Source organism: Bufo bufo, chromosome 4 (assembly GCF_905171765.1).
Source record: "Bufo bufo chromosome 4, aBufBuf1.1, whole genome shotgun sequence".
Classification (NCBI taxonomy): Eukaryota; Metazoa; Chordata; class Amphibia; order Anura; family Bufonidae; genus Bufo; species Bufo bufo.
The window spans coordinates 617,296,906-617,368,994 of NC_053392.1; the positions used below are offsets into that span (position 1 = coordinate 617,296,906).

Here is a 72,089-nt window from a genome sequence, read left to right on the forward strand (position 1 = left end):
ATAGTTGGGACAGTTTGCCCTGTTCACTTAGAGACACCTTGGGGACTGCTTCTAAAATATCTTCCCACATATCCTTAGACATATCCCCCACATCAGCCTCCCACTTTTTCATTCTTGAAAGCGGATATCCCTCTAAGAATTTTTCCATTAGAAGAGCGTACACCTGTGATATTAACCCTCTTTTTCCCCCTCCCGACGGAAGAACAAGCTTATGGACCACCTCCATTTGAGCTATCTCACATCCCTTCCGCATCGTGACCTCAAGGGCATGTCTTATTTGAAGATATTTATAAAACCACTCCTTGGGGATATTAAATTCCTGCTGCAGGTTTTGAAATGACCTACATGTCTTATCCTTAATTAATTGTCCAATTCTCGTCACTCCATAAGTTTCCCAGTTCCTAAGTCCTGGTATGGCCAATAGTTCTGGCAACAAGTGGTTCTTTCCAATAGGGGAAAGTTCACTAATACCTCCCACTCCTCTTAGCAGCTTCACTTTTGCCCAAACTTTTTTCATGAGTTCAATCAGAGGAAGTTTTTCCCTCCCTGCATGCATTCCTAAACCTTCCAGAATGCCCATGAGGTCACGACTGCCCAGCCAATGCTGCAATATCTGCCCAGTCATATCCGGTGCTTGTAGATCAATCCATCCCTTAAAATGCTGACATTGGGAAGCCAAAAAATAAATCCATGCGTTAGGGACAGCTAAGCCCCCTTCCGACTTAGAATACTGCAATGTCTCCAGTTTGATCCTAGCCTGTCCATACTTCCAAGTAAGATCTCTAAATATAGAGTGAATTTTCTTAAATCTATCCAGAGGGATCCAAACTGGAGCATTATTCAGTATATATAACAGTTGGGGCATCATAACCATTTTTAAAAGGTTAACTCTACCTACCATCGAAAGAAAGAGCCTACACCATGACCTCACTTTAAGCCTAAAAGTAGCTAGCAAAGGGGATAGATTTAGTTCTTCAAAATCCGCTAGTCTCGGTGTTATATGTAATCCCAGATATTTAAATTTATCCACCCAGGGCACCAAACTGTCTACTTGTCTGCCTGTCAGAGCTTGCCCGTCAATTGGCATCAAAGAGGATTTCTGCCAGTTTATCCGTAGTCCGGAAAAGCTACCAAATCTGTCAATCACTGCCATGGCCGCATCCAGGGACGCACCAGTATCGCCCAAGAAAAGTAGGGTATCATCAGCGTACATAGCCACTTTATTATGCAGTTCACCATATCTAAACCCCTCTATACTTGTAGATAAGCGAATATGCGCCGCCAACGGCTCTATTGCAAGAGCAAACAATAAGGGCGACAGTGGGCATCCCTGTCTGGAACCCCTGGCGAGGGGAAAACAGTCTGATAATCCTCCATTGGCTCTAATTCTCGCCTTAGGGCTAGAATACAGAACCTGTACCCACTGAATGAACCGTTCACCAAAGCCCATAATTCTCAGGACCCCCCACAAATACCTCCATTCCACACTATCAAACGCCTTAGCGGCGTCAAGCGCAAGCAAGGCCCTGTCACCACTATTGTCCGCCGGAATATTTAAACTAGTGTACAGCCTACGAAGGTTAATAGCCGTCGATTTTCCTGGCATAAATCCCGTCTGGTCCGGATGTACTATGGTCAGAATTACCTTGGACAGCCTGTTCGCCAACACCTTCGCCAGTAGCTTAACATCAGCCGTGAGAAGTGAAATTGGCCTGTAGGAATCCGGTATTTTAGGATCCTTCCCAGGCTTAGGCAGAACCACAATTATAGCTTCCTGCATCGAATGTGGTAACGAACCTGCCTCCAATGAGTGCTCAAACACCTTAAGTAATTCAGGGAGTAATATCCCCTGCAGCTTTTTGTATATCTCTACTGGGAGACCATCAGCTCCAGGGGCCTTACCACTTGCCATGTCCCCAAGTGCAGCTTCCAGTTCCTCGAGTGTAATCGGCTCCTCTAGCCTCTCTCTATCTTCTTCTGACAGCACCGATAACTGCGCCTCCTCTAGGAAATCCTTCAGGGCCTCATCAGAACTAGATCCAGTGGAAGTATATAGAGATACATAAAAGCTTTTTAAAATTCCTAATATTCCTTTTGTGTCCTGACAACTGTTCCCCCTGTCATCTCTCAACTCCTGAATACAAGAGGAGCCTCTCTGAGCCTGCGAGACCACTGACAACAGATGACCCACCTTCTCTCCTTCCTCAAAAGATCTCTGACGGTAAAAGCTTCTCTTTCTATCTGCGGCCTGTACCAGATGACATCTCAGCTGCTCCTGAGCAACCTCCAGCGCCTCACTACTAACCATGGTGGGGGATCTACTAAACTCTCTCTCAGCCTCGGCCACTAGTACATGCGCCTTGACATCCGCCTCTCTGGTCCTGGATTTATGTTTGTTGATTTCTTTCATCAGAACTCCCCTCAGAAATGCTTTCATGGCGTCCCATACACCTGGTATCGAAGCCGACCCTGTATTGATATCAAAAAATTCCTTAATTTCCATAGAAATCCCAGATAGGTCACCCAACACATTCAACCAATGAGGATTACACTTCCACAGCCTCGGTCCCTGTCTGAGCACCCCCAGGCACAAGTCAATCTGCACCAGAGAATGGTCAGACAACGACCGAGGATGATAAACAACATCCCTAACTAGTGGTAGCATTATGTCGTTAACAAGGGCCAGATCTATACGCGATAGTGAATGGTGCGTGGCGGATCTACATGAATATTCACGCTTATCCGGGTTACGCCATCTCCATACATCTTGTACTCCTACCTCGCCCAAAATATTCCTGAGAGCCGCACTCCCCGGTGAACCACCTGCTCCCTCCACCCGGCATCTATCTAGGGAGTCATTCATCGTGCAATTAAAGTCCCCAACCAACAGCCACGGCAGCCCAGGGAAGTCCGCCACAAAGCCCATGATCTCTCTTATTAATGGGGAAGCAAACGGTGGAGGCACATACACAGACACCAGCACCATCTGTATTCCATCCACCTTACACACCACACATACATACCTGCCCTCAGCGTCCACACACTCCTGCATATGTTCATACCTGATACTCCTATGCACAATCATACTTACACCTCTAGAATGAGAGGAATGAGTTGAATGTAACGCATGGATCACCCAATTTTTATTCATCCAGTGTAAATTTTCTCCTGTCAAATGCGTTTCCTGAAGACAACATATAGCCGGCTGAAACCGCCCCAGATACTGAAAAATACACTGTCTTTTCCGTGCATCAGCCATCCCTCTCACATTCCAGCTTAAGATTCTAATCGCCTGTGACATGGTAAAACTTTAAACCATATTTGAATCTCACACCCCATTCAGATAACACTCGCTCATAGTTCAAGACCTTAACCTTCCCCCCCAACCTTTTCCCTACCCCCCCACCCCCCTCCCTCCCTCTCGTACTCAGGTTACTGTAGCTGGGGATACCTTTCCCCTCAGTATCCACTTCCCACATTAAAACAGGGCAATCCGAGAGCAACCATCCCTTTAACCTACAATAAGCATAGCAATTTATAACACTTTTCCTCAGGTAGAGAATCCTCCCCACAACTGAGAAATACATTTTACTATCATTACCGCCTGCTCCCTCCTCAGGAACTACCATTTGGTAGCATTACATAATACACTCCCTAACTGGTGCAACATTTAAAGCAATCCTAGAGTGTAAATGCATATATAACTTGAACATAAGAAACGTATATCTGCCTCCTTCAAGTGTCCAGGGCACCACTTCTCAATTGTCGCTCGTGGACGTCCAGCCACTGCGTCGCCTCCTCCGGATCTTCAAAAAATCTGGTGGATCCCAATGCCACCACACGCAGTTTAGCAGGAAACAGCATAGCGTACTGGACTTGTAAAGCTCTCAGCCTTTTCTTTATGTCCATAAATCTACTTCTCCTCCGCTGCACTTCGTTGGAATAATCCGGAAATATGGATACTTTCACCCCATTCAGGACCATCTCCTCATTGTCCCTAGATTGTCGCAGGATAGTGTCCCGGTCTTTAAAATGGAGTATCTTCGCCAGTATGGGACGGGGAGGTCTGCCAGGCGGAAGCGGCCGCATGGGGACTCTGTGCGCCCGCTCCACCGCATATAATGAGGATAGACCTTTTTCATGAAATAATTGGTGCAGCCATTTTTCCACAAATTCGGTGGCATTATCCCCCTCCGTCTTCTCTGGCACACCCACAATCCGCAGGTTATTCCTTCTGGACCTGTTCTCCAGGTCATCTGTTTTGGCGTATAACGCCGCTATATCTTTAGCAGATGATTTTGCCGCCATTTGCAAAGGCTGGATAACGTCCTCAATAGTGGACACCCTCTTCTCCAATTCAGAGGTGCGTTCTGTGATTTTATGTAAGTCATGCCTAATTAAAGACACGTCTGACCTCAGACTGCCAACCTGTACTGTAAGCACCTTCAGTGTGCTGTTACAACTGGCCACAGCGGCCATAATATCTTTTAGAGTAGGCTCTGCTCCATCCACAACTTTAGGGCCTACCGCGTCTTTTGCCGGCCGTGCAGGGGTTAATGGCGGCCAATTTACCGCGTCCAGGGTCTCCCCGTCGGTGGATTCATCCTCTTGTCCAGAGGAAACCTGAGCGTCCATCTCCTTCTCCTCAGCCCAGTCTCCCCCAGCACTCTCCGTGCGAGCAAACCTGCTCAGCTTTGCGGCAGCCGTCTGTCTCGTCTTGGGCTGTAAGGCCGGCCCCTCTTCTTCCTCGGCGCCATGCCGACTCTCCTCTGGCCTGTCACAGCGCGGCCCTTTACCGGACTTTCTAGGCATATCGGGACTCAAAAGATCAGCACCACACTCTCCTGTCTCCTCTCAACCACCAGGTAGGCTAGGATCTGCGATATAAGGGGTTGCTACCACTCTAAAATCAGGATGTCTGCAGGAGCTCAGTGCGGTTCGACCTACTCCATGCGCTCTCAGGCCACGCCCGGTTAAATACATTCTGAACATGCTCAGATATTGCAAATCAATGGACACGGATACGCTTCTTGCGGAGCCATCACAGACGTCAGATCCGTCTCCGTTGACTTCAATTGCTTTTTCGGACGCACTTCGTCATGTGGACACCAAAACGCTGCAAGCAGATTACAGACGAATTACAGACGCAACGGAGCACAAACTGATCCTCATCCATTCAGAATGCATTGGGGCTTAACGGAACCGCTTTGAACCGTTTGCGGGAGCCCTTAAAACGGATCTCACAAACGGAATTCAAAACACCAGTGTGAAAGTAACCTTAATTGTTAAGACTATATATATTGTTTTTTAAACAATAAATGCATACTTGGTTATTTAGCACGTACAAGGCCTTTATCTTATCTTAACACACACAGACGCTAACTCTTGTTCTTCAGCTTAATTCTTGATTTTCAGCTGTAAGCGGTCGCCATTTTCTATTGCGCTGATAGAAATTAAAACAAAGTCTCTTTATAAAATGGAAGTCCCAGGAAAGCTGGATAATTTCTTATTATCATCGATTCCAGTCTGTCTGGTAGTTGTCATTTTTCTAAGCCTTCATACGTTTTATTAACACCACACAAGGCACACACTATCCAAGTGGATGGAGGTGTAGCATTGTTGTCCCATGCATCATTGTCCATAATCCTGGATACACCTTGATGTACCTCTTTCTGCTCCTGTGTTGGAATCTCTAGGAGCCGGTGGCTCAGCCATAAAACTAGGAGCATCAGCAGTAAGCCTTAGGCCCCTTTCACACGCGCGTGTGCAAAGCGTGAGGTGAACACATTGCACCCGCACTGAATCCTGACCCATTCATTTCAATGGGGCTGTGTACATGAGCCTTGTTTTTCACGCATCACTTGTGCGTTGAGTGAAAAATCGCAGCATGCTCTATATTCTGCGTTTTTCTCGCAACGCAGGCCCCATAGAAATGATTGGGGCTGTGTGAAAATCGCAAGCATCCGCAAGCAAGTGCGGATGCGGTGTGATTTTCACGCATGGTTGCTAGGAGATGATAGGGATGAGCAACCCCGGACCCCATTACAGTCTATTCACTGTATTATTTTCCCTTATAACATGGTTATAGGGGAAAATAATAGCATTATTAATACAGAATGCTTACTGAAATGTGCTTTATGGGGTTAAGAGAAAATAATAATTTACTCACCTCATCCACTTGATCGCGCAGCAGGCATCTTCTTCTTTCAGGACCTGCAAAAGGACCATTGATGACTTAATCACACTCACCACGTGGTGAGCGCGATGACGTCAGCGTAGGTCCTGCTGAATGAAGATAGAAGGATCTTCTATCTTCATTCAGCAGGACCTGCGCTGACGTCACCGCGCTCACCACGTGGTGAGTGTGATTAAGTCATCAAAGGTCCTTTTGCAGGTCCTGAAAGAAGAACAAAGAAAACAATGCCGGCTGCGCGATCAAGTGGATGAGGTGAGTTATTATTATTTTTTAACCCCTCAAGGCCCATTTTAGTAAGCATTCTGTAATAAGAATGCTATTATTTTCCCTTATAACCATGTTATAAGGGAAAATAAAATCTGCACAACACCGAACCGGGTTCGGGTCTGGGTACCAAACATTCTGTTTTTTATCATGCGTGTGCAAAACGCATTGCACTCACGCGGAAAAAAACACAACACAGCTTCTGGTGTTAGTAAAAAAGTCTCTCCTTTGAGACAGTCATACAGTGGTTGCATCATCTGAGAGCAAGGGCGGCAGTAGCTGACAGCTCCAATAAAGCTACGCAGAGCCCTTGGAGTACTCGGCAGGGGGTGCTGCTGTATAGCAGTAACCCTCTCAAATGTAAGGTGTTTAGTACCTGGAGAAATACAGTGACCTAGGTAAATCACAGTAGATCTATTAAGTTGCAGCGAGGAAAATAAGCACAGATAAAGTTTCTTCCTTACACTGTTCAGGACTCTGACAAAGCAACAGATCATCAATATATTGTAGAAGAACAGTGTCCGGATAGGTCGGCTGCCAGGACTGCAACATGGAATGTAGAGCAGCAGAGAAAGTATCAGGGGAATTGGCAGCCCCTTGCGGTAAAACGACCCATGGATATTGCTTGTGACAGAAAGCAAAATAGGGCCAGCATTCTTCGTCTAAAGCAGGGGTGCACAACCTTTTTTGGTCTGGGGGCCGCATTGTCACATCGCTCTATTTCAAGGGGCCGCAAATAAAAAAATGTTGATCGTCGCTCATCTGCCTATTACACAAGCCAGTGCAAAGTGACTGGGGAGGAGTGATCGCTGCCACAGTCGTGCTGCAGATAATCGGACATCTGTCATCCTGATAAAATATGCAAATCAGCCGACAAATGAGCGATTCCTTGTTTATCGACTGATTAGCTGTACAATTATACTGGCCAGATATAAGATATGAGCGCTCCTATGAACACTTGTTCCCAGTAATTGTCCCAAATATCGTGCTGCACCATGGCCCCTGAAACCGAAGAGTTATACTTACCTGCTCCCGCCGCTCCGGTTCTACGAACTGCCTCCGCTGTTTACACCTGGCAGTGCATGGACATGGTCATACACCACTCCAGCCAATGACTGGCTTAGGCGGTGATGTGGCCACAAGCAGCGTGTCACTGCTGAAGCCAGTCATTGACTGGAGCCGTGCAAGTGACCATGGCCATGCACTGTCAGGTGTAAACAGAGCAGGAACCGGAAGATGGAGGCAGCGCAGAGGACCAGAGCGGAGTGGAGCAGGTAATTATGAATTTTCTATTTCAGAGGCCTCATTTTTACCAGAAAAGTGGCGACATTTCCTTCCATCCTGCCTCCTATTTATAAATCAGCGGTTTCCTTCACTGCAGAGGAAGGAGCTCACTGGTTATCACCATCTCCTGCCAATCCAGTTATAGACGTCCTGCAGTAACCAGTAAGCACTTTACCTTGCTAGTGGGGATTGGTTAACGCTTGAATGACCAGGCCCGAAAAGGCCTTAATGACCAGACACTTTTTTGTGATTTAGCGCATGTGGTGGTTCAAATGGTTGTAACTATCTTATTTGTTGGACTACCAAAATAATTTTCGCAACAATTTTTATTTGGGGGAAACTGTACAAAACGTTTTTTAAAAAGTATATAATTTTTCAAACTATAGCTCCTTATTCTTTAAATATGCAAACTGACACCAAAATAAATTATAAGAATTAGTTCTCTATTTTGTGTATTTTGCTATATAATATGAAACGTTTCACGTGAATGGGGCGGTAATGGTGACGGTTTTGGGTGTCTTTTCTTTTATGTATGAATTTTTTTTTTAACCTAATATATTTCTGCTACATAATATGTCCCCCAAGAGGTCATAAAAAGACCTTGGGGGACACTGTCACTTTTTTAAATTTTGCACTTTTTCATAAAAAGACTGTGGTGGGACAGTGAACACTCTCTTTTATTAAGCACTTTTTCCTTTTTTTTTTAAATTTTATTTATTTAGTTTTCAAATTTTTTTAAATAATTTTTAAACTTTTTTTAAAATATATTTTTACCACATAAGGGTAAACTAAGGTCACTGAAAGACCTTTGGGAGACAATAAGTGACTTTTTTTTGTACTATTTCTACTGTAACTGGAGCATCCAAAGGAGCCCCAGTTACAGGGAAACCAGCCTGCTGCGGAGGCTTTGTACCAGGGCAGCGCTCCTCTGTTCCCGAGACACCCATCGATCACGTGATTGCCGGGTCCACACTGCAGAGCGCTCATAGAGGAGAAGGCAGAAGCGCTAATAAAGCACTTCTGTCTTCTCCTAGGCTTCCCCGCTCTCACTAATAGCCGGGGACCCTTTCCGCTCCTGATACAGTGCAGGAGCAAAACCTGTCATCCATCTGCTGTGCGGCGCTCTGTGCAGAAACACAGCTGATTGCAGGATCAGCTGTGTTTCTGCCCAGCAGGGCGGGGGCCGCAAACCATGGCTCTGGGGGCCGCATGTGGCCCGCGGGCCGCAGGTTGTGCACCCCTGGTCTAAAGGGACAGAGAAGAAATCATTTGCAAGATCAATGACAGTAAAAGATGTGGCATCTACGGGCACTTGGTTTAACAGCGTGTGTGGAGTGGGCACCTGTGGTGTATTTAGGACAGTTACAGCATTCACTGCACCATACGGTAGACTGGAGGCTGATCCTTCACCGTCTGTCTCTTCTTTACAGGAAATAGGGGCGTATTGAAGGGGCTTTTTATAGGGCTTTTAGATCATTTGCAATAGCATCTTATTGCCTGTGAAGAATTTAGTGGGTACTGACGTACACCTGGCGGCTCAATGTCAGGTTTCCGCTGTACAACCACCGGAGTTACTGGTAGTCTGCCCACGTCTGTCTTGGAAGTCGCCCACAAATGTGATGGATCTTCAGACAGCCAATCTGGGGGTGTAAATTTTGAGGTAGAGAAGGCACTAAATGTCATTAAGAACATAAGTGCACACAGAGCCTCTTTAGGCACAGGGGCTGTAATTTGGGGTTTTCCTGAACAGAAATCCACAGATGCTTTCATGGCACTGAGTACGTCAGTCCCCAGCAAATTGTATGGACTATCTGAGCTTACCAACAATAGATGCAGCATCATGAATGTTACGTTTAACAGGCTTTGTTCGTGGGAGTTTAACAGACGTTCCCTCAACCCCTTGACAATAGATGGAATCTGAGGAGATAAGCTCCTGAGGCACATATTTTTATTGTATTAGGGTATGGGCTGCTCCCGTGTCTACCAAAAAAATCTATTGAATTCCCCGTGTCCACACATGTGGATGTGATGATTAGTTGTGAAACTGGGGTTGTGTCAAGGGGGTAGTTAACGTTGAGGGAACTCACAGGATTGCCGTCACTTCATTGAGAGGTCTGGGCAGTAGCCTGACCTCTCCAGGGACATTTGACTGAATAAAACCCCTTTTTCCTACAATTCCAGCATGTTACTTGGTCCCAGTTACGTGGAGACTGAACCCCGCCTGGTACCCTTTTCTGGAACTTAACCTTAAGTTTTAAGGGTTGATTAGTCATTATTGGCTAGTCTAGCTCAGCTCTCTCTTCTATGGCCACTAGGTCAGGGAACTGGCAGGTCCGCCAATCAGGGCGAGCCTTCTTCACAGCATCCTCCTGACGAAGCCTTTCTCGGCGAAACGCGCGTCGAGGTGCAGCTCTAGTCACAGACTTTGGGTTCCAGCATACCATGGGTGACTAATGTTCTGTTTTATGCATGGCTCGTTTGTTATTTCAGTGTTACTGCTTACACATAGCAATCTTGCCTCGCCCCTACTTCTGATACAATTTGGTTATCTGTATTCCTCTGATGGCCATTCATGTTACCTTAGGTGGGTAAGTCTGCTATGTGTGACCATATTGACTCCTCACATGCATGCAGCACACATATATCTATAGGTCACTTTGGGCAAACTTACAGCTCTCCCATCTTTATGCGGTTTTGTACCCAGTGTTTGTGACCCCTTTTCCTTGTTAGTCGGGAATATGTGAGAGTGGTTGCTTTGGTCCTGCTACACGGGGCGTCCCACCCCCCCTTTACCTTGTGACTTTGTGTCATATTAAGTGTTATTGTATTGTGTCTTAATAAATTACATATATATTTTATATGTGTGTTCTCTCATTTTCTATGGGGTTATTGGTTTTTCCGTTGATTGGCTCAGTATACTATACTAGACCCCAGTGTATTTTATACACCCAATTTGAGTTTTGTCTTATAGGTTGGTCTGGGTGCTTTTAATCCAGACATGAATGTATGTTTTAGTAGTCTCATATCCTTACTGTCTCCTGTCTCATACCCATAGTCAAGCCAGAGCTGTTCTAAAGCTGTAGCGTAGTCAGCTACAGTCTGATTGTCCTGTTGCTCTTTCACCCAGGGTTTGAGAGCCATGATAAATTCCTGGTCTGACTGGTCTGTGGCCCTATCTGCAGGGACAGCACCAGGGGCCTTTGCTAACATTTGATTTTTAAGTACCTCCCCTCCTTGTCTCTAGAAGACTCTCCAGATCCGCCCAAGTGGCTTTATATGCAATCTGGATACTTTCCAATTTACGAAGGAAAGTACTGGGGGCAGTACGGGGGTCTGGCAAAGTGTTATACATAGCCAGCAACTCACTAGGGGTCCATGGCCGATAAACATTATAATTATGTGTTTCCACTTGCCCGGCTCTGACTGTGGGGAGGGTGTTATTGACCAATGGGTATATGCCCACACGAGAGTGTGGCTTGGGCCCACCACAGGCTGAGCATCTCTCTTGAGTCTGGGTTTTGTCCAACCCTCCGGGCCATTATATGGTGGTGCTGTGGGAGGGAGAGATTGTGGGTTATGGGTAATAATACACCGTACTTCAGAAGGAATGGTTAATTCTTTTGTTGGCAATTTAATTTTATCCTATATTTCATACACAGTCCCTTTGTCAGTGTCTTTTGCCTTATGGGCAGTCATAGACATTCCCTGGGCTACATCATACCACATTGTGGCCTGGTCACATTTGTTATGGTCCTCCAACCACCCCTTAAAATTAGTGAGAAATTTCTGCCATACTGGTTCATCCAATGTTCCATTCACACCTGCTCCCAGTTTCTTTAGCATTTGCCTACAGTCTTTGGTTGCTTCGGTGCCCCTTTGCGCATTGCATAATATCAATTGCAGAGACCCATTTCTCTGCTCCCTTCTCAGAGGAACGCTCACTCTGTGTAGCCCCCATCCCGTGGGTGGCTCCTTGTAATTCACTATTCACTATCCAGGTACTCACACACCTGGTGAATTACAACAGTGCTGTGGACACACTTCCGAAGCAGCACTATCAGCAGTGCCGAGGACACACGTCCGAGGCGGCACTAGAAGTGGTGCCGTGGACACACTTCCGAAGCAGCACTATCAGCAGTGCCGTGGACACACTTCCGAAGCAGCACTATCAGCAGTGCCGTGGACACACTTCCGAGGCGGCACCACTTTCTTCTACTACCAGTGGTGCTGTGGGCACACTTCCGAGGCAGCACCATCCACTGGTTGGCAATACTACAGTATAGTCTTGCCAACACACAGAGTAACTCACACGTCCTCTCTGGGGTTACTCGCTGGAAACCCCTTAAACCCCTCTACATTCTTCCTATGGCACAGGAAGCACACAAACACTGCTATCCAAATTATTATAACTGCAACCGTCCAATCTAAACTGGTATCATAATACTCACTCATGTGTAAACTATACAGCACAGGAGTTGGCAACAATGCAGTAATTCTTCCTCACACAATATCAACAGGCACTCAGTACATGTGAAACCACACAGTATGACATAACGTTGGAACAACCCCTGACCTCAGGCACCAACAAGGAACTGCAGGGCCGCTATCCAATCTTACTGGACAGCTTTATACACTGCCACTTCTCACAGTCTCCTCCAAGATAGGTCCGTCAACCTTTTCTCCACCAGAACCAGAGGCCTCCAGAGAGGGGGACCGGACAAGCCAGTCAGCGAGCACTAGACTTTCAGCTTGGCTCAGGGGGAGCAGGGTCGGACCCTTCGTAGATTCAGCTTATCTCAGCCACTTAGCTTTTATTTAGATTTGCTAATATTAGTCATAAAGAAATTATTTTAAAACTCTAGCAAGTCGCTCAGTTTGATCTATCCAGATCGTGAATATTCCTTCTATTATCTCATAGCTAGGATGGATACAATGTTTCCCTGCTGGCTGCGCGCTGCGCGATACAATGTTTAAGGTTCAAGTCTTACTATCCATTTTAGTAAAGTGATGTGTACATAAGTATAATACACTGAGTGCTCGCTACATTAAAACTAGTAAGCGACGCTGCCCCCCGACATGTTTCGCCGTGTACCGGCGTCTTCAGGGGGTTAGGGCACTGCTGTATCGGGGTCTGCAGCCAGGAGCGTTGTTGTAGTGCCCGCATTCTCCACCAGAAAATGTTGTGGCAGACCAAGGCTCAGTCACATGATGATCGTTGCCACGTCTTTAGGTGAATGGCGTAGACAGAGGAAAAGGCCCTTTATTTATACTCAAAAGGGTGTAACCTCTCAAAGTAAAACATGATTGGTTTACAGATAATGGCTTTTGATTGGTACACAAATAATACTTCTGATTGGTAAGAACTGAATCCAACTGAATCCAATCCGTTTTCCCCTTTCCAATAATGTGTTAACTGCTGAGTTAGTTTTTTTTTTAGCAAGAAATGCACATTTGGTTGTTAGTACGTACATAGGCTTATCTTATCTTAACACACACGGCTAACTTCTATAGTTTTTGCTTATGTCATTGTTATCTTCTTGTTTTCCAGTTGTCACCATATTCTATCACGCACACAGAGAAATGAAAACATAACTGCATATTTAATATCCACTTTCAGAAAAGCTGGATAATTTCCTTTACACAAGCAAACAAGACAAACACTGATGTTGGTGGTGAGGCATCTGACCGAGCCAAAAAGAGAATCAGTACACAACTGTGGACTGTTAGGTAAGTATGAGTGAGAGAATGGTCTGCGGTGCTCTTTCAGAGGGATCCTGAGAGTACTGAGGGGGCGCCACAGAGACTGTTTAGAGAATTATAGTTGTCAATGATTATTGACAGTGAAGGGTAAGACGAGACTTCACTGTCAATAATCGTTGACAACTATAATTCTCTAATCTCCATCCTAAACAGTCTCTGTGGCGCCCCATCTGTACTCTCAGGATCCCCCTGAAAGAGCACCGTAGACCATTCTCTCACTCATACTGTCCTTGGAAAAGTCAGGAAAAAAAGAGAGTTTATTTCCATTGTATACGATAGGGAGCACTCTCTGTTTCTCAAAATCATGTCCCTGTCTCGTGCAAGAAGTATCTTTGAAAGAAGCATCCCCGGCTGTCTTCCCAGAGTTGGCTTACCCCCTGGGACACGGTAGGCCCTTTCTACACAGAAGAGTGATGAAAAATGCTCCCTGCCAAGCTTCTCCAGGATTAACGTCTGTAACATATCTCCAGGGTTGTCCCCTTCCATGCCCTCTGGGAGGCCCATCATTTTCGCATTGTTTCGTCTGGACCTAACTTCCAAATCCACCAGCTTGCGTCCAAAAATGTTTCCCCCAGATCTCAGCTCAGGAATTTCAGTTTTGAACATTTTGGCATCTTTCTCCAAAAACCTCCCCAGTTTTTTCTATTGTGGTTACTCGGCCCCGAATTTTGGAGAGGTCATCTCTTATCAGAGCCACAATAATCTGAATTGCACCCAGTTGAGTTGAAATATCTTTAATTAAATTTCCGTTATTTTTAACGGTAGCTAATATTTCCTTAAGTGGAGGGGATTCATCTTTAGACAATACATTTTCATCATCTCTCTCCACCCCTGCCGCCTGAACATCTTCCTCCCCTGTATCATCCACTCTCAATCCCGCCTTTTTTCTTTCTATATCTGAGTCTTGAACTCCTTTCTGCCCAGCCCTTGTATTTAGGACCTTTGGAGATTTTAAACATTTTTAAATTTTAGCAGAATCTGAGATTTTCTGGACTGTTTTTGCGGTTGTGTGGTCAATGGAACGCCGATTCTGTTTAGGGGCCATTTTTCTTCCTCTCCCTTGTCTTGTATGGCTCATTTCTAACAGATTATCCACTGGTTCTAAAAAAAAAAATTTTCCCCTCTTCCCTTCTCTCTCTTCTTTCCACTCCTTCTGTGCTCCCCCTCTCTCTCCCCCCTTCCTTCCTTCCGGTCCTGTTCTTTTTTTTCTTGCTTTACCTTTATTGGCTTCCTTTATTTATAGTTTATTTTGTCATTATCTCCTCTCCCATTTAATAAACCCTGTCACCATGTCAAGTGCCAGCAGTCTTATTGTATAAAAAGTTCATTCACAGCCAGCCAACTAGATACTGGTAAATGATTTTGAGGGAGCAGGAGAGACCAGCTGTGGTTAAAGGGTAACTTTCATGTTTTCATCAAAAAATCAATTTTAGCATAGGTTACTGCTGCAGCATTATGCATAAAGCAATCTTTAGCTTCTTCACATACCACAGTTTTTCTTCAGCTTTTCCCTTATTTACGGCTGTTTTAACCTCTACAATATGAGGATCTTCTCAAGATTGCTCCTCTGCCAGTTCTCTGAGGCCAAAACTGCTTTTCCTCACTTTCCATACACACTTGTTGTAGCCAGCAGCTCCCTGCCAGCCAATCAAATTGGATTACTGAGAGACACGCCTCCTCACTCTGAAGCCTAATGCAGGCATGCAGTGTGAAGGACCGCCCCTCTGTCTTCTGTTTATACTAAAAGGAAGACAGACAAGCCCTAGCAACGGTCGTTTAAGGAGCAGTGGAAAGGGACAGGAGACATTAATGAAAACTGTTATTATAAGGTAATTACAGATCTTTTGGCAATCATTGACAGACTAACTCAGGTATACATGCCTAGCTCTAATAAACTAGCAAATAAAAAAAATATGACAGTTATCCTTTAAACGGATTCTGTCATCAGATTTTACCCCTATAACCTAAAGATATCCTCATGTCCGGACTAATAAGAAGAATCCTAAGCTGGCCTTATTAAACCTCACTGAGGCTCTATTTGTCCAAAAAACAGGTTTATAATACAGCCAGGTTAATACAGGGTGCCCGGCCGCACCCCTCGCCGTCCGGTGCCCAGCGCCGCCTTCCGTCATCATCGCCACCTTCCCTGTCTTCAGCGCCGCCTTCTACAGCTCAGCGCCGCCTCTGCAATGCTCCCGTCCCTCTGCCAGATCCCGCGCCTGCGCACTAGGCTCGGCCTGATGCGCCCGTGCGGACTCCTGGCAGCGGCTTCATGCGCCGGCCTGATGCTCACTTCACTCAACCCTAATATGACCTGCAGATTGGCTGAGCTTAGTGCGCAGGCGCGGGATCTGGCAAAGGGACGGGAGGATTGTAGAGGCGGTGCTGAGCTGTAGAAGGCGGCGCTGAAGACAGGGAAGGCGGCGATGATGACGGAAGGCGGCGCTGGGCACCGGACGGCGAGGGGTGCGGCCGGGCACCCTGTATTAACGGACCTCCCCTTGGGCACCTTAAGTAAGTGATTGGCAGGTTATAAAAAAATGTTTTTTGGACAAATAGAGCCTCAGTGAGGTTTAATAAGGCCAGCTTAGGATTCTTCTTATTAGTCCGGACATGGGGATATCTTTAGGTTATAGGGGTAAAATCTGATGACAGAATCCCTTTAAGGCAGGAGAGTTAGTCAAGCAGATGTCAGAACACTGGTCACAAGGAGTTAAAAATGAGGGAGCTAAAAAGGGGATTCAAACGATCGGACATAGAGTGGACCACGTGGAGAAAGTAGTATCAGACTCTCTGAACTTTTGAGATATGGCAGGTCATATGATAAGGGCACAAGAGTCTCAACTTAACAAAGCATTCACTCTGAGAGAAAATATGGAAAATAGAAGTCGCCGCAAAAACATGCGGATAAAGGGCTTGCCGGAAATACACCCCAATGACACCCTGGGAGCTGTGGCGCAGAAAATATTCACCTCCCTCCTAGGCGCTGAAAGGGCAGATAAAATCGTCATTGAGCGAATTCACAGAGCGCTTCGCCCAGCTCCTAAAGAAAATGAGCCAGCCAGAGATGTCATATGCGGTCTAAGTCTACTTTCACACTGGCATTTTGGCTTTCCGTTTGTGAGATCCGTTCAGCGGTCCAAAACGGATCAGTTTTGCCCTAATGCATTCTGAATGGAAAAGGATCCGCTCAGAACGCATCAGTTTGCCTCCGTTCAGTCACCATTCCGCTTTGGAGGTGGACACCAAAACGCTGCTTGCAGCCAAACAGGGGACGGATCTGTTTTCTATGACACAATCTGGCACAATAGAAAACTGATCCGTCCGCCATTGACTTTAAAATGGTGTTTAAGACTGATCCGTCTTGGCTATGTTAAAGATAATACAAACTGACCCATTCTGAACGGATGCAGACGGTTGTATTATCTGAACAGATCTGTCTGTGCAGATCCATGACGGATCCGCACCAAACGCGAGTGTGAAAGTAGCCTAAGCTTTGTGGACACATATTGAAGGCCAGCCGGGACAAGCCCACGTTATATTATGAAGACCACCAGATCCATCTTTATCAAGATGTGTCGCCCACAACACTGTCTAAAAGAAGAATTCTTCGACCCCTCTTACAGAAATTGAGAGACTTGCATCTGCCTTACACATGGCTCTACCCATTCGGCATAGCAATAATCAAAAAAGGTCGCAGGATTGTCATACATACACCTGAAGATCTTTCTGAAGCCTGGGACCGCTTAGGGATACCACCAATGTCCATCCCATCCTGGATGCCAATCTCGGCAGATGTCACTCTGCCGGACTTACCCCATATGGAGCCTTGGTCAGTGATTGAACGGAACCGGTCCTCCAGGAGAAAGGGAGCAACTCTCAAAAACTCCAGAAATGACTCTCCATGAGATCCTCGCGGATCAATATATCCTTACCTTTTGGCAATTTGTTTTTCTTTATGTTTCTCTGAATGGGGCAGATAAAAATGGTGTACTTTCACATAGTCTAAACTCTAGATGGAAGGTCTGGGGTGTGGGGCAGAGCAGTATGGTTCTGGTTGGAACATAACCTTTAATTGTCTCACACTATGTGACCGAAAAGATAGGTTACTCACCCTAATGCAATGTAAAATTCACCCACGTAGTAGGCTGTATATTCATGTCCCCTTACACCCCAACCCAGCCAATAATACATCTCTGTGATGAGGGTACATCATACCTGCCACACACACACACAAGTAGCATGCTTATCCATGTCCACAAGCTCCAGACAAGATGGAACGTTCTGTGAACCTATTTATCTCTCTCAACAAGTATGAGGAGGGACTGCGCTTGGTCACGGCTCAGGATGTTCTCTCTCCCCCACTCCTCTTCTACCTCCTCTTCCCCTTTTCTCGCTGTCTATTCTTCTATGTCTCACTCACTTTCTAATGTATCCACATGGGATCTATGGGAACATAGCCCATTTCTAAATTGGCCTTCCATAACACAAGTTAATAACCTCACTTGTGTTTGTTTTGTTATAGGTGACACAGGGCATCACTATTTCAAGTGCCTACTCTTACGGCTCTTGTCATGTTGCCTTACTAGGTTTAGGTTGTTTTTTGCAGAGCCAGAAGATCCCCTGGGTAAGAAACGTTTTAAAACAAACGATCGCAGTGCAGATCTCACAGCCTGGGAGAAGGAACGTCCAGGGAGAAACAGGGCAGACTCCTCCGAGTGCCAAGTCAGCGAAAATACCGGGGGACATAGAGGGAGAACGGAGCGGCGTCCCGGAATAATAGTAAGTGCAGTGAGATCCCGGGGCGCCGCTCTACATAGCCTGATAGTTATCTTACAATGTTTGGACCAATAAAAGGTCCTCTTTAACGATGGAAGTTCTCTTACAAAAACTCAGACAAAACACCACCATTAAAGGATTCACCAGAAACTCAAACACTCATCTAATATCAGATTTTTCACATGACCTGCTCCTATTAATTTCAAATCCTAACACAGCCTTAGGGTCCATTCACACGTCCGTTTTTTCTTTCCTGATCTGGTCCTGGAAAAAATCGGACAGCACAATGTGTGCTGTCCGTTTCCGTTGTTCCGTTCCGCATGTCCGAAAAAATATAAAACTTGTCCTATTCTTTTCCGCAAAAATCGGATCCTGGTACAATACAAAGTCAATGGATCCGCAAAAAACAGAAGACATTCGTATGTCATTACGTATGTCATCCGTTTTATGCGGATTCCGTTCCTGGAAATTAAATTTTTATTTTATAAACTTTTATTCACTTTTTTTTTTTCAATTTTTTTTCAAAGAAATCCAAACAACTTTATTTGCTTATTGAAATTTATACATGTTTCCGTTTTTTGCGGATGACATACGGATGACATACGGAAACATTTTCAGGAACAACGGATCCGCAAAAAACGGACCGAAAATCGGGATATAGAAAAATACTGACGTGTGAATGTAGCCTTACCCAGATTACTAGAAATCTTCCAACAATATGGCATACTCTTAGGCTACATTCACACGTCAGTATTTTTCTATATCCCGATTTTCGGTCCGTTTTTTGCGGATCCGTTGTTCCTGAAAATGTTTCCCTATGTCATCCGTATGTCATCCGCAAAAAACAGAAACATGTATAAATTTCAATAAGCAAATAAAGTTGTTTGGATTTCTTTGAAAAAAAATTGAAAAAAAAAAAGTGAATAAAAGTTTATAAAATAAAAATTTAATTTCCAGGAACGGAATCCGCATAAAACGGATGACATACGTAATGACATACGAATGTCTTCCGTTTTTTGCGGATCCATTGACTTTGTATTGTACCAGGATCCGATTTTTGCGGAAAAGAATAGGACAAGTTTTATATTTTTTAGGACATGCGGAACGGAACAACGGAAACGGACAGCACACATTGTGCTGTCCGATTTTTTTCCAGGACCCATTGAAAATGAATGGGTACAGAACTGGAACAGATCAGGAAAGAAAAAACGGACGTGTGAATGGACCCTAAATCTGATCTGTTAAACATTTCTCTCACTCGATCCCAGGCGGCCCTGTTGCGCAGGTCATCCCCTTTTCATTGGGCTGAAAGCTCCATGACCTATTTAGGAGCACAGATCCCATGTAAAACAGATGACTTGTATGCATTGAATTTCCATCCGCTGCTACTCAAAATTTCCTGCTTGGTGAAGGAATATGACTTCCCATACCTCTCACGGATGGGACGCAAAAATCTGCTGCAAACATATATACTTCCTTTGATCCTCTACTATATGCAGATGCTCCCTATGCACCTACCTGGGTCCTTCTTTGCTAGTGTCCGAAAATACTTCTCCTTGTTTTTATGGAAAGGTTGCAAACCTAGATTATCCTACCAGATACTCACAAGAAAGAAGAATAGGGGAGGTTTAGGAGTTCCTGATATCAAACAATATAACACGGCAATAAACCTGCAAAGGTGGCTTGATAAGGCTACACTCCCCAACCCTCGTCAGAGTTCAGACCTCATGATCCTAGGGCCTGACTGTCTGAGGATCTAATGGCTCCCAGAAAACAAGGACATTCAAACCTCATCGAACACCTTTGAATCCAGAGGGGGGAAAAAACAGGCTGGTTTGAGATCTGCATTTATACAAACAGGCAAATAACACAAGTTTCTGAGCATGCACGTGTTTGTATTAAGTGTGTGACGTTAGATTGCGTGACTTCAGATTCAGGGACTTTAGGAGGGGACTACAGTAAGCTACATTCTTATCACTGCACCGTATTGTGTTTTTTCTCTTCTTGCATAATCTCCATTTAGTATGTGTTCCATTACTGACAGCGCCGTCCGGTGCACATCTTGTCTAATGTCTGCAGTCCTGGAACAGCATTTTGAGGGTGCATATCTTTGTTCAAAATGTGAGCAAATTGCCTGCTTGCAATCGCAGATCGAGTATCTAACCGGGCGAGTTTCAACACAGAGGCGTTGAAAATTTGGAAAAGAGTTTGGTTCTCACTAAGCAAGCGCTCTATGGGGTAGATGTGGGGGAGGGTTGTAGCCAGGAGGCTGAGGAAAGTGAAGTAGGTAGCTGGGTAACAGTTAGAAAGCGGGGTAGAGGGAAGAGTGCCAGGGAGGCTAGCCCTGATCTGACACACCCCAACAAGGTTGGCAGATGAGGGGGATGAGCGTTCAGGGACGGCACTGCCGCAGCCGGACACTTCCTCTGCCAATCAAGGGAATGTCAGCTCCAGTAAGCAGGGCAGACAGGTGCTGGTAGTGGGAGACTCAATTATTAGGGGTACAGATAGTGAAATCTGTCACAAAGACCGTGATCGCCGAACCATGTGTTGTCTTCCTGGTGCTCGAGTTCGACACATCGCGGATCGGGTTGACAGATTACTGGGAGGGACTGGAGAAGACCCAGCGGTCATGGTCCATATCGGAACCAATGACAAAGTTAGAGGTAGGTGGAGAGTCCTTAAAAATGATTTTAGGGATTTAGGTCAAAAGCTTAGGGCAAGGTAGTGTTTTGCCGAAATACTGCCTGTACCACGAGCCACACAAGAAAGGCAGCGGGAGATTAGGGAGGTTAACAAGTGGCTCAAGAACTGGTGTAGGAAGGAGGGGTTCGGGTTCCTGGAGAACTGGGCCGACTTCTCTGTCGGCTACAGGCTCTATCGTAGGGACGGGCTGCACCTCAATGGGGAAGGGGCAGCTGTGCTGGGGAGAAAGATGGCTGGAAGGTTGGAGGAGTGTTTAAACTAGGGACTGGGGGGGAGGGGAACTACATTATAGGATGGGAAGATAGAGACCGGGGGCAAGGTAGTGGGACTGGGGGAGGGTAATTACATTACAGGGAGTGCAGAATTATTAGGCAAGTTGTATTTTTGAGGATTAATTTTATTATTGAACAACCATGTTCTCAATGAACCCAAAAATCTCATTAATATCAAAGCTGAATATTTTTGTAAGTCGTTTTTAGTTTGTTTTTAGTTTTAGCTATTTTAGGGGGATATCTCTATGTGCAGGTGACTATTACTGTGCATAATTATTAGGCAACTTAACAAAAAACAAATATATACCCATTTCAATTATTTATTTTTACCAGTGAAACCAATATAACATCTCAACATTCACAAATATACATTTCTGACATTCAAAAACAAAACAAAAACAAATCAGTGACCAATATAGCCACCTTTCTTTGCAAGGATACTCAAAAGCCTGCCATCCATGGATTCTGTCAGTGTTTTGATCTGTTCACCATCAACATTGCGTGCAGCAGCAACCACAGCCTCCCAGACACTGTTCAGAGAGGTGTACTGTTTTCCCTCCTTGTAAATCTCACATTTGATGATGGACCACAGGTTCTCAATGGGGTTCAGATCAGGTGAACAAGGAGGCCATGTCATTAGATTTTCTTCTTTTATACCCTTTCTTGCCAGCCACGCTGTGGAGTACTTGGACGCGTGTGATGGAGCATTGTCCTGCATGAAAATCATGTTTTTCTTGAAGGATGCAGACTTCTTCCTGTACCACTGCTTGAAGAAGGTGTCTTCCAGAAACTGGCAGTAGGACTGGGAGTTGAGCTTGACTCCATCCTCAACCCGAAAAGGCCCCACAAGCTCATCTTTGATGATACCAGACCAAACCAGTACTCCACCTCCACCTTGCTGGCGTCTGAGTCGGACTGGAGCTCTCTGCCCTTTACCAATCCAGCCACGGGCCCATCCATCTGGCCCATCAAGACTCACTCTCATTTCATCAGTCCATAAAACCTTAGAAAAATCAGTCTTGAGATATTTCTTGGCCCAGTCTTGACGTTTCAGCTTGTGTGTCTTGTTCAGTGGTGGTCGTCTTTCAACCTTTCTTACCTTGGCCATGTCTCTGAGTATTGCACACCTTGTGCTTTTGGGCACTCCAGTGATGTTGCAGCTCTGAAATATGGCCAAACTGGTGGCAAGTGGCATCTTGGCAGCTGCACGCTTGACTTTTCTCAGTTCATGGGCAGTTATTTTGCGCCTTGGTTTTTCCACACGCTTCTTGCGACCCTGTTGACTATTTTGAATGAAACGCTTGATTGTTCGATGATCACGCTTCAGAAGCTTTGCAATTTTAAGAGTGCTGCATCCCTCTGCAAGATATCTCACTATTTTTGACTTTTCTAAGCCTGTCAAGTCCTTCTTTTGACCCATTTTGCCAAAGGAAAGGAAGTTGCCTAATAATTATGCACACCTGATATAGGGTGTTGATGTCATTAGACCACACCCCTTCTCATTACAGAGATGCACATCACCTAATATGCTTAATTGGTAGTAGGCTTTCGAGCCTATACAGCTTGGAGTAAGACAACATGCATAAAGAGGATGATGTGGTCAAAATACTCATTTGCCTTATAATTCTGCACGCAGTGTATAGGATGGGAAGATAGTGCAGATAGAGACCGGGGCAAGGTAGTGGGACTGGGGGAGGAATGGAAGGAGGGACTAGAACAGTTCAGAAGGAAAGGTGTAAAGTAAAAAATATACATAAACCTCTTGATTGTATGTATATTAATGCCAGAAGCCTGACTAATAAAACTGGTGAACTGGAATTAGTGATGTGTGAGGAGGACTATGACAGTGGGAATAACTGAGACATGGCTGGATGATAGCTATGACTGGGCGGTTAATGTAAGGGTTAGTCTGTTTAGAAAGGATCTCAAAAAACAGAGAGGGGGAGGGGTTTGCCTTTATGTAAAGTCCTGTCTAAAGCCCATAGTCCGAGAAGATATAAGTGAAGGACATGTGGGTAGAGATACATGGAGGCAAAAACAATAATAAAATACTAATAGGAGTTTATTATAAACCACCTAATATACCAGAGCCCACAGAAAATCTAATACTAAACGAGATAGACGAGGCGGCAAATCATAATGAGGTGCTTATTACAGAGGACTTTAACTACCCAGCTATAGACTGGGAAACTGAAACTTGTATATCTCATAAAGGAAACAGGTTCTTGGCATTAACCAAAGACAATTACCTCTCCCAACTGGTTCGGGACCCGACTAGAGGGACGGCCACACTGGACTTAGTATTAACCAATAGACCTGACAGAATAACAGACGTGCAGGTTGGGGGACACCTGGGAAATAGTGACCATAAAGTAATAACCTTCCAATTATCATTCAAAAGAGTGTTTCTTCAGGGAGGAACAAAAATACCAAACTTCACAAAAGCATAATTTTGCCAACTAAGAGAGGCCATAGCCCTAACTAACTGGGAAAAAGTCCTCAAAAATAAATAGACAGCCAGAAAATTGGATATTTTTTAAAGCATCCTAAAATTTAATTGTGAGAGGTACATACCATATGGGAATAAAAGGTTAAGGAACAAGAAGAAACCAAATGTGGATAAATAGAACTGTAAAGAAAGCAATAAATGACAAAAATAAAGCATTTAAATCACTAAAACAGGAGGGCAGCGAGGAAGCACTGAAAAAGTATAAGGAAAAAAATAGAATATGTAAAAAACAAATAAAAGCAGCCAAAGTAGAGACCAAGAGATTAATTGCCAAAGAGAGCAAAACTAACCCTAAAATATTCTTTAAAGGGTTTCTATCACTTCGTTTCACCTATTTAGCTTTCAGACACTAGCGATCTGCTAGTGTCTGCTTTATCTAACCATCCTAATATAAGAGCTTATTGTCCTGCCGTTTAGCTAAAAAAATAACTTATATAGATATGCAAATGAGCCTCTAGGTGCTATGGGGGCGTGATTAGCACCTAGAGGCTCCGTCTACCTTAACAAACTGCCGCCGCCCAGCGCGTCCCTCCAGCCCGCCCATCTCCTCCGGAATGCGATGCTCCTCGTATTCGGCGCATGCGCAGTGAATGTCTGATCGCTTCCCTGCTCAGACATCTCCACTGCGCCTGCGCCGATGACGTCATAGTGCTCCGAGGAACAGGCGCAGTGGAGATGTCTGAGCAGGGAAGCGATCAGACATTCACTGCGCATGCGCAGAACAGAGACGCGCACGGAGAGGATCGCTTCAGCTGGAGATGGGCGGGCTGGAGGGACGCGCTGGGCGGCGGCAGTTTGTTAAGGTAGACGGAGCCTCTAGGTGCTAATCACGCCCCCATAGCACCTAGAGGCTCATTTGCATATCTATATAAGTTATTTTTTTAGCTAAACGGCAGGACAATAAGCTCTTATATTAGGATGGTTAGATAAAGCAGACACTAGCGGATCGCTAGTGTCTGAAAGCTAAATAGGTGAAACAAAGTGATAGAAACCCTTTAATAATATAAATGGTAAAAAGTATAAATCTGAAGGTTGAAAATCACAATGAATGGGTAGCTTTATAAAGTATTTAAAACATAACATTTAATTATGTATAGGATAAAATAATGGGCCCTACTAAACTTGACAAAAAATGTATAAATAGTTGCCACTAGTTACACATATCTCCTAAATTAATGGACGGAGATAAGAAGGGACCAATAAAGGGACAGTAGTATGTAAAGAGACAGGATGAAGGGTAGCCAGGTACCAAGGCAGAAAGACACAGTGCTGGGTCCCAAAACCCTAAGTCGCCCTGTCTATCTGTGTCCTCCCTCCTGTCTACCACAATATCCCTATTATCGCCCTTCCTAAGAATGGACTGCCCAGCTTTGCCCGATAGCCAGAATATGGTCCTGAGGGGGTTACCCTAACTGAAGAACAAGGGGCAAATAAGCTGGCAGAGAATATTTGTGATGAATCAAATGTAAGTAAATCCACAGGTGTTGGGAAATCACCTCCAGTGCCAATCAAGTTCATACACAAACAGATAAATAATCAAAGTACATAACACATTCTATTGATGGTATGGTCCCGACGCGTTTCCTCAGTATAACCTGATTCGTCAGGGGACAAGATTATGCTAGAGAGCCCTAAAAAATGGGCTCTATTCTCCAACAAAAAAGGAGGGTCACAGAGGGCACACTGAATATTCACAACCTGCAAGCTATTAGCAGTCTACCTGGTGTTGGAGACCTGCGCAGCATAGAGAATATATCCGTGAATGCCAGTGTGGCCTCCAATTGGCCGACCGTTGTAGGGTAAAGGCCAAATCACCCTCAATTTTGAAAGACCTGCGGTTATCACTGGTATTTGATCTCTGACCGTATGGAGAAAGAGATACAGGGTGTTCAAGGAATGGTGCACACCCCTATCCAGGTATATATGTCTAAACCTGGAGAATAAACCAGAAATAATCAGAGGTCAACAGTCTTATCCAAACCAAGATATTTTGTTTAATAAGACTTCAATCCAAACCTGGTACACCACTGCTACACGCGGGACGCCAGGGAATACCCCTCATCCATTCCTATCTAGAAACAGTCATTACCAAGGACTGTACAGATAAGTTGCTTATTATCATTTTTTGCTTGTATGTCAGACTGCTACCAGCATCAGATAAGTAACGTTGTACTGACCTTTTAACATCTGCTGGTGACATCACTGGTGGGGGATCGGTTACAATGTGTGTCTTAAATAGACACCATTAACTGACAAAATGCCTTTCTTCCTGGAAGTACACTGAATAGATACTTTCAGTTAATGATATGCATGTATGAATATATGATCACTGGTGTACCAGGTTTGGATTGAAGTCTTATTAAACAAAATATCTTGGTTTGGATAAGACTGTTGACCTCTGATTATTTCTGGTTTATTCTCCAGGTTTAGACATATATACCTGGATAGGGGTGTGCACCATTCCTTGAACACCCTGTATCTCTTTCTCCATACGGTCAGAGATCAAATACCAGTGATAACCGCAGGTCTTTCAAAATTGAGGGTGATTTGGCTTTTACCCTACAACGGTCGGCCAATTGGAGGCCACACTGGCATTCACGGATATATTCTCTCTGCTGCGCAGGTCTCCAACACCAGGTAGACTGCTAATAGCTTGCAGGTTGTGAATATTCAGTGTGCCCTCTGTGACCCTCCTTTTTTGTTGGAGAATAGAGCCCATTTTTTAGGGCTCTCTAGCATAATCTTGTCCCCTGACGAATCAGGTTATACTGAGGAAACGCGTCGGGACCATACCATCAATAGAATGTGTTATGTACTTTGATTATTTATCTGTTTGTGTATGAACTTGATTGGCACTGGAGGTGATTTCCCAACACCTGTGGATTTACTTACATTTGATTCATCACAAATATTCTCTGCCAGCTTATTTGCCCCTTGTTCTTCAGTTAGGGTAACCCCCTCAGGACCATATTCTGGCTATCGGGCAAAGCTGGGCAGTCCATTCTTAGGAAGGGCGATAATAGGGATATTGTGGTAGACAGGAGGGAGGACACAGATAGACAGGGCGACTTAGGGTTTTGGGACCCAGCACTGTGTCTTTCTGCCTTGGTACCTGGCTACCCTTCATCCTGTCTCTTTACATACTACTGTCCCTTTATTGGTCCCTTCTTATCTCCGTCCATTAATTTAGGAGATATGTGTAACTAGTGGCAACTATTTATACATTTTTTGTCAAGTTTAGTAGGGCCCATTATTTTATCCTATACATAATTAAATGTTATGTTTTAAATACTTTATAAAGCTACCCATTCATTGTGATTTTCAATATTGATTTAGGGTCTAGCCCAATACTTCATGATAGTTTGACCAACTAGAACTGGTTGTGTTAAATCGTATAAATCTGAAGGTGTCAGAGGAATGAGGGGGGAGTTACAGAGAGCAATGGGGAGAAAGCAAAACTATTACAGTATTTTTCGCCCTATAAGATGCTCCAATCCATAAGACGCACCTAGGTTTTAGAGGGGGACAATAAGAAATTTTTTTTTTCATTAAACCTCAGGTCAGTTCACCAATCAGACCCCCAATGTTAATAAGACCCCAATAAGACCTCAGATCAGACCCCCAATCAGACCTCAGCTCAGACCCCAATGTGAATGACCCCCAATAAGACCTCAGATAAGAGCCCCACTCCTCTCTTCATCCCCATATTCCTCTCTCTTTAGCCCCTATATGCCTCCATCAGCCCCGAAATAATATTAAAAAAACCACTTACCTTTCCTGCTCCGGACGGCGCCGCTCCTCACTGCCCGCGCTCGGTAATCCTCCTCTTCAGTCTGCTGTGTGTGGCGCACACAGTGTGAGGTCACAACGCGCCCTCACATGTGCGCAGCCTTCACAGCAGAGCGCTGAGGACCAGGAAAAAGTGAGTATAGTGCTTTCACCGCTTCCCGGTCCACCGGTACTAATCAGCGCTTTCATAATGGAAGCGCTTGATTAGTGTTCGCCCCATAAGACATTTTCCCTGCATCCTATGGGGCGAAAAATACGGTAAATATTTTTTTCTCCACTGTATTCACTGAAGAAAATAAACTGACAGATGAAACGCAGAATGTAAAAGTAAATTCCCCATTAAAAGTGCCCTGTCTGACCCAGGAAGAAGTACAGCGGCATCTTAAAAAGATTAAAATAGACAAATCACCAGTACCAGATGGCATACACCCCCGTATCCTGAGAGAATTAAGTAATGTCATAGCCAGACCCTTATTTCTGATATTCAAGGACTCTATGCTGACAGGGAGTGTTCCACAGGATTGGCGTATAGCAAATGTGGTAGCAATATTCAAAAAGGGTCCAAAAACAGAGCCCGGAAATTATAGGCCGGTAAGTTTAACATTTGTTTTGGGTAAACTGTTTGAAGGTTTTCTAAGAGACGCTATCTTGGAGGATCTCAATGAAAATAAGCAAATAACGCCATATCAGCATGGCTTCATGAGGGATCGGTCATGTCAAACTAATTTAAAGGGGTTATTCCATCTTAGACAATAGGGGCATATCGCTAGGATATGCCCCCATTGTCTGATAGGTGCGGGTCCCACCTCTGGGACCCGCACCTACAAGGAGAACGGAGCGGAGAAAGTTAAGGAGGGGGCACTGCTCATGCGCAGCTGCCCTCCATTTATTTCTATGGAGCCTCCGAAAATAGCCGAGCGCTGGCTCGGCTATTTTCGTCGGCCTGATAGAAATGAATGGGAGCGGTGGCCGCGCATGCGCGGTGCGCTCCCATTTACTTCAATGGGAGAGGCGGGTAGCTGCGCCTGGTGGTGGACGGACCCTGGGAAACCCGGGGTCCTCCAGCCACAACTCTCCCCGGCTCCGTTCTCCTTGTAGGCGCGGGTCCCAGAGGTGGGACCCGCACCTATCAGACAATGGGGGCATATCCTAGTGATATGCCGCCAGTGTCTAAGATGGGATAACCCCTTTAATCAGTTTCTATGAGGAGGTAAGTTCTAGACTTGACAGCGGTGAATCAATGGATGTTGTATATCTGGACTTCTCCAAAGCATTTGACACTGTACCACATAAAAGGTTAGTATATAAAATGAGAATGCTCGGACTGGGAGAAAACATCTGTATGTGGGTAAGTAACTGGCTGAGGGATAGAAAACAGAGGGTGGTTATTAACGGTACACACTCAGATTGGGTCACTGTCACTAGTGGAGTACCTCAGGAGTCAGTATTGGGCCCTATTCTCTTCAATATATTTATTAATGATCTTGTAGAAGGCTTGCACAGTAAAATATAAATTTTCGCAGATGACACTAAACTGTGTAAAGTAATTAACACTGAAGAGGACAGTATACTGTATATATACTACAGAGGACAGTATACTGTATATATACTACAGAGGACAGTATACTGTGTATATACTACAGAGGACAGTATACTGCTACAGAGGGATCTGGATAGATTGGAGGCTTGGGCAGATAAGTGGCAGATGAGGTTTAACACTGACAAATGTAAGGTTATGCACATAGGAAAAAATAATGCAAGTCACCCGTACATACTAAATGGTAAAACACTCGGTAACACTGACATGGAAAAGGATCTAGGAATTTTAGTGAACAGAAAACTAAGCTATAGAAACCAGTGTCAGGCAGCTGCTGCCAAGGCCAGTAAGATAATGGGTTGCATCAGAAGGGGCATAGATGCCCGTGATGAGAACATAGTCCTGCCACTTTACACATCACTAGTCAGACCACACATGGAGTACTGTGTACAGTTCTGGGCTCCTGTGAACAAGGCAGACATAGCAGAGCTGGAGAGGGTCCAGAGGAGGGCAACTAAAGTAATAACTGGAATGGGGCAACTACAGGACCCTGAAAGATTATCAAAATTAGGGTTATTCACTTTGGAAAAAAGATGACTGAGGGGAGATCTAATAACTATGTATAAATATATCAGGGGTCAGTACAGAGATCACTCCCATGATCTATTTATCCCCAGGACTGTGACGAGGGGACATCCTCTGCGTCTGGAGGAAAGAAGGTTTGTACACAAACATAGAAGAGGATTCTTTACGGTAAGAGCAGTGAGACTATGGAACTCTCTGCCTGAGGAGGTGGTGATGGTGAAGTCACTAAAAGAGTTCAATGTATTTCTGGAGTGTAATAATATTACAGGCTATAGCTACTAGAGAGGGGTCGTTGATCCAGGGAGTTATTCTTTTTTTTTTTTTTTTTTTTGCCTTCCTCTGGATCAACTTGCAGGATAACAGGCCAAACTGGATGGACAGATGTCTTTTTTCGGCTGTATATACTATGTTTCCTCGGTGAGTGGTACAGTGAGATTGTGGCAATCTATTAGTACATCTGGTGTGCTGTTGGAGGGCAGCTCCCCTTTGCTGCCAGCTTCTCTATTACCTCATATAGTGCAACAAGACATTGTCTCTATGAGATCATTCTGGTCAAAACTACGAGACATAAATATCACAACATGCATGCCTGCTGGCAAGATACCGGACCACAACATGTTACAGTCCCAGATAAAGTGCCTAAATGTAAACTTCCTACAATATGAACACTTTAGAGCAACATGCAAACTATTCTTATCGTCAAAAACGGTCTCCAGACAACGGTCATGGTTTGAACATCTGATTCTACTCCATAAAAAGCACTAAACAAAAATTATCATCGGTTTACTCCCATTTACTGTTAACTTCCTCTGCTGAACCCCCATACTTCTTAGGCTACTTTCACACTGGCGTTTTGGCTTTCCGCTTGCGAGATCCGTTCAGGGCTCTCACAAGCGGTCCAAAACGGATCAGTTTGCGTTCTAATGCATTCTGAATGGAAAAGGATCCGCTCAGGATGCATCAGTTTTGCCTCCGTTCCGCTCTGGAGGCCGCCTGCAGCGTTTTGGTGTCCGTCTGACGAAACTGAGCTAAACGGATCCGTCCTGGCACACAATGTAAGTCAATGGGGAGGGATCCGTTTTCTATGACACAATCTGACACGATAGAAAACGGATCCGTCCTCCGTTGACTTGGCTATGTTACAGATAATACGGTTGACGGTTGTATTATCTGAACAGATCTGTCTGTGCAGATCCATGACGGATCCGCACCAAACGCGAGTGTGAAAGTAGCCTTACAGGTCTGGGAAAAGGAGTTAGACGTGAAACTCTCAGACCAAGATAGGAAGTTCATTCTGACTCATTCACATGTTTTTTCACCATGCATCAAAATACAAGAAAACCATTATAAGTTGCTGTCTCGGGGGTTCAAGACATCTGAACTTTTGTTTAAAATGGTCCTTTCAGACACCTATCTATGTTGGAGGTGCCATAAGCATGTAGGATCTCTGAAATACATATGGTGGTCTTGCCCGGTGGTCGGCTCCTTCTGGACAATAGTTCAGAAAGATATGAGTGCCCTAAGCTCCCCAGACGTCATTCTTACGGAAGGTTTGGTGATTTTAGCCCAACCCGCTAAACAATACCGTCCATCTCGTGGCTCTTTGCTGACACACCTATTAGCTGCAGCCAAATGTTTAAAGAGGACCTTTCATCAGGCTCAAGGATGTCTACACGCTCAAGTTCAAGGATGTCTACACGCTCAAGTTCAAGGATGTCTACACGCTCAAGTTCAAGGATGTCTACACGCTCAAGTTCTCACGATTCTCCCGAGAACTTGAGCTCATTCTCCCTGGCTAAGAGCGGGACGCTCTGATTGGATGCGCTCACAGCCAGGGAGAAGATAACCACTCCCAGGGAAAATACAAGTCTCCGCCTAGTATAACCGAGTCGCCTCAATATAAGGCGCCAAAATATACGGGGCCAACAGCGGACGAACGGGGGGTTCTGTGGAAAAAAAATAAAGTGCCGTGACATCAGTGGGGGCCGCCCTATAAGGTAGGATAATAATTAGGCCACAGCTAGCCTGATGGAAGGTCCTCTTTAATTCCTCTACTATGGCTACAACCACTCCCTCCTTCCGAACACCAATGGGTTCAAAATGTACATCAACTGTGTCGTGTGGAGGAGCTGACTAGCTGGCAGACCAACCAGCATGACACATTTGTAAAAACTTGGGAACCATGGCTACGTTATACCAAGAATAATTGATCATTTGTACTACTATCTACCCCTACTCCTTTGTCCACCATCTTGATAGTAACACTTAAAGAGGTTGTCCGGTCCCAAAATCGAAAATTCTTTTTATGTGCTCCTAACACCGCTCACCATGCATACATATGCCCCTAATACCCGAGCTTTCCTTCACCCATGGAAGACATCAGATTATCCCGGCAGATCTGGTTACTTTCTCCCGTTATTGTTGAATACATAACTTTATTGATACACAAACCAGGTGGCACTGCACAGTGATGAGTCACAGGCTGGCCACGCCCCCCACTCTGCTCTGCCTGAAGCAGCTCCACCCACTACAGCTCCTGTGTCCATCTATCTGCACCACTCCAAATCCCATCACTGACCGTCCACAGGCTCTGCCCTCACATGTGTATCTAATCCTATCCTGTGTGATACAGCCTGCTGAGCTGTGTATCTAATCCTATCCTGTGTGATACAGCCTGCTGAGCTCTGTATCTAATCCCATCACTGACCGTCCACAGGCTCTGCCCTCACATGTGTATCTAATCCTATCCTGTGTGATACAGCCTGCTGAGCTGTGTATCTAATCCTATCACTGACCGTCCACAGGCTCTGCCCTCACATGTGTATCTAATCCTATCCTGTGTGATACAGCCTGCTGAGCTGTGTATCTAATCCCATCACTGACCGTCCACAGGCTCTGCCCTCACATGTGTATCTAATCCTATCCTGTGTGATACAGCCTGCTGAGCTCTGTATCTAATCCCATCACTGACCGTCCACAGGCTCTGCCCTCACATGTGTATCTAATCCTATCCTGTGTGATACAGCCTGCTGAGCTCTGTATCTAATCCCATCACTGACTGTCCACAGGCTCTGCCCTCACATGTGTATCTAATCCTATCCTGTGTGATACAGCCTGCTGAGCTGTGTATCTAATCCCATCACTGACCGTCCACGGGCTCTGCCCTCACATGTGTATCTAATCCTATCCTGTGTGATACAGCCTGCTGAGCGGTGTATCTAATCCAATCACTGACCGTCCACAGGCTCTGCCCTCACATGTGTATCTAATCCTATCCTGTGTGATACAGCCTGCTGAGCGGTGTATCTAATCCCATCACTGACCGTCCACAGGCTCTGCCCTCACATGTGTATCTAATCCTATCCTGTGTGATACAGCCTGCTGAGCTGTGTATCTAATCCCATCACTGACCGTCCACGGGCTCTGCCCTCACATGTGTATCTAATCCTATCCTGTGTGATACAGCCTGCTGAGCGGTGTATCTAATCCCATCACTGACCGTCCACAGGCTCTGCCCTCACATGTGTATCTAATCCTATCCTGTGTGATACAGCCTGCTGAGCGGTGTATCTAATCCCATCACTGACCGTCCACAGGCTCTGCCCTCACATGTGTATCTAATCCTATCCTGTGTGATACAGCCTGCTGAGCTGTGTATCTAATCCCATCACTGACCGTCCACAGGCTCTGCCCTCACATGTGTATCTAATCCTATCCTGTGTGATACAGCCTGCTGAGCTTTGTATCTAATCCCATCACTGACCGTCCACGGGCTCTGCCCTCACATGTGTATCTAATCCTATCCTGTGTGATACAGCCTGCTGAGCTGTGTATCTAATCCCATCACTGACCGTCCACAGGCTCTGCCCTCACATGTGTATCTAATCCTATCCTGTGTGATACAGCCTGCTGAGCTGTGTATCTAATCCCATCACTGACCGTCCACAGGCTCTGCCCTCACATGTGTATCTAATCCTATCCTGTGTGATACAGCCTGCTGAGCGGTGTATCTAATCCCATCACTGACCGTCCACAGGCTCTGCCCTCACATGTGTATCTAATCCCATCACTGACCGTCCACAGTCTCTGCCCTCACATGTGTATCTAATCCTATCCTGTGTGATACAGCCTGCTGAGCCGTGTATCTAATCCCATCACTAACCGTCCACAGGCTCTGCCTTCACATGTGTATCTAATCCTATCCTGTGTGATACAGCCTGCTGAGCGGTGTATCTAATCCCATCACTGACTGTCCACAGGCTCTGCCCTCACATGTGTATCTAATCCTATCCTGTGTGATACAGTCTGCTGAGCTGTGTATCTAATCCCATCACTGACCGTCCACAGGCTCTGCCCTCACATGTGTATCTAATCCTATCCTGTGTGATACAGCCTGCTGAGCTGTGTATCTAATCCTATCACTGACTGTCCACAGGCTCTGCCTTCACATGTGTATCTAATGCTATCCTGTGTGATACAGCCTGCTGAGCCGTGTATCTAATCCCATCACTAACCGTCCACAGGCTCTGCCTTCACATGTGTATCTAATCCTATCCTGTGTGATACAGCCTGCTGAGCGGTGTATCTAATCCCATCACTGACTGTCCACAGGCTCTGCCCTCACATGTGTATCTAATCCTATCCTGTGTGATACAGTCTGCTGAGCTGTGTATCTAATCCTATCACTGACCGTCCACAGGCTCTGCCCTCACATGTGTATCTAATCCTATCCTGTGTGATACAGCCTGCTGAGCTGTGTATCTAATCCCATCACTGACCGTCCACGGGCTCTGCCCTCACATGTGTATCTAATCCTATCCTGTGTGATACAGCCTGCTGAGCTGTGTATCTAATCCCATCACTGACCGTCCACAGGCTCTGCCCTCACATGTGTATCTAATCCAATCCTGTGTGATACAGCCTGCTGAGCCGTGTATCTAATCCCATCACTGACCGTCCACAGGCTCTGCCCTCAAGTGTATCTAATCCTATCCTGTGTGATACAGCCTGCTGAGCTGTGTATCTAATCCCATCACTGACCGTCCACGGGCTCTGCCCTCACATGTGTATCTAATCCTATCCTGTGTGATACAGCCTGCTGAGCGGTGTATCTAATCCCATCACTAACCGTCCACAGGCTCTGCCTTCACATGTGTATCTAAAACTATCCTGTGTGATACAGCCTGCTGAGCTGTGTATCTAATCCCATCACTGACCGTCCACAGGCTCTGCCCTCACATGTGTATCTAATCCTATCCTGTGTGATACAGCCTGCTGAGCGGTGTATCTAATCCCATCACTATCCGTCCACAGGCTCTGCCCTCACATGTGTATCTAATCCTATCCTGTGTGATACAGCCTGCTGAGCTGTGTATCTAATCCCATCACTGACCGTCCACAGGCTCTGTCCTCACATGTGTATCTAATCCTATCCTGTGTGATACAGCCTGCTGAGCTGTGTATCAAATCCCATCACTGACCGTCCACAGGCTCTGCCCTCACATGTGTATCTAATCCTATCCTGTGTGATACAGCCTGCTGAGCTGTGTATCTAATCCCATCACTGACCGTCCACAGGCTCTGCCCTCACATGTGTATCTAATCCAATCCTGTGTGATACAGCCTGCTGAGCTGTGTATATAATCCCATTACTGACCGTCCACAGGCTCTGCCCTCACATGTGTATCTAATCCTATCCTGTGTGATACAGTCTGCTGAGCTGTGTATCTAATCCCATCACTGACCGTCCACAGGCTCTGCCCTCACATGTGTATCTAATCCTATCCTGTGTGATACAGCCTGCTGAGCGGTATCTATCCCATCACTGACCGTCCACAGGCTCTGCCCTCACATGTGTATCTAATCCTATCCTGTGTGATACAGCCTGCTAAGCGGTGTATCTAATCCCATCACTGACCGTCCACAGGCTCTGCCCTCACATGTGTATCTAATCCTATCCTGTGTGATACAGCCTGCTGAGCCGTGTATCTAATCCCATCACTGACGGTCCACAGGCTCTGCCCTCACATGTGTATCTAATCCTATCCTGTGTGATACAGCCTGCTGAGCTGTGTATCTAATCCCATCACTGACCGTCCCCAGGCTCTGCCCTCACATGTGTATCTAATCCAATCCTGTGTGATACAGCCTGCTGAGCCGTGTATCTAATCCCATCACTGACCGTCCACAGGCTCTGCCCTCACGTGTATCTAATCCTATCCTGTGTGATACAGCCTGCTGAGCTCTGTATCTAATCCCATCACTGACCGTCCACAGGCTCTGCCCTCACGTGTATCTAATCCTATCCTGTGTGATACAGTCTGCTGAGCTGTGTATCTAATCCCATCACTGACTGTCCACAGGCTCTGCCCTCACATGTGTATCTAATCCTATCCTGTGTGATACAGTCTGCTGAGCTGTGTATCTAATCCCATCACTGACTGTCCACAGGCTCTGCCCTCACATGTGTATCTAATCCTATCCTGTGTGATACAGCCTGCTGAGCGGTGTATCTAATCCCATCACTGACCGTCCACAGGCTCTGCCCTCACATGTGTATCTAATCCTATCCTGTGTGATACAGCCTGCTGAGCCGTGTATCTAATCCCATCACTGACCGTCCACAGGCTCTGCCCTCACATGTGTATCTAATCCTATCCTGTGTGATACAGCCTGCTGAGCAGTGTATCTAATCCCATCACTGACCGTCCGCGGGCTCTGCCCTCACATGTGTATCTAATCCTATCCTGTGTGATACAGCCTGCTGAGCTGTGTATCTAATCCTATACTGTGTGATACAGCCTGCTGAGCTCTGTATCTAATCCCATCACTGACCGTCCACAGGCTCTGCCCTCACATGTGTATCTAAACCTATCCTGTGTGATACAGTCTGCTGAGCTGTGTATCTAATCCCATCACTGACCGTCCACAGGCTCTGCCCTCACATGTGTATCTAATCCTATCCTGTGTGATACAGCCTGCTGAGCTGTGTATCTAATCCCATCACTGACGGTCCACAGGCTCTGCCCTCACATGTGTATCTAATCCTATCCTGTGTGATACAGCCTGCTGAGCTGTGTATCTAATCCCATTACTGACCGTCCACAGGCTCTGCCCTCACATGTGTATCTAATCCTATCCTGTGTGATACAGCCTGCTGAGCTGTGTATCTAATCCCATCACTGACCGTCCACAGGCTCTGCCCTCATGTGTATCTAATCCTATCCTGTGTGATACAGCCTGCTGAGTTGTGTATCTAATCCCATCACTGACCGTCCACAGGCTATGCCCTCACATGTGTATCTAATCCTATCCTGTGTGATACAGTCTGCTGAGCTGTGTATCTAATCCTATCACTGACCGTCCACAGGCTCTGCCCTCACATGTGTATCTAATCCTATCCTGTGTGATACAGCCTGCTGAGCTGTGTATCTAATCCCATCACTGACCGTCCACAGGCTCTGCCCTCACATGTGTATCTAATCCTATCCTGTGTGATACAGCCTGCTGAGCTGTGTATCTAATCCCATCACTGACCGTCCACAGGCTCTGCCCTCACATGTGTATCTAATCCTATCCTGTGTGATACAGCCTGCTGAGCTGTGTATCTAATCCCATCACTGACCGTCCACAGGCTCTGCCCTCACATGTGTATCTAATCCTATCCTGTGTGATACAGCCTGCTGAGCTGTGTATCTAATCCTATCCTGTGTGATACAGCCTGCTGAGCTGTGTATCTAATCCCATCACTGACCGTCCACAGGCTCTGCCCTCACATGTGTATCTAATCCTTTCCTGTGTGATACAGCCTGCTGAGCTGTGTATCTAATCCCATCACTGACCGTCCACAGGCTCTGCCATCACATGTGTATCTAATCCTATCCTGTGTGATACAGCCTGCTGAGCTGTGTATCTAATCCCATCACTGACCGTCCACAGGCTCTGCCCTCACATGTGTATCTAATCCTTTCCTGTGTGATACAGCCTGCTGAGCTGTGTATCTAATCCCATCACTGACCGTCCACAGGCTCTGCCATCACATGTGTATCTAATCCTATCCTGTGTGATACAGCCTGCTGAGCTGTGTATCTAATCCCATCACTGACCGTCCACAGGCTCTGCCCTCACATGTGTATCTAATCCTATCCTGTGTGATACAGTCTGCTGAGCTGTGTATCTAATCCTATCACTGACCGTCCACAGGCTCTGCCCTCACATGTGTATCTAATCCTATCCTGTGTGATACAGCCTGCTGAACTGTGTATCTAATCCCATCACTGACCGTCCACAGGCTCTGCCCTCACATGTGTATCTAATCCTATCCTGTGTGATACAGTCTGCTGAGCTGTGTATCTAATCCCATCACTGACCGTCCACAGGCTCTGCCCTCACATGTGTATCTAATCCTATCCTGTGTGAAACAGCCTGCTGAGCTGTGTATCTAATCCTATTACTGACCGTCCACGGGCTCTGCCCTCACATGTGTATCTAATCCTATCCTGTGTGATACAGCCTGCTGAGCTGTGTATCTAATCCCATCACTGACCGTCCACAGGCTCTGCCCTCACATGTGTATCTAATCCTATCCTGTGTGATACAGCCTGCTGAGCTCTGTATCTAATCCCATCACTGACCGTCCACAGGCTCTGCCCTCACATGTGTATCTAATCCTATCCTGTGTGATACAGCCTGCTGAGCTGTGTATCTAATCCCATCACTGACCGTCCACAGGCTCTGCCCTCACATGTGTATCTAATCCTATCCTGTGTGATACAGCCTGCTGAGCTGTGTATCTAATCCCATCACTGACCGTCCACAGGCTCTGCCCTCACACGTGTATCTAATCCTATCCTGTGTGATACAGCCTGCTGAGCTGTGTATCTAATCCCATCACTGACCGTCCACGGGCTCTGCCCTCACATGTGTATCTAATCCTATCCTGTGTGATACAGCCTGCTGAGCTGTGTATCTAATCCCATCACTGACCGTCCACAGGCTCTACCCTCACATGTGTATCTAATCCTATCCTGTGTGATACAGCCTGCTGAGCTGTGTATCTAATCCCATCACTGACCGTCCACAGGCTCTGCCCTCACATGTGTATCTAATCCTATCCTGTGTGATACAGCCTGCTGAGCTGTGTATCTAATCCCATCACTGACCGTCCACAGGCTCTGCCCTCACATGTGTATCTAATCCTATCCTGTGTGATACAGCCTGCTGAGCTGTGTATCTAATCCCATCACTGACCGTCCACGGGCTCTGCCCTCACATGTGTATCTAATCCTATCCTGTGTGATACAGCCTGCTGAGCGGTGTATCTGATCCCATCACTGACCGTCCACAGGCTCTGCCCTCACATGTGTATCTAATCCTATCCTGTGTTGATACAGCCTGCTGAGCGGTATATCTGATCCCATCACTGACCGTCCACAGGCTCTGCCCTCACATGTGTATCTAATCCTATCCTGTGTGATACAGCCTGCTGAGCGGTGTATCTAAGCCCTTATGCACACGACCGTATCCATTTTGCGATCCACATTTTTTGCAGTCCCATTTGAGGTCCTCATTTTGAAGACCAGAATAGGACATGTTCTGTCTTTACTGGAACTGATGACGTCCCTGTGCTTTCCACATCCGTGTGTCAGTTCTGCGACAGACAGAACATGTCCAACTCTGGTCCTCATAATGCAGATCTAAAACCCATAGAACTCAATGGGACTGCAAAAAAAAAAAAAAAAAGTGAATCGCCCACGGACAATAACCTTATTTAGTGGATCCGCAACTTGCAGACCACAAAACCGAAACCGTGCACGAGCCCTATCACTAACGCTGGGTTCACACCAGAGCGTACTGAACGTATGCTCTGTATGCGCGATTGTACGGGCGTTTACAATCGCGCCGCGGAGACAAGCGAACGCCCATTGTCACGCGTTCCCGGAAGTCTATGTACGGGAACGCGTGACACTACGCCCCAAAGAAGCTCCTGAACTTCTTAGGGCGTCGGGCGTTTTACAGCGCGATCGTCCGCGCTGTAAAACGCTCAGGTCTGAACCGGCTGTTATACTCAGTGCCCATAACAATGACATCCACAGTGCTCCCATGACAGTGACGTCCACAGTGCCCCCATAACAGTGACATCCACAGTGCTCCCATGACAGTGACGTCCACAGTGCCCCCATAAGTGACATCCACAGTGCCCCCATAACAGTGACGTCCACGGTGCCCCCATAAGTGACGTCCACGGTGCCCCCATAAGTGACGTCCACGGTGCCCCCATAACAGTGACGTCCACGGTGCCCCCATAACAGTGACATCCACGGTGCCCCCATAACAGTGACGTCCACGGTGCCCCCATAAGTGACATCCACGGTGCCCCCATAACAGTGACGTCCACGATGCCCCCATAAGTGACATCCACAGTGCCCCCATAACAGTGACGTCCACGGTGCCCCCATAAGTGACATCCACGGTGCCCCCATAACAGTGACATCCACGGTGCCCCCATAACAGTGACGTCCACGGTGCCCCCATAACAGTGACATCCACAGTGCCCCCATAACAGTGACGTCCACGGTGCCCCCATAACAGTGACGTCCACGGTGCTCCCATAACAGTGACGTCCACGGTGCCCCATAACAGTGACGTCCACGGTGCCCCATAACAGTGACGTCCACAGTGCTCCCATAACAGTGACGTCCACAGTGCCCCCATAAGTGACGTCCACGGTGCCCCCATAACAGTGACGTCCATATAACAGTGACGTCCACGATGCTCCCATAACAGTGACGTCCACGGTGCCCCCATAACAGTGACGTCCAAGGTGACCCCATAACAGTGACGTCCACGGTGCCCCCATAACAGTGACGTCCACGGTGCCCCCCATAAGTGACATCCACGGTGCCCCATAAAAGTGACGTCCACGGTGCCCCCATAATAGTGACGTCCACGGTGCCCCCATAACAGTGACGTCCACAGTCCCCTATAAAAGTGACGTCCACAGTGCCCCATAAAAGTGACGTCCACAGTGCCCACATAACAGTGACGTCCACAGTGCCCACATAACAGTGACGTCCACAGTGCCCACATAACAGTGACGTCCACAGTGCCCCCATAACAGTGATGTCCACAGTGCTCTCGTGTCATCCACAGTGCCCCCATAACAGTGAGATTCAGTGACCCCATAACAGTGACATCCACGGTGCCCCCATAACAGTGACATCCACGGTGCCCCCATAACAGTGACATCCACGGTGCCCCCATAACAGTGACGTCCACGGTGCCCCCATAACAGTGACGTCCACGGTGCCCCCATAACAGTGACGTCCACGGTGCCCCCATAACAGTGACGTCCACGGTGCCCCCATAACAGTGACGTCCACGGTGCCCCCATAACAGTGACGTCCACGGTGCCCCCATAACAGTGACGTCCACGGTGCCCCCATAACAGTGACATCCACGGTGCCCCCATAACAGTGAGATTCAGTGTCCCCATAACAGTGACATCCAGTGCTCCCATAACAGTGACATCCACAGTGCCCCCATAACAGTGACATCCACGGTGCCCCCATAACAGTGACATCCACGGTGCCCCCATAACAGTGACATCCACGGTGCCCCCATAACAGTGACATCCACGGTGCCCCCATAAGTGACATCCACGGTGCCCCCATAAGTGACATCCACGGTGCCCCCATAACAGTGACGTCCACGGTGCCCCCATAACAGTGACATCCACGGTGCTCCCATAACAGTGACGTCAACTGTGCCCCCATAACAGTGACGTCCACGGTGCCCCCATAAGTGACATCCACGGTGCCCACATAACAGTGACGTCCACGGTGCCCCCATAACAGTGACGTCCACGGTGCCCCCATAACAGTGACGTCCACGGTGCCCCCATAACAGTGACGTCCACGGTGCCCCCATAACAGTGACGTCCACGGTGCCCCCATAACAGTGACGTCCACGGTGCCCCCATAACAGTGACGTCCACGGTGCCCCCATAACAGTGACGTCCACGGTGCCCCCATAACAGTGACGTCCACGGTGCCCCCATAAGTGACATCCACAGTGCCCCCATAACAGTGACGTCCACAGTGCCCCCATAAAAGTGACGTCCACAGTGCCCACATAACAGTGACGTCCACAGTGCCCCCATAACAGTGACATCCACAGTGCCCCCATAACAGTGACATCCACAGTGCCCCCATAACAGTGACATCCACAGTGCCCCCATAACAGTGACATCCACAGTGCCCCCATAACAGTGACGTCCACAGTGCTCCCGTGTCATCCACAGTGCCCCCATAACAGTGACATCCACAGTGTCCCCCTAACAGTGACATCCACAGTGTCCCCATAACAGTGACATCCACAGTGTCCCCATAACAGTGACATCCACAGTGCCCCCATAACAGTGACATCCACAGTGTCCCCATAACAGTGACATCCACAGTGCCCCCATAACAGTGACATCCACAGTGCCCCCATAACAGTGACATCCACAGTGCCCCCATAACAGTGACATCCACAGTGTCCCCATAAGTGATGTCCACAGTGCCCCCATAACAGTGAGATTCAGTGTCCCCATAACAGTAACATCCACAGTGCCCCCATAACAGTGACGTCCACAGTGCCCCCATAACAGTGACATCCACAGTGCCCCCATAACAGTGACGTCCACAGTACTCCCATTCTGCCATCCATTGCCCCACTTGTTGGCCATCCAGTGCTCCAATTGTGCCACCCACGGCCCCCATTTTCAGTCTTGCATAACGGGACCCAGACGGATGCATAGACTTCTATTAGGACGCATTTTGCATTCTGTCTGGGCATTCCGTTAAAGCCATAACTGAATCCCTAACACTAGTGTGAACCCACCCTTAGGCGTATTTGGCGCAACGGCTAGTGGTTTCGCAATCTGTGAATTCTCCATGCACACGGCAGGTCTATAAACGTGGCTGTGGTGTGGGGGAGGGGGGGGTAAGAAGATGTCTCATTGAACATTTTCTATGCCTGTTTCGGGTAAAGAAAAAAGTCACCAAGCGCTCTACCCACAGTAGTGAATGAAAGCGCGCGGCGCTTACGTGGCCACCGCTCCCATTCATTTCTATTGTGTAGACGAAACCTTTATATATATATATGGTGGGGGTTCGCTCTGGTAGACCGGCCGGCGGACGCAGAACAGAGGCGATCACAGCGTCTTTAACTTAAACGGTTCAGTGTTTATTTACACAAAAGGCAAAACCAAACGACCGTTCGAAGTCTCGGCGTTCGTTCCCACCACGGAAAGTCCACGGAACAAAAACATTCACCCTGTTAGCAGCGGTCCACGGCAGGCTCGCCCTCTGGTCCTAACTGTTTGGCTCCTGCGTATGTGGTTGTTATTATCATGGACGAAGACATTATTATTAATTAATATACACTGCTCAAAAAAATAAAGGGAACACAAAAATAACACATCCTAGATCTGAATTAATTAAATATTCTTCTGAAATACTTTGTTCTTTACATAGTTGAATGTGCTGACAACAAAATCACACAAAAATAAAAAAATCTAATTTTTCAACCCATGGAGGTCTGGATTTGGAGTCACACTCAAATTTAAAGTGGAAAAACGCACTACAGGCTGATCCAACTTTGATGTAATGTCCTTAAAACAAGTCAAAATGAGGCTCAGTAGTATGTGTGGCCTCTACGTGCCTGTATGACCTCTCTACAACGCCTGTGCATGCTCCTGATGAGGTGGCGGACGGTCTTCTGAGGGATCTCCTCCCAGACCTGGACTAAAGCATCTGCCAACTCCTGGACAGTCTGTGGTGCAACGTGACGTTGGTGGATAGAGCGAGACATGATGTCCCAGATGTGCTCAATTGGATTCAGGTCTGGGGAACGGGCGGGCCAGTCCATAGCATCAATGCCTTCGTCTTGCAGGAACTGCTGACACACTCCAGCCACATGAGGTCTAGCATTGTCTTGCATTAGGAGGAACCCAGGGCCAACCGCACCAGCATATGGTCTCACAAGGGTCCTGAGGATCTCATCTCGGTACCTAATGGCAGTCAGGCTACCTCTGGCGAGCACATGGAGGGCTGTGCGGCCCTCCAAAGAAATGCCACCCCACACCATTACTGACCCAATGCCAAACCGGTCATGCAGGAGGATGTTGCAGGCAGCAGAACGTTCTCCACGGTGTCTCCAGACTCTGTCACGTCTGTCACATGTGCTCAGTGTGAACCTGCTTTCATCTGTGAAGAGCACAGGGCGCCAGTGGCGAATTTGCCAATCTTGGTGTTCTCTGGCAAATGCCAAACGTCCTGCACGGTGTTGGGCTGTAAGCATAACCCCCACCTGTGGACGTCGGGCCCTCATGGAGTCTGTTTCTGACCGTTTGAGCAGACACATGCACATTTGTGGCCTGCTGGAGGTCATTTTGCAGGGCTCTGGCAGTGCTCCTTCTGTTCCTCCTTGCACAAAGGCGGAGGTAGCGGTCCTGCTGCTGGGTTGTTGCCCTCCTACGGCCTCCTCCACGTCTCCTGATGTACTGGCCTGTCTCCTGGTAGCGCCTCCATGCTCTGGACACTACGCTGACAGACACAGCAAACCTTCTTGCCACAGCTCGCATTGATGTGCCATCCTGGATAAGCTGCACTACCTGAGCCACTTCTGTGGGTTGTAGACTCCGTCTCATGCTACCACTAGAGTGAAAGCACCGCCAGCATTCAAAAGTGACCAAAACATCAGCCAGGAAGCATAGGAACTGAGAAGTGGTCTGTGGTCACCACCTGCAGAACCACTCCTTTATTGCGGGTGTCTTGCTAATTGCCTATAATTTCCACCTGTTGTCTATCCCATTTGCACAACAGCATGTGAAATTGATTGTCACTCAGTGTTGCTTCCTAAGTGGACAGTTTGATTTCACAGAAGTGTGATTGACTTGGAGTTACATTGTGTTGTTTAAGTGTTCCCTTTATTTTTTTGAGCAGTGTATATAGAAAAGTAAAGTTTTTACTTTCCGTCTCCGGATTCGGAAAAACGTGTGAAAACGGATTACATTTGAATCCTGATCAGGATTCGGATCACAATGAAAAAAATGCATTGGAAAAAAAACGGATCCGCCGTTTATGGACTTTAACTTTTTTTTTCACATTTTTCAGTGTTTTATGTGCAAAAGCCGGATCCGGTTTGACGGAACAAATGGGGCCGGATCCGGCATTTATGCAAGTCAATGGGAAAAATGCCAGATGTCGGCGTTCAGTCAAAGTGTTCCGTATTTTTGGCCGGAGGTAAAAATACAACATGCTACGGTTTTCTGAAAAGCCTGATCAGCAACGGATCGCTCTCCATTCAGAATGCATGGGGATAAAACTGATCAGTTATTTTCCGGATTTGAAGAAAAACACTAGTGTGAACGCACCACCCTTAGGCTACTTTCACACTTGCGGCAGGACGGATCAGACGGGCTCTTCACCCTGTCGGATCCGTCCTTCCGCTATTTCGCCGCCCCACCGCTCCGTCCCCATTGACTATAATAGCTCCGGCACAGTACGGCAGTTCGCGGTGAGAGGCGGACTAAAAAGTCGGACATGCAGGACTTCTAGTCCGGCGGCCTTTCGTCGTGCTGCGCCGGTGCTCCGCCCCCGTCCCCATTATAGTCAATAGTACCGGAGTGGCGGCACAGCGAAATAGCGGAAGGACGGATCCGACAGGGTGAACAATCCCGATTACCTCATTGGCGATACCGGCGCATGCGCAGTGCTTTTTAAAACGGAGTCGGCGAGGAAATAACGGTGGTTTTTTGACCGGAGCCGGAGATACCGGCGCATGCGCACTATTATTGTGCGTACTGCGCTTGGAAAGAAGACGGAGGCCAGTGTTCCGTTATTTTTTCCTACCCTCGTCACCTCCTGTTGTGATGTAGCCGCACCGGAAGGAGGCGTGTCTCGCCACCAAAGCGGCTGAGAAGGCGGTGTGTCGGTGCAGGCAAGTTTCACACTTAAGAGTTGCTGTGAACGCACCGAGGGTAGGAAAAAAATTACGGGCCGCTGCGCATGCGCCGAGGGTAGGAAAAAATTACGGGCCAATGAGACGAGCTCCAGCAAAGGACGGCGGTTAGGTTTAGGGTCCATTCACACGTCCGTAATTTGGGTACGCATTCCTTCCGCGATTTGCGGACCCATTCACTTTCAATGGGGCTGGAACGGATGCGAATCCGCATCTGTTTTTTGGGGGATCCGCAATTCCGTTCCTGAAAAATACAGAACTTGTCCTATTCTTGTCGGCAATGGCGGACCAGAAAAGGCATTTTCTATTATAGAGTCTGTGATGTGCGGTCCACGCGTATTGCGGATCGCACATTGCAGGTGTCAGTGTTTTGCGGATCCGCAAAACAGTTACGGACGTGTGAATGGAGGCCGGAGAACCCCTTTAAAGTTACTGACCCTTTTATCACGGACTTGTTTAGTGGTGGAAGATTACTCTGCTGACCACGTTTCCTCATGTCCACGGATCGCCCCACTGGAGATCACAGTATCTGTATACAAGTGCTCAGCTGGGGTGACAGATCCGCACAATGTGGCCATGCTTCATCTACTGTACAATGCCCCTGACACAGGGGTCTGACAGATGTAATAAGAACATTTTTGACAAAAACAAAACAAAAAAAACACGAGTGATGAAGGAGGGAGGAGAAGGCATCACATTTCTGCAGAGGGAGCAGAAAACACAACTTCCAGCTGCCTGTAACCAGACGGCCGCAGATACCGAGGATTACAGCAGAGATAAGCAGAGCAGAGGAAGCGAAACAACACAGCCTGAGAGCCGGGAGGTGGACTGAGTCCGGGGCCGGGAGGTGGACTGCGGGGCCGGGAGGTGGACTGCGGGGCCGGGAGGTGGACTGAGTCCGGGGCCGGGAGGTGGACTGCGGGGCCGGGAGGTGGACTGCGGGGACAGGCGGCAGCGACAGGAAGCGACAGCTCCTCCAACCTGATCCACACGGCGTCCGCCTGCAGCAGGGGCAGAAAGCGCGGGAATCCCAGAATGTAAACCGACCTCAGAGAGACCGGACCTGACACAGCGAGGAGGAGGCGAGTACTACGTCATCACGTCACCCTCAGTGCCCCCTCACAATAGTGCTGTCCCCTTAGTGCCCCCTCACAATATCATTGGCCCCTTAGTGCCCCCTCACAATATCATTGGCCCCTTAGCGCCCCCTCACAATATCATTGTCCCCTTAGTGCCCCCTAACAATAGTGCTGTCCCCTTAGTGCCCCCTCACAATTGTTCTGTCCCCATAGTGCCCCCTCACAATAGTGCTGAACCCTTAGTGCCCCCTCACAATAGTGCTGAACCCTTAGTGCCCCCTCACAATAGTGCTGAACCCTTAGTGCCCCCTCACAATATCATTGGCCCCTTAGCGCCCCCTCACAATATCATTGTCCCCTTAGTGCCCCCTAACAATAGTGCTGTCCCCTTAGTGCCCCCTCACAATTGTTCTGTCCCCATAGTGCCCCCTCACAATTGTTCTGTCCCCATAGTGCCCCCTCACAATAGTGCTGAACCCTTAGTGCCCCTCACAATAGTGCTGAACCCTTAGCGCCCCCTCACAATAGTGCTGAACCCTTAGTGCCCCCTCACAATATCATTGTCCCCTTAGTGCCCCCTAACAATAGTGCTGTCCCATTAGTGCCCCCTCACAATAGTGCTGTCCCCTTAGTGCCCCCTCACAATAGTGCTGTCCCCTTAGTGCCCCCTCACAATTGTTCTGTCCCCATAGAGCCCCCTCACAATAGTGCTGTCCCCTTAGTACCCCCTCACAATAGGGCTGTCCCCTTAGTAGTGCCCCCTCACAATAGTGCTGTCCCCTTAGTAGTGCCCCCTCACAATAGTGCTGTCACCTTAGTAGTGCCCCCTCACTATAGTGCTGTCACCTTAGTAGTGCCCCCTCACAATAGTGCTGTCCCCTTTGTGCCCCCTCACAATAGTGCCGTCCCCTTAGTAGTGCCGCTCACAATAGTGCTGTCCCCTTAGTAGTGCCACGCACAATAGTGCTGTCCCCTTAGTAGTGCCCCCTCACAATAGCATTGTCCCCTTAGTGCCCCCTCACAATAGTGCTGTCCCCTTAGTGCCCCCTCACAATAGTGCTGTCCCCTTAGTGCCCCCTCACAATAGTGCTGTCCACTTAGTGCCCCTCACAATAGTGCTGTCCCCTTAGTGCCCCCTCACAATAGTGCTGTCCCCTTAGTGCCCCCTCACAATAGTGCTGTCCCCTTAGTGCCCCCTCACAATAGTGCTGTCCCCTTAGTGCCCCCTCACAATAGTGCTGTCCCCTTAGTGCCCCCTCACAATAGTGCTGTCCCCTTAGTGCCCCCTCACAATAGTGCTGAACCCTTAGTGCCCCCTCACAATAGTGCTGAACCCTTAGTGCCCCCTAACAATAGTGCTGTCCCCTTAGTGCCCCCTAACAATAGTGCTGAACCCTTTGTGCCCCCTAACAATAGTGCTGAACCCTTAGTGCCCCCTCACAATATCATTGGCCCCTTAGCGCCCCCTCACAATATCATTGGCCCCTTAGCGCCCCCTCACAATAGTGCTGAACCCTTAGCGCTCCCTCACAATATCATTGGCCCCTTAGCGCCCCCTCACAATAGTGCTGAACCCTTAGTGCCCCCTCACAATATCATTGGCCCCTTAGCGCCCCCTCACAATAGTGCTGAACCCTTAGTGCCCCTCACAATAGTGCTGAACCCTTAGTGCCCCCTCACAATATCATTGGCCCCTTAGCGCCCCCTCACAATAGTGCTGAACCCTTAGTGCCCCCTCACAATATCATTGTCCCCTTAGTGCCCCCTAACAATAGTGCTGTCCCCTTAGTGCCCCCTAACAATAGTGCTGTCCCCTTAGTGCCCCCTCACAATAGTGTTGCCCCCTTAGTGCCCCCTCACAATAGTGTTGCCCCCTTAGTGCCCCCTCACAATAGTGCTGTCCCCTTAGTGCCCCCTCACAATAGTGCTGTCCCCTTAGTGCCCCCTCACAATTGTTCTGTCCCCATAGAGCCCCCTCACAATAGTGCTGTCCCCTTAGTACCCCCTCACAATAGGGCTGTCCCCTTAGTAGTGCCCCCTCACAATAGTGCTGTCCCCTTAGTAGTGCCCCCTCACAATAGTGCTGTCACCTTAGTAGTGCCCCCTCACAATAGTGCTGTCCCCTTAGTAGTGCCCCCTCACTATAGTGCTGTCACCTTAGTAGTGCCCCCTCACAATAGTGCTGTCCCCTTTGTGCCCCCTCACAATAGTGCCGTCCCCTTAGTAGTGCCCCCTCACAATAGTGCTGTCCCCTTAGTAGTGCCACGCACAATAGTGCTGTCCCCTTAGTAGTGCCCCCTCACAATAGTGCTGTCCCCTTAGTGCCCCTCACAATAGTGCTATCCCCTTAGTGCCCCCTCACAATAGTGCTGTCCCCTTAGTGCCCCCTCACAATAGTGCTGTCCCCTTAGTGCCCCCTCACAATAGTGCTGTCTCCTTAGTGCCCCCTCACAATATCATTGGCCCCTTAGTGCCCCCTCACAATAGTGCTGTCCCCTTAGTAGTGCCCCCTCACAATAGAGCTGTCCCCTTAGTGCCCCCTCACAATAGTGCTGTCCACTTAGTGCCCCTCACAATAGTGCTGTCCCCTTAGTAGTGCCTCCTCACAATAGTGCTGTCCCCTTAGTGCCCCCTCACAATAGTGCTGTCCCCTTAGTGCCCCCTCACAATAGTGCTGTCCCCTTAGTGCCCCCTCACAATAGTGCTGTCCCCTTAGTGCCCCCTCACAATAGTGCTGTCCCCTTAGTGCCCCCTCACAATAGTGCTGTCCCCTTAGTGCCCCCTCACAATAGTGCTGTCCCCTTAGTGCCCCCTCACAATAGTGCTGTCCCCTTAGTGCCCCCTCACAATAGTGCTGTCCCCCTTAAACGCATACACTCCTTGGTCACTGCTTTTGTCTGGGGGAAGGCTAGAAGAAAGCTCTCGCTCTCGGTCCTTCAGAGGTCGAAGTTGCAAGGCGGTGCAGCCCTGCCTGATTTCTTCCTCTATTACATCGCTAGTCAGCTGAGATTTCTGAGGAGCTGGGTTACTGAGACCTCAAGGCCTAATTCGGAATACTATCTGCATGAATATCTGCAGGTTTCGACTTTATGGCCTGTGTTGGAAGGAATGGGACGCCTACAGAAAGCTACCCTCCCGTTGCATAAACTAGCCCATCAGATATGGCAGGCTTCCAAGCTGAATGCTTATAAAGATTTACCTTGCGATATTCCTATATGGGATAATTGTATGTTTCCTCACCTGTTGAGATTAGAGGGTGCAGGGGAGTGGAGAAGGAATGGGATCCTAAAGCTGGGGGACTTATACGAGGATGGTAAGCTATTAGCTTTCTCGCAAATCCGGGATAGGTTCCTAGTGCCAAGTACCCTATTTTTTAGGTATCTTCAGCTGCGACATGCACTTCAAACCCAATTTAGAGGCAGTGGTAGAAGCATATCCAAATACCCCACCATCGGCATACTCAGATCTCAGGGACCTAGGGGGATAGTTTCGGCCCTTTATACCCACCTGCTAGATCACCGATTGCTGATGTCTCCGCTGGCCGTAGAGGACAAATGGAAGGGGTTTATACCCTCTTTGTCTGATGAAGAGTGGGAGGAGGCTTTACTAGCACCTACTAGAGTGTCCCCCTCTATTAATAACAGGATGACGCAGCTCTTCATTTTGCACTATAGCTATTTAACACCCACTAGGCTTCACAAGATGGGCAGGATGGACAGTACCAGATGTCATAGGTGCGGTGTGGAGGGTGCAGACTTTTGGCACCTGATGTGGGACTGTTCATACATCCGGCAGTTTTGGGTATCTGTACTGGAGACCCTCAGAGTCCTGGTGCCTCCATCTCTACAGCTGTGTCCCAAAATGTGCATACTAGGTGTAGTTGACGAAGAATCTTGGTCACATTATCATAAAATTTTCCTGGAAAGAACACTGTTTATGGCTAGAAAGGCAATTGCCCTGCGATGGATGGGGGACAGTTTACCTTCCAGAGGTCAATGGCTGTCCCTAGTGAATGCTACGGTATCAATGGAAAACATGGTATATAAGCATAGGGGTTGCCCGCAGAAGTTTGATAGGGTGTGGGGGGCCTGGTGCGAATCCTCACTTACCATGCATGACGCGAGTCAGCATCAGGTGGCTGATGGTTCTGGATAGTCTTTTTGTGGGCATGTAAGAGGGCTTGTGAGTCGGACTGGCTGCCCTCCTGAGGCAAGTAGTACTAATCTGTATCTATTATACATTCACACGTTTCTTCCCCCTGATTGGCACTGAACGCGTTAACATTTGGTATTTGACATCCTGGCATTCACAGCTGTTTGAAACTGTATGTAAGATTTCTCGTACTCTGCTTCTGCTTTTACGTATGGCCCCTGCGAGGGTCACTGTAGTTTTCTATGTGCCATGCTTGTAAATTTTACCTGGCAATAAAACGAGTTTTAAAAAAAATAGTGCTGTCCCCTTAGTGCCCCCTCACAATAGTGCTGTCCCCTTAGTGCCCCTTCACAATAGTGCTGTCCCCTTAGTGCCCCCTCATAATAGTGCTGTCCACTAAGTAGTCCCCCCTCACAATAGTGCTGTCCCCTTAGTGCCCCCTCACAATAGTGCTGTCCCCTTAGTGCCCCCTCACAATAGTGCTGTCCCCTTAGTGCCCCCTCACAATAGTGCTGCCCCCTTAGTGCCCCATCACAATAGTGCTGTCCCCTTAGTGCCCCCTCACAATAGTGCTGTCCCCTTAGTGCCCCCTCACAATAGTTCTGTCCCCTTAGTGCCCCCTCACAATAGTGCTGTCCCCTTAGTGCCCCCTCACAATAGTGCTGTCCCCTTAGTGCCCCCTCACAATAGTGCTGTCCCCTTAGTGCCCCCTCGCAATACTGTTGTCCCCTTAGTGCCCCCTCACAATAGTGCTATCCCCTTAGTGCCCCCTCACTATAGTGCTATCCCCTTAGTGCCCCTTCACAATAGTGCTGTCCCCTTAGTGCCCCCTCACAATAGTGCTGTCCTCTTAGTGCCCCCTCACAATAGTGCTGTCCCCTTAGTGCCCCTTCACAATAGTGCTGTCCCCTTAGTGCCCCCTCATAATAGTGCTGTCCACTAAGTAGTCCCCCCTCACAATAGTGCTGTCCCCTTAGTGCCCCCTCACAATAGTGCTGTCCCCTTAGTGCCCCCTCACAATAGTGCTGTCCCCTTAGTGCCCCCTCACAATAGTGCTGTCCCCTTAGTGCCCCCTCACAATAGTGCTGTCCCCTTAGTGCCCCCTCACAATAGTGCTGTCCCCTTAGTGCCCCCTCACAATAGTGCTGTCCCCTTAGTGCCCCCTCACAATAGTGCTGCCCCCTTAGTGCCCCCTCACAATAGTGCTGTCCCCTTAGTGCCCCCTCACAATAGTCCTGTCCCCTTAGTGCCCCCTCACGATAGTGCTGTCCCCTTAGTAGTGCCCCCTCACGATAGTGCTGTCCCCTTAGTAGTGCCCCCTCACGATAGTGCTGTCCCCTTAGTAGTGCCCCCTCACGATAGTGCTGTCCCCTTAGTAGTGCCCCCTCACGATAGTGCTGTCCCCTTAGTAGTGCCCCCTCACGATAGTGCTGTCCCCTTAGTAGTGTCACTCACATAATTACTTTACACAGTTTAGTGTCATCTGCAAAAATGGATATTTTACTGTGCAAGCCTTCTACAAGATCATTAAACAGGACCTTTCACTACTCTACAAACTAAAAACTAACTATATCAGTGGGCAGAGCGGCGCCCAGGGGTCCCCCTGCACTTACTAGTATGCCTGGGCGCCGCTCCGTTCGCCCGGTATAGGCTCCGGTGTCTGCGCTCCCTCTGTTGTACTGGAGTGATTTGCCAGCTGCGATTGGCCAGCGCTGCAGCAAGGGACACGCCTCATACAAGAAATCACTCCAGTACAGCAGAGGGAGCGCAGACACCGGAGCCTATACCGGGCGAACGGAGCGGCGCCCAGGCATACTAGTAAGTGCAGGGGGACCCCTGGGCGCCGCTCTGCCCACTGATATAGTTAGTTTTTAGTTTGTAGAGTAGTGAAAGGTCCTCTTTAATAAATATATTGAAGAGACTAGAGCCCAATACTGACCCCTGAGGTACCCCACTAGTGACAGTGACCCAATCTGAGTGAGTACCATTAATAACCACCCTCTGTTTTCTATCCCTCAGCCAGTTACTTACCCACATACAGACGTTTTCTCCCAATCCGAGCATTCTCATTTTATATACTAACCTTTTATGTGGTAGAGTCAAATGGTTTGGAGAAGTCCAGATATACGACATCCATTGATTCACCACTGTCCCGTATAGAACTTACCTCCTCATAGAAACTGATTCAATAAGTTTGACATGACTGATCCCTCATGAAGCCATGCTGATATGATGTTATTTGCTTGTTTTCATTGAGGTCCTCCAAGATAGCATCTCTTAAAAACCTTCAAACAGTTTACCCACTACAGATGTTAAACTTACTGGCCTATAGTTTCCGGGGTCTGTTTTTGCACCCTTTTTGAATATTGCCACCACTTTTGCTATGCGCCAATCCTGTGGGACACTCCCTGTCACTAAAGAGTCTGTAAATATCAGAAATAAGGGTCTGGCTATGACATTACTTAATTCCCTTAGGATACGGGGGTGTATGCCATCTGGCCCTGGCGATTTGTCTATTTGATTCTTTTTAAGTCGCTGTTTTACTTCTTCCTGGGTCAGACAGGGCACTTTTAATGGGGAATTTATTTTTACATTCTGCATTTCATCTGATAGTTTATTTTCCTCAGTGAATACAGTGAAAAAAATAATAATTTAATAGCTTTGCTTTCTCCTCATCGCTCTCTGCAACTCCCCCCTCATTGCTCTGTAGAGGGCCGACACCTTCAGATTTATACTTTTTACCATTTATATAATTGAAGAACATTTATAAAAATTAAAATAAAAAAATTTGAAGGTTAGTTTTGTTCTCTTTGGCAATTAAAGAGGTTGTCCGGGTTCAGAGCTGAACCCGGACATGCCTCCATTTTCACCCCGGCACCCCCTCTGACTGGAGCATCGGAGCAGTTCATGCTCTGATGCTCTCCTTTGCCCTGCGCTAAATTGCGCAGGGCAGAGGCATTTTTTGGAGATCCGGTGACGTAGGCTCTCCATGGGGCTGCCAGGAACCCCGGTGACATCACTGGTAGGGCTGCAGTAAACGATTATTTTAGTAATCGAGTATTCTGTCGATTATTTTTTACGATTAATCGAGTAATCTTTTTTTTTTAATCAGATCATTTTTATTAAAGGTTTTACATGCAGCCAATTGTTCAGATAAACCATTAATCGAGTAATCTAATAATAAAATAATAATAGACTGTTTTCCTTTATAAAAACTCACCAGACCCCCTGCCATTAGTCCCCAACACCCTTTGTTCCCCACTGTGCGATCAGCCCAAGTGCATCAGTTCCCCCCCAGCGCCATCAACTCTGTTCCCCCCAGCGCCATCAGCTCTGTTCCCCCCAGCGCCATCAGCTCTGTTCCCCCCAGCGCCATCAGCTCTGTTCCCCCCAGCGCCATCAGCTCTGTTCCCCCCAGCGCCATCAGCTCTGTTCCCCCCAGCGCCATCAGCTCTGTTCCCCCCAGCGCCATCAGCTCTGTTCCCCCCAGCGCCATCAGCTCTGTTCCCCCCAGCGCCATCAGCTCTGTTCCCCCCAGCGCCATCAGCTCTGTTCCCCCCAGCGCCATCAGCTCTGTTCCCCCCAGCGCCATCAGCTCTGTTCCCCCCAGCGCCATCAGCTCTGTTCCCCCCAGCGCCATCAGCTCTGTTCCCCCCAGCGCCATCAGCTCTGTTCCCCCCAGCGCCATCAGCTCTGTTCCCCCCAGCGCCATCAGCTCTGTTCCCCCCAGCGCCATCAGCTCTGTTCCCCCCAGCGCCATCAGCTCTGTTCCCCCCAGCGCCATCAGCTCTGTTCCCCCCAGCGCCATCAGCTCTGTTCCCCCCAGCGCCATCAGCTCTGTTCCCCCCAGCGCCATCAGCTCTGTTCCCCCCAGCGCCATCAGCTCTGTTCCCCCCAGCGCCATCAGCTCTGTTCCCCCCAGCGCCATCAGCTCTGTTCCCCCCAGCGCCATCAGCTCTGTTCCCCCCAGCGCCATCAGCTCTGTTCCCCCCAGCGCCATCAGCTCTGTTCCCCCCAGCGCCATCAGCTCTGTTCCCCCCAGCGCCATCAGCTCTGTTCCCCCCAGCGCCATCAGCTCTGTTCCCCCCAGCGCCATCAGCTCTGTTCCCCCCAGCGCCATCAGCTCTGTTCCCCCCCAGCGCCATCAGCTCTGTTCCCCCCAGCGCCATCTGCTCTGTTCCCCCCAGCGCCATCAGCTCTGTTCCCCCCAGCGCCATCAGCTCTGTTCCCCCCAGCGCCATCAGCTCTGTTCCCCCCAGCGCCACCAGCTCTGTTCCCCCCAGCGCCACCAGCTCTGTTCCCCCCAGCGCCACCAGCTCTGTTCCCCCCAGCGCCACCAGCTCTGTTCCCCCCAGCGCCACCAGCTCTGTTCCCCCCAGCGCCACCAGCTCTGTTCCCCCCAGCGCCACCAGCTCTGTTCCCCCCAGCGCCACCAGCTCCTCCTGACACCCGGATTGCACAGCGTCACTGATTTCTATGACGCTGTGCACTCCAGGCGCCTGGCCTTAGTTGCGCCCCACCCCCTCGCTTTCACCAACTTGCCTTTCCAGCAGGGGCGCTGCCGACACTCCATCGTTCTGCGCTGCTCTACGCCTGACGTCACACAGTGCGTCAGGTCATGGCGTCTGTACGTCAGAGCAGCGCGGGACCATGGACGTACTGTGAAGTGTCCAGAGGCCTCCTGCTGGAAAGGTGAGTATTCCAAGCGCAGCGGGAGACCACGGAGCGGGAGTAATAGCAAGCGCTTCACACTCCCGCTCCGTGGACACATGACACAAACGAATCTTTGATGCAAAAAATCTGCATCAAGGATTTTTTGGTGTCGAATTACTCGATTTAATCGAGTAATCGTTTCAGCCCTTGTCACTGGCACTGATGGGCGGGATTTAGTGCTGCTCTAGCCAGTAAAATGGCTAGGACAGAGCTAAAGCCTGCCCATCAGAGCCAGTGACGTCACCGAACACACTGTCAGGCGGACGTTTCCGCCTGGCAGTGTGTTATTGAAAACAAAAGAGCCCGTGCCCTGCGCGATCTAGCGCGGGTCAAGGGAGCACATGGGAGCATGAGATGCTCCGATGCTAGCTTCAGGGGGGCTGCCTGGGTGAAAATAAGGATATGTCCGGGTTTAGTTCTGAACCCGGACAACCCCTTTAATCTCTCGTTCTCGAGTTTGGCGGCTTTTATTTGTTTTTTACATATTCTATTTTTTTCCTTATAGTTTTTCAATGCTTTGTCGCTGCCCTCCTGTTTTAGTGATTTAAATGCTTTCTTTTTGTCATTTATTGCTTTCTTTACAGTTCTTATTATCCACATTGGTTTCTTCTTGTTCCTTAACCTTTTATTCCCATACGGTATGTACCTCTCACAATGAGATTTTAGGATGCTTTTAAAAATATCCTATTTTGTGGCTGTATTTTTATTTTTGAGGACTTTGTCCCAGTTAGTTAGGCCTATGGCCTCTCTTAGTTGGCTGAAGTTTGCTTTTTTGAAGTTTGGTATTTTTGTTCCTCCCTGAAGAAACGCTCTTTCGAATGACAATTGGAAGGTTATGACTTTATGGTCACTATTTCCCAGGTGTCCCCCGACCTGCACGTCTGTTGTTCTGTCAGGCCTATTGGTTAATATTAAGTCCAGTATGGCCGTCCCTCTAGTCGGGTCCTGAACCAGTTGGGAAAGATAATGAATTGTCTTTGGTTATTGCCAAGAATCTGTTTCCTTTATGAGATATACAAGTTTCAGTTTCCCAGTCTATATCTAGGTAGTTGAAGTCCTCCGTAATAACCACCTCATTATGATTTGCCGCCTCATCTATTTCGTTTAGTAGTAGATTTTCTGTGGACTCTGGTATATTAGGTGGTTTATAATTAACTCCTATTAGTAATTTTATTATTGTTTTTGCCTCCATGTTTTTCTACCCACAGTGACTCAGGACTTTACATAAAGGAGAACCCCTCCCCCTCTCCGGTTTTGACGATCCTTTCTAAACAGACTGTAACCTTGTACACTGACTGCCCAGTCATAGCTATCATCCAGCCATGTCTCAGTTATTCCCACTGTCATAGCTATCATCCAGCCATGTCTCAGTTATTCCCATTATGTCCTAGCTATCATCCAGCCGTGTCTCAGTTATTCCTACTGTCATAGCTATCATCCAGCCGTGTCTCAGTTATTCCTACTGTCATAGCTATCATCCAGCCGTGTCTCAGTTATTCCTACTGTCATAGCTATCATATAGCCGTGTCTCAGTTATTCCCACTATGTCATAGTCCTCCTCACACATCACTAATTCCAGTTCCCCAGTTTGATTAGTCAGGCTACTGGCATTAATATACATACAATTAAGAGGTTTATGTATATTTTTAACCCTACACCTTTCCTTCTGAACTGTTCTAGTCCATTCCTCCCCTAGTCCCACTACCTTGCCCCTGGTCTCTATCTGCACTATCTTCCCCTCCTATAACGTAATTAACCTCCCCCCCAGTCCCTAGTTTAACCTCTTAAGGACACATGACGTACCGGTACGTCATGTGTTGTTCCGATCGCTGCCGCCCGGCCAGCAGTGATCGGAACAAGGTGCCTGCTCAAATCATTGAGCAGGCACCTAGGCTAAATGCGCGGGGGGTCCCGTGACCCCCCCATGTCGGCGATCGCAACAAACCGCAGGTCAATTCAGACCTGCGGTTTGATGCGCTTTTTGCAGTTTTTGATCCCCGCGGTCCCTGACCGCAAGGATCAGAAACTTTATAATGTCCAAAATATATCTGTTTTCCCCCTTCCTGCACCCCTGAGTGATTTTAGCCCGGTGGGAGGTGCAGGGGGAGGGTTGCGGGAGGCAGGCGGTGCGGCAGGCGGGATCGCGATCCCCCGCCCGCCTCCCCTTGAATGATCGTTGGTGGTTAGTGGGTATACCAGGGTGCCAGCACATTGCTGGCACCCTGGTATAAACGGCTGACATCTGCGATGCGATGTCAGCCGTTTAACCCTTTCCATACAGCGGTCCATACGGACCGCTGTATGGAAAAAGTTAACAGCAAGAGGGAGCTCCCTCCCTCTCCCATCGGGGGGCTGCAGTGCCTTTGCAGCCCCCCGATGGAGAGGGAGAGAGCCCCCCGACAGCCCCGTCCTTACCCTTCCCCGTCTGCGAAGTTCTGAGCAGACGGGGAAGGTTCCCATGGCAACAGGACGCCGTCTCAGGCGTCCTGCTGTCCATGGTGCTGAACAGATCTGTGCTAAAGGCAGAGATCTGTTCAGACAAAGTGTAAGTAAAATACAGTACAGTACAATATATATTGTACTGTACTGTATTATACAGACATCAGACCCACTGGATCTTCAAGAACCAAGTGGGTCTGGGTAAAAAAAAAAGTGAAAAAAAAGTAAAAATCAAAAAACACATTTATCACTGATTAAAAATGAAAAAAATAAAATTCCCTACACATGTTTGGTATCGCCGCGTCCGTAACGACCTGATCTATAAAACGGTCATGTTACTTTACCCGAACGGTGAACGCCATAAAAATAAAAAATAAAAAACTATGATGAAATTGAAATTTTGCCCACCTTACTTCCCAAAAAAAGGTAATAAAAGTGATCAAAAAAGTCGCATGTACGCCAAAATTGTAACAATCAAACCGTCATCTCATCCCACAAAAATCATACCCTACCCAAGATAATCGCCCCAAAACTGAAAAAACTATGGCTCTTAGACTATGGAAACACTAAAACATGATTTTTTTTGTTTCAAAAGTGTAAAACTTACATAAATTAAAAAAAAGTATACATATTAGGTATCCCCGCGTCCGTATCGACCGGCTCTATAAAAATATCACATGATCTAACCCCTCAGGTGACCACCGTAAAAAATGAAAAATAAAAACGGTGTAAAAAAAGCCATTTTTTGTCATCTTACGTCACATATGCACATATGCACTTACGTCATGTGCACATATGCACCCCAAAATAGTGCCAATCAAACCGTCATCTCATCCCGCAAAAAATGAGACCCTACTCAAGATAATCGCCCAAAAACTGAAAAAACTATGGCTCTTAGACTATGGAGACACTAAAACATTTTCTTTGTTTTCAAAATGAAATCATTGTGTAAAACTTACATAAATAAAAAAAAAAAGCATACATATTAGGTATCGCTGCGTCCGTGACAACCTGCTCTATAGAATTACCACATGATCTAACCTGTCAGATGAATGTTGTAAATAACAAAAAAAAAAAAAACTGTGCCAAAAAAGCAATTTTTTGTTACCATGCCTCACAAAAAGTGTAATATAGAGCAACCAAAAATCATATGTACCCTAAACTAGTACCAGCAAAACTGCCCCCTATCCCGTAGTTTCTAAAATGGGGTCACTTTTCTGGAGTTTCTACTCTAGGGGTGCATCAGGGGGGCTTCAAATGGGACATGGTGTCAAAAAAAACTGTCCAGCAAAACCTGCCTTTCAAAAACCGTATGGCATTCCTTTCCTTCTGCGCCCTGCCGTGTGCCCGTACAGCTGTTTACGACCACATATGGGGTGTTTCTGTAAACTACAGAATCAGGGCCATAAATAATGAGTTTTGTTTGGCTGTTAACCAGTGTTCCCTCTAAGCCTTCGCAGCTGCTGAGCGGGGTCGGCTCAGAGCTGGGCACAGCGCCATCAAAGGTGGGCGATAGGAAAACCTAAGATAATTGTCACTTCAAAGAGCATACAAACCCCTGCACCATCCCGTACAATATACAGTATAGTCCTCTCTGTTATCACTGGACATTGCTCTCCATATATAAACCATACAGGGAAAAAAAATCTTTGATTCAGAGAACTTACATAGAAAAACTAATAACCAAGAGGCTAAACAAAACCCAGTTTCTGACCCTTATGTTAAAACATAACTTTCATTTGATTGCTTTAATAAGGAAAAAATTTATTTATTTAAAAAAGCTGCTGTTTCTCTAGATGACATTATGTTGATAGTAGTGGTAATAGTCTCAAGGGTCTATAAAAGCAACTATTTTTACAAACCATTGAAACTCTATTAACACTACTATCAACATAAGGTCATCTAGAGAAACCGTAGGTTTTTATTTATTTTTTCATCTCTTTAGGTGTTAAAACATAACTTTCATTAGATTGCTCTAACACCTAAAGGGGGGGAAAAAAAGAATTTTAAAAACCTGCTTTTCCTCTATGACCTTATGTTAATAGTAGTGTTAATAGAGTCTCAAAGGTCTGTAAAAATAGTGTAGCTGCTTTTATAGACCCTTGAGACTCTATTACCACTACCATAAACATAAGGCCATCTAGAGAAACAGCAGGTTTTTAAAATAGTTTTTTTCCTTTGGGTATTGTTATGGGGATCTGTGGATGACACACTGTTATAGGGGACCTGTGGAGGACACACTGTTATAGGGGACCTGTGGAGGACACACTGTTATGGGGGACCTGTGGAGGACACACTGTTATAGGGGACCTGTGGAGGACACACTGTTATAGGGGACCTGTGGAGGACACACTGTTATGGGGGACCTGTGGAGGACACACTGTTATGGGGGACCTGTGGAGGACACACTGTTATGGGGGACCTGTGGAGGACACACTGTTATGGGGGACCTGTGGAGGACACACTGTTATGGGGGACCTGTGGAGGACACACTGTTATGGGGGACCTGTTGAGGACACACTGTTATGGGGGACCTGTGGAGGACACACTGTTATGGGGGACCTGTGGAGGACACACTGTTATGGGGGACCTGTGGAGGACACACTGTTATGGGGGACCTGTGGAGGACACACTGTTATGGGGGACCTGTGGAGGACACACTGTTATAGGGGACCTGTGGAGGACACACTGTTATAGGGGACCTGTGGAGGACACACTGTTATGGGGGACCTGTGGAGGACACACTGTTATGGGGGACCTGTGGAGGACACACTGTTATGGGGGACCTGTGGAGGACACACTGTTATAGGGGACCTGTGGAGGACACACTGTTATAGGGGACCTGTGGAGGACACACTGTTATGGGGGACCTGTGGAGGACACACTGTTATGGGGGACCTGTGGAGGACACACTGTTATGGGGGACCTGTGGAGGACACACTGTTATGGGGGACCTGTGGAGGACACACTGTTATGGGGGACCTGTGGAGGACACACTGTTATGGGGGACCTGTTGAGGACACACTGTTATGGGGGACCTGTTGAGGACACACTGTTATGGGGGACCTGTGGAGGACACACTGTTATGGGGGACCTGTGGAGGACACACTGTTATGGGGGACCTGTGGAGGACACACTGTTATGGGGGACCTGTGGAGGACACACTGTTATGGGGGACCTGTGGAGGACACACTGTTATGGGGGACCTGTGGAGGACACACTGTTATGGGGGACCTGTGGAGGACACACTGTTATGGGGGACCTGTGGAGGACACACTGTTATGGGGGACATTATACAGGGGTAATATAACTGAGGGGTATCAGGTAAATTATACAGGGGGTAATATAACTAAGGGGTATCAGGGTACATTATACAGGGGTAATATAAGTTATATTACCTCTGTATAATGTCCCCTGATAGCCCTCCTAAGTTATATTACCCCTGTATAATAATGTCCCCTGATAGCCCTCCTAAGTTATATTACCCCTGTATAATAATGTCCCCTGATACCCCTTAGTTATATTACCCCTGTATAATAATGTACACTGATACCCCTTAGTTATATTACCCCGCCCTGTATAATTTAACCTGATACCCCTCAGTTAGATTATATAACTGAGGGGGTATCAGGGTACATTATACAGGGGTAATATAAGTGAGGAGGGCTATCAGGGACATAATACAGGGGTGAGGGGTAAGATAAGTTATATTACCCCTGTATAATGTCTGATAGTAGCCTAGCCCTCCTCAGTTATATTACCCCTCATGTACCCTGATACCCCTAGTTATATTACCCCCTGTATAATTTACCCTGATACCCCTCAGATATATTATATAACTGAGGGGTATCAGGGTAATACAGGGGACAACAGAGGATTCGTAGCACTGTGGGACAGGGGGGGTACATACTTCTTTTTTTATATGCCCTCACTTCACCAGCTAGCAGACGGCCAGGCGCGCAGGGTACTCAGATCAGATGCAGCGTGACGTGACGTGACGTCAACATAGCCTGCGCCGCACAGCACGCACTCCCTCCCTCCCTCCCTCTCTGCCTCCACCGGGTCCGGGACTCCGCCCCCCTATTTGAATACTAGCCACCGCCCACCGGCAGCCCACAGTCAGGTATTGTAAATGAACTGACCGTGCGGCGGGCGGCGTCAGCCTGCAAAACAGACAGGGGAATCAGCTGGGGGTCGGCACAGCTGAGTGAGCGGGCATTAAAAAATTGTGAGCGGGGCCACAATAATTGCTGCGCGGCCGCCCACCCGTGCAGCTTAGAGGGAACACTGCTGTTAACCCTTGCTTTGTAACTGGAAAAAAAATATTAAAATGGAAAATCTGCCAAAAAAGTGAAATTTTGAAATTGTATCTCTATTTTCCATTAAATCTTGTGCAACACCTAAAGGGTTAGAAAGGTTTGTAAAATCAGTTTTGAATACCTTGAGGGGTGTAGTTTCTTAGATGGGGTCACTTTTATGGAGTTTCTTCTCTAGGGGTGCACCAGGTGGGCTTCAAATGGGACATGGTGTAAATAAACCAGTCCAGCAAAATCTGCCTTCCAAAAACCAAACGGCACACCTTTCCCTCTATGCCCTGCTGTGTGGACGTACAGTAGTTTACGGCCACATATGGGGTGTTTCTGTAAACGGCAGAGTCAGGGCAATAAAGTCTTGTTTGGCTGTTAACCATTGCTTTGTTAGTGGAAAAAATGGGTTAAAATGGAAAATTAGGCAAAAAATTGAAATTCTCAAATTTCATCCCCATTTGCCAATAACTCTTGTGCAACACCTAAAGGGTTAACGAAGTTTGTAAAATCAGTTTTGAATACCTTGAGGGGTTTAGTTTATAGAATGGGTCATTTTTTGGGTGGTTTCTATTATGTAAGCCTCGCAAAGAGACTTTAGACCTGTAGTGGTCCCTAAAAATTGGATTTCTGAAAAATTTCAAGATTTGCTTCTAAACTTCTAAGCCTTATAACATCGCCAAAAAATAAAATATCATTCCCAAAATAATTCAAACATGAAGTAGACATATGGGGAATGTAAAGTCATCACAATTTTTGGGGGTATTACTATGTATTACAGAAGTAGAGAAACTGAAACTTTGAAATTTGCAAATGTTTCTAAATTTTTGGTAAATTTGGTATTTTTTTATGCAAAAAAATAATAATTTTTGACTTCATTTTTCAAGTGTCATGAAGTACAATATGTGACGTAAAAATTATCTCAGAACGGCCTGGATAAGTCAAAGCGTTTTAAAGTTATCAGCACTTAAAGTGACACTGGTCAGATTTGCAAAAAATGGCCTGGTCCTTAAGGTGAAATAAGGCTGTGTCCCTATGGGGTTAAACACTCCTCCAACCTTCTAGCCATCTTACAATCGAAGAAATTAGGAGTCATTATACAGCAACTTTACCTAGACCCAGAAGACGATGAGATGAGAGGAAGTGGGGGGGTGTTGGAGCTAGCTGAGATCCTGACTTTGTTAAAATAACGTCTTCTACGAATCTTCCGAAGATCACAGGAGCCTCCTGCCTTTCTGTAAGTGTGATTTATCCCTCTTTATCAGCTTTCTGAGCTCCTTAGAAAAAAACATAGTGGAAAGTAAGGGAAGTGAGGTCACTGCGTACAGTACCTGTAGAAGGGAGACACCCCCTGCTTCTGAGTGAAATGCATCTAGCTATGCCGCTGAAACGAGATAATATGGCTGAAATAAACTTAAGGTAAGCCCAAACATAACAGTTCCTTCACAGACTGTGCAAAGACGCACTGCCATTATCCAAACCTTTTTTGAAAACTAATGTACACTTTAAACACAGTCCTGAGACCAAATGTGAGTCATTACATTGGAAAACATTCAAATTCTCAAAGACTGCAGAAAGCATGTCAAATCAAGTATCTGTGAACTTCCTATCAGTCGTCCCATTAATAAAGACATTTACAGTAAAAATAAGATAAGAACCGTCTGCTGTATGTGGTAGACTGCGATGTGTATCCTGTGTAACACTGTATTCACTGTATAGCAGGAGGCCGGCTGACTGATTTATTATGGTCACCAGTCTGGTATGTCTAAGACACCTCAATAGCTAAGTCACCTCCGTTGTACAATATTGATAGAGTTTTGTCATTCCTAATTTGTGAGACACATTAGTTCATGTAAGATGTGATTTTGCTCACATTCCTCCTTCTTTCCCTCAGGTTTCTTAGGTGCAGGACTCTCTTCTTTTTAGAGCCAATGGTCCTTTCCATCAAGGACACACCAAGGATGGAGAAGGACAGAGACCACATGGCTGCAAGGATATTAGATCTCACCCTGGAGATCATCTCCTTGATAACTGGAGAGGTGAGAGTCTCACAGGGAAATGTCTGGAAAGGTGAAGGACTCTTAGAATCTCTGTAGTGATCGGCGTCTCCCCATACACAGGATTACAAGGTATTGAAGAAGTCGTCTGGTGAGTGTGTGACACCCCGTGTGTCAGGAGGATGGAGCAGGACCCAGAGCCCCATCACCGAGCCTCCACCTCATTCCCTGATACATGAGCAGAAGATCCTAGAACTTACCACCAGGATCACTGAGCTGCTGAGCGGAGAGGTGAGCGCTGCTGGGACATTATACAATAACGCCAAGGGAGGGGTCTGGTAATGACTGTGTCCTTGTGTTGTCAGGTTCCTCTAAGGTGTCAGGATGTCGCTGTCTATTTCTTCATGGAGGAGTGGGAGTATCTAGAAGAACACAAGGATCTGTACAAGGACAGAGACCACATGGCTGCAAGGATATTAGACCTCACCCTAGAGATCGTCTCCTTGATAACTGGAGAGGTGAGAATCTCACATGATGACATCACTCTTATCTCTAGTAATAAAACAAGGAAATGTCTAGAAAGGTGAAGGATTCTTAGAATCTCTGTAGTGATCGGCGTCTCCCCATACACAGGATTACAAGGTAGTGAAGAAGTCGTCTGGTGAGTGTGTGACACCCCGTGTGTCAGGAGGATGGAGCAGGACCCAGTGCCCCATCACCGAGCCTCCACCTCATTCCCTGATACATGAGCAGAAGATCCTAGAACTTACCACCAGGATCACTGAGCTGCTGAGCGGAGAGGTGAGCGCTGCTGGGAATGCTGGGACATTATACAATAACGCCAAGGGAGGGGTCTGGTAATGACTGTATCCTTGTGTTGTCAGGTTCCTATAAGGTGTCAGGATGTCGCTGTCTATTTCTCCATAGAGGAGTGGGAGTATTTAGAAGAACATAAGGATCTGTACAAGGACGCCATGATGGAGAATCACCAGTCCCTCATATCACCGGGTAAGAGGAGACCTTCCATGACTGTAGAGGGGAGAACAGTTTTGAATCAAAGTGCGGATGTAGATGTGCTGTGCCACAGATTTGGCTGGGGCTACTGCTAAAGGAGCAGCTAGATTACCCCCTCCAGTCCTTACCCTTTAATCCATATGGACATCACTGCAGGGGAACCACCAGGCCACGACCTTTGGAAGTAGTCTCTGTTCAGTGGCTGCTGACCCACCGGGATCAAGAGATACCAATGAAAAGCCCCAAGGGATCAGCCACAAGACAAGCAAAGACAGGGAGCGTTTGCGCAATGCAGTAAACAGTGCAAGGATCAGAGTAGGCAGCACAGGGTTAATACTAGGAACAGGCAGAGGTCAGGTCAGGCAGCAATAAGCAATAAATCCAGTTAACAGGCAGAGGTGAGGCCGCTCTCAGACGATCAAGTGTTACGCTCCGGACTCGCAGCGCAGCACCCGTCCTGACCTCCCAGCACTGCCGGGGTCGCATTATACTGATTTATGACGCTATGTAACGCTTAGGCCCCTTGCAGACGAGCGTGTCCGGATGCGTCCCGGTGCATTGCGGCAAACCTGCGTGAGTAGGTACGCAATTGCAGGCAGTTTTGACTGCTATTGCGTTCCATTGTTCAGTTTTTATTGCGCGGGTGCAGTTCGTTTTGCACGCGCGTGATAAAAAACTGAATGTGGTACCCAGACCCGAACTTCTTCACAGAAGTTCAGGTTTGGGTTCAAGGTTGTGTAGATTGTATTATTTTCCCTTATAACATGGTGATAAGGGAAAATAATAGCATTCTGAATACAGAATGCATAGTAAAATAGCGCTGGAGGGGTTTAAAAAATAAAATAAATAATGTAACTCCCCTTAATCCACTTGTTCGCGCAGCCGACATCTCTTCTGTCTTATTTTGTGAGGAATAGGACCTTTGATGACGTCACTACGCTCATCACATGATCTTTTACCATGGTGATAGATCATGTGACGGACCATGTGATGACCGTAGTGACGTCATCAAAGGTCCTATTCCTCACAAAATAAGACAGAAGAGAAGCCGGCTGCGCGAACAATTGGATTAAGGGGAGTTACATTATTTTATTTTATTTTAAACCCCTCCAGCACTATTGTACTATGCATTCTGTATTCAGAATGCTATTATTTTCCCTTATAACCATGTTATAAGGGAAAATAATAATGATCGGGTCCCCATCCCTATCGTCTCCTAGCAACCGTGCGTGAAAATCGCACCGCATCCGCACTTGCTTGCGGATGCTTGCGATTTTCACGCAACCCCATTCATTTCTATGGGGCCTGCGTTACGTGAAAAACTAAAAGAGGAGCATGCTGCGATTTTCACGGAACGCACAAGTGATGCGTGAAAATCACTGCTCATGTGCACAGCCCAATAGAAATGAATGGGTCGGGATTCAGTGCGGGTGCAATGCGTTCACCTCACATATTGCACCCGCGCGGAAAACTCGCCTGTGTGAAAGGGGCCTTACAGTTCTGGAACGTATTGGATAACACTGACAGCATTATGTGAGTGTTATCCAATACATTCCAGACCTCTAAGGGTTACAAAGCATCATAAATCAATATAATGCTATGCGACCCTGGCAGTGCTGGAAGTTCAGGACGGGTGCTGCGATGTGAGTCCTCAGCGTCACACTCGCTCATCTGAAAGCGGCCTAAATGTGTAACTGAACTCAAGAGTGGATCTCCTTGGTAGGAAACTAGCAACTAGAACCTCTTACTCAGGCACCATTCCACAGGGGAGGATGCCTTAAATATCCCAGGGAGGCTAGCCATAGAGTGGACGGATTAGGGCCACACATGCTGGCCCTTTAAGAAACAGAAGAACCACATGTCCTACAGGCGGACAAAGCCTCTGCAGGCCAAGAGCTGGCCACAGATCAGCACGCTGTGGACAGAACAATGAAATGCCAACAGGTATGGACCACCGGAGCAGGGAGTTGGGTAAGCGCTCCAACGGCCTTCATGGAACAAGGAGATGTGAGCAGCCACGGACCGGCCACCATCACAGATTCACTCATCATTGGATATAGACAATGTATTCAGTCACTGTGTGTTTTTCCTACAGATGGATCCAGTCAGAGAAATCCACCAGAGAGATGTCCCAGTCCTCAGTATTCCCAGGACTGTCCAGAGGAGAAACCAAATATCCCACTGGATCATCAGGTAGGTGAAGCTGAGGTTTCTACAAATCCTCTACAGACTGATGTAATGGAGCTTTCTACTGACCTCCCCCAGCAGCAGTGGAGTATACTGTACTCTGTATTTCATGTTATTGTTGTTTGTAAATGGTTTCTGGTGTCATAAAAGATTGTATTAATTGTAATTAAATGGAACTTGTCAGCAGAAAAATGGCCCCTAAACGGTCCCCTTTTAACCATTTCCTGACATCCGCCATACATGTATGGCGGATGTTGGGTCTCTAAAGATGGTGTCTGCTCCGGAACAAGTGCCTGAGCCGCCGGGTGCTTGCAGTTCCATACAGCAGACATACGGGGCTAATGTCTGTGATCAGTGATAATGCCGTTCACAGACATTAATCCCCTCAGATGCTGTGTTCAAATGTGACCGCGGCGTCTGAGAGGTAAAAACCCCAGAAGCACGAGCTTTTTGGGCAGGAACACTTTTCCCTGGCTGAAATCAGGGAAGGCGTCCCATAGCAGTAATAGGCCAGAGGCTGTAGAAGGCTTTTAGGACTATTACTTGTATATTCCTTTTTTTTTTTATTCTTTTTATTAATTTTTCAAAGAAAGGGGGTTACAAATCATAGTAGCAGATCATATTTGCGATATAAGGCACGTTACAATGGTACAAGTATCAGGTGGTAAGAACAATAGCAATAGCATTGACGTGGGACTTTTACGCCCACGACTTAAATACCAAGGAAGCACAATATTACATGTATATTCCAATGCGGGTGGCAGCATGTATTGACATATACTGATCTTTGTATTCTGTAATGGCTAAAGTTCCAATACTTAATATCTAATGATTGCATGTTGGGGGCCAAAAAAAAGTTTAAAAAAAATGCTTTTTTAAATTACAAAAAATCTAAAAAATTCTAAAAAATAATCAAAAATATAGACATCATTGCATCCGATAACACCTCTATTTAAAGCTAAAAAATATTGATCCCTTACTGCGAATGGTGTAATGGGAAAAAAACATACCACAAAATGGTATCAATAAAAACTACAGTTCGTCCCGCAAAAAATTAGCTCTCAGGCTACTTTCCCGGCAGGGTCCAGCAAAAACGCTTCCGTTACTGATAATACAACCGTCTGCATCCGTTATTAACGGATCCGGTTGTATTATCTTTAACATTGCCAAGAGGGATCCATTTTGAACTCCATTGAAAGTCAATGGAGGACGGATCCGTTTTCTATTGTGGCAGAAAACTGATCCGTCCTCGGGATCCATATTCCCAGGATGAAAAGCAAAATACTACATGTTGCGGTTTGCTCTCCTTTTTGGAAACGCAACTAAACGGAACGGAATGCATTTTGGAGCATTCTGTTCAGTTTTCTCCCCATTGACAATGAACGGGGACAAAACTGAAGCGTTTTTTTTTCCCCAGTATTGAGCCCCTATGATGGAACTCAATACCGGAAAACTTAAACGCTAGTGTGACAGTACCTGTTAAAGGGAATATTAATTATTAATAAATAGGTGTGAGTCATTTGTTGAGCCTATTTATACTTTAAATACTAACTATCTGGTTGCCCTACCTATTTTCTGAACTACGTGCGTCGGATTATTATGGCGGCGACAAAAGGACTATAAACTGTGTCTGAACAATAAAATATTTATTAAAACAATAACACGTCTACAGTCAATTATTTACGCTATATCTATATATATTTATATCACTGGTTATTAATATATATATATATACATATAGACAAACACTACAATACAACTAAACTACACTAACACAACACAATCCACCCCACAAACTATCTAAAAATACACTTACATACACACACATAAATAGCAGCACCCACCCACCTGGCTACACACTGTCTCTATGGGGTATAAAGGGTTACAGGGGTAATGGCACTGCAAAAGTTAATACGATGCCAGGGGTATAGGCAGGGATGTAGCTGTGGGCTACAGGGATTGGCACTGCAAGGGTTAATACGGTGCCGGCCAGGGATATATGCAGCAAATCGGGGATTGTTGGGGCAGGGGTTAATGACAGGGGTATAAAGGATTGGTAGCAGTGGGTTAATATTGTAGGAATGTTTGACTGGGGTAATATTATCAGGGGTTAATGATACCGGGGTATGGCATGAGGGAATAAAGGGTTAATGCCTTGGTGGTGTAATGCAGGGGTTAAATACGTTGGTGGTATAGGGTTGGGGATACTCAGCCATCCAGGGGTTATTGCTCGTTGTAGGGGATAATCCTTGCTTGTAGCGGGCTGCAGGGCTCAACTCCCCTCCTTTAATGGGGCTGCTCGGTCCATCTCTGTCCTTCCTTCCTTTGTCCTCCCATTGATCGATTATTTAAACCCAGCGGCGCTTGCTCCCGAGCCTCCCACGCTGCAGGCGCGCACGTGACTTGGCGCAGCGATATGACGTCACCGCACCAACCCTGGTGTCCATGGACCGTGCATCTCTGGCGCCGGAGGTACATGGCATACAAGGGCGGAGCCCTTTGTTCCCCTGTCTTTGTAATGCAAAACATCTCCGGCCTTAGCGAAGATGTTATCAAAAGGCAGAGGATCTCTGTTGATCCTCTGTCTTTTGAAATTCCTGCAACTAGACATGATTTCCCGGTTCGCTGGTATGCGCCTGCAGGAGGATTAATCCGCTGGAAGGGGGGGGGGGCATCTGTGGTTGGGGCAACATTTGCCCAGTATCAGAAAATATGGATCGCGCTGCTCTCAGCAGCACAGGGAAAAAGGAAGCAGTCTCTCTCCCTCCCTCCTGTGCTGCTGCCGCTGCCTCCGATGGGAGCGCAGAGAGACGGAGGAGGGGAGCGGCTGTGGCCACTGCGCCACCAATGATAACTAATGTTTAATACATTACAAATGCTGGCGGTGGCAGAAACACATTGCCGGCAACCTGCCTCTGACAGGGCGCTGCGATCAGCGGCAATTAACCCCTCAGATGCCGCACCTGAGGGGTTAACTGCCGCTAATCGCAGCGCGCTGTCATTATCATTGGTGGCGCAGTGCGAGAGACTACTGTCTCTCCACCATGTTAGACCCTCGCTACCGGTCCAAATGGGCGCCTTTTTTTCACCCGCTGAGAGAGAATAAACGGAACTACTATCGAGACATCCTATGTAGTAAGTTGGCCGCTGCTTATGTATGCCATCACCCATCCTCACGAAGGTCTGACCGGCAGGGCTCTCTGTGCTCACGTTTCACTGCTATGGCTTCGGGGGGGGGGGCAGGAGCAGTACCAGCTCCATCAGCAGCAACTTAAGTCAAGAGTCTCTGATGAGCAGTTTTCTTCACCCACCTACTGAAGAAACCACCCACCAGCAGCAGTAAGACATGGAGCAGAACCTGAACCAGCTGGTGGTGGCATTCTTGGACTGCACTTAGTGTGGCATCAGAGCGGCTGTTTAGTGTGGCCGAGGCCATAGTTATCCTAAGGAGAACTCGCCTTTTCACCCAAAATGTGGAGAGACTGACCTTTGTGAACATGAATCAGGCGTGGATCAGCCAGGATTTCCACACACCAGTGCCTGATGCATCAGGCTAAATAATTCTCGTGCCACACCCAAACTTTATCACCTGCTTCACCTCTCCTCCTCCACGACCTGCTTCAGCCACTATTTTGATGCTGCCACCCGCCTGATGCCACACACCTGCTGCCATGTGCTCCTACTGCCACCCACCATCTTGTGCTGTTACCGCCACTGCTTGTGCCCTCCACCTCCCCACTCTGTGACCTGGCCACTGTGTTGTCTCCTCACCACTCTATGACGTGGCCTCTATTTTCCCTGTTTGGCCTTATTGACATCATCATTTATTTTACCCTTCTTCTCATCTGTCAGAAGGACAAAAAAATTAGACACACAACGGATCCCGTCTTTGGAGCAGCTGTCAGGCTTGTATCACATGGTCCCTATTTTGCATCAGGATTGGTTCATGATTTGGTAGCCAAAAGCAGGAGTGAAACACAGAAGACATGCAAATATTCCGTTCACGTGTCATCTCTGTTTTGGATCCACATCAGTTTTTTTTGGCCTTAGCAATACTGATGGATTACTGACCAAATGCTGACCGTGTGAAGGAGGATGCTCAAAAGACAGGATCCGTTCTTAAGGGGTAGTTCTTATGACAGAAGAGCAAAATAACCAGCGACATCAACACAAACTTACTGCTGACACCCGCTCAACTCTGTACGACCCCCTCGCTCTACGTGTATCAGTGTGTAACATAACAGGTTCTGTAGAAATCTGCGGAATCAGCTGATGACAGTCTAAAAGGAGTGCGCACTTTCACTCTATAGTAGAGACCGGGTAAAGCTTAGATGACGTCACTAATAGGCGACCGCTTGCTCAGAATCCGGACAAAGCTGATTCTCCTTTATCTTCTTTTCTTATTGCAGATATTCAGTGCAACGCTCACTCCTCACGCCAGACGCGTTTCGAGGTGCTGTACCTCTTCTTTTTTTTTTTTACTCGTTTTATTGAAGATTAACAACAGGCATGAATCAT

The 72,089-nt window shown here is 47.3% G+C and overlaps 1 protein-coding gene and 1 long non-coding RNA gene across 2 annotated transcripts in view; both read left to right on the forward strand.

Moving 5' to 3' along the window:
- The first annotated feature begins 14,926 nt into the window (after positions 1-14,926).
- LOC120999733 lies at positions 14,927-30,528 on the forward strand. Its single transcript, XR_005778592.1, has 3 exons — positions 14,927-15,237; positions 26,573-26,575; positions 30,515-30,528. It is a non-coding gene; the product is annotated as an uncharacterized LOC120999733 (long non-coding RNA).
- Positions 30,529-64,622: 34,094 nt separating this feature from the next.
- The window catches only part of LOC120999701 (zinc finger protein OZF-like), a 479,279-nt gene continuing 471,812 nt past the window's right edge, over positions 64,623-72,089 (forward strand). The window contains exons 1-3 of the mRNA XM_040430722.1: positions 64,623-64,661; positions 65,255-65,378; positions 67,480-67,577. Of these exons, the coding sequence (XP_040286656.1) occupies positions 65,345-65,378; positions 67,480-67,577 (132 nt within the window). The 5' untranslated portion in view covers positions 64,623-64,661; positions 65,255-65,344. The remainder of the gene's footprint in view (positions 64,662-65,254; positions 65,379-67,479; positions 67,578-72,089) is intronic.